This window comes from Ovis canadensis, chromosome 3, assembly GCF_042477335.2.
Source record: "Ovis canadensis isolate MfBH-ARS-UI-01 breed Bighorn chromosome 3, ARS-UI_OviCan_v2, whole genome shotgun sequence".
Classification (NCBI taxonomy): domain Eukaryota; kingdom Metazoa; phylum Chordata; class Mammalia; order Artiodactyla; family Bovidae; genus Ovis; species Ovis canadensis.
The window spans coordinates 124,944,236-125,016,324 of NC_091247.1; the positions used below are offsets into that span (position 1 = coordinate 124,944,236).

General features: G+C 38.2%; 1 non-coding gene and 1 pseudogene across 1 annotated transcript; both read right to left on the minus strand.

The window, feature by feature from the left end:
* Window positions 1-17,103: 17,103 nt before the first annotated feature.
* On the minus strand, window positions 17,104-17,231 carry LOC138438486 (small nucleolar RNA SNORA18). Its single transcript, XR_011256411.1, has one exon. It is a non-coding gene; the product is annotated as a small nucleolar RNA SNORA18 (small nucleolar RNA).
* A 736-nt stretch (window positions 17,232-17,967) lies between these two features.
* On the minus strand, window positions 17,968-20,058 carry LOC138435698 (actin-related protein 3 pseudogene; annotated as a pseudogene).
* Window positions 20,059-72,089: the final 52,031 nt, after the last annotated feature.

Here is a 72,089-nt window from a genome sequence, read left to right on the forward strand (position 1 = left end):
AAAAAAATTCACCTGCCAATGCAGGGACTTTGCAGGAGCCTCAAGTTCCATCCCTGAGTTGAAAAGATCCTCCAGAAAAGGAAATGGCAACCCCCTCCAGTAGTCTTGCGTGGAAAATCCCATGGACAGAGGAACCTGGCAGGCTATAGTCTCTCGGGTCACAAAGAGTTGGACATGGTTTAGGACTAAATAACAACAGCAATGCTTTATTCCACCCCTAGTAACTATTCCTTAGACCCTCCTCTGTTGTCCCTAAAATACCATACAAAGTTAATGCCCCGACAGGAGAGGATTCACGTTTTGTTCTGCTTTGGTTTTGTGTGTGTGTGTGTGTGTGTGTGTGTGTGTGCATTTATCCTTAAAATTTTCCTAGTAGATCATCTATACCTGAGTTTTTTTTTTTAAACTTAATGGCCATTAAAATAGAAATATAACACCTTTTTTTCAATTGATCCATCAATATATTTATCTATATAATTTTTCCATATGCAGACCCTCTTTTTAGAGAAACAGCAGGGCAAATACATAGTAGATAGCATGGTTTACATTATGATTTGCTTGATAACCAATGTCAGACAGTGGGAAATTGGGTGATAAACATTCCATGATCTCACTGAAGTTTTGATAATGTAGAGCCTACCTTACTCAGATAAAATTGAGCCTCTGCCATTTCGCAGTATCTGACAATTTCGTTCACAACGATAATAGGTGGAAATTCAGCTTATTTTTGTTAGAAAAAGTCACATCTCTCAGTAACATCCTTTGTGGCAAATTGTGGTAGAGCAATAAAAATAACAGAGAAGCAATAAATTGTTGCTTGTGTTTATCACAAACAATAAAATCCCATGAAACTAATGTTTCCTTTATTTCTTATCATATCTAGGGAGATTCCCTTTTGGCATTTATGTCTTATGTTTTAAGATTTTTTTTTTAATGAAAAGTTTGTTTTTTAGAAAAAAATCTGTGTAACATAGTACTTGCCATCCAAATGTTCTTGGCTTCCATTTACTCATCTGTAAAATTAATGGGTTGATTTTTAGACATTTTTTAGGTCACTTCCAGTACTGAACGTCAGATTCTATTATTTAGTTATACCACATGAAACAGTTCCTCTCTGTTGAAATAAGATGCATTTGTGTGTAAGTGATCAAAAATCCCATCTACACTGTTCCTATTCATTCATTTTAGCCAGTGTGTACAATTTGCTGGCGATTTGTACTCACTGACATAAATCAAGCATTGGCAGACCATGGTCCCCAGTCTAATTGTGACCTGCCACGTAGTTTGTGAATAAATCTTTTTAGAACAAAGCCACACCATGTTGATTGCCTCTGTCTATGGCTGTTTTTGTTTTCTAGGGCAGAGTTGATGGGTTGTGACAGAGCATATTGCTCTCAAAACCCCTAATATTTACCATTTGGCCTTTAACAGAAGAAAGTCTGCAAAACAAAAATATTTTTATGTATATGTTCATTTTATTGACTCTGTTACAGATTTTTATTTCTCTATTGTAAGAGTTTTTGTTGTTAGCGTCGTCCTTGCGTTTGTGTACGTGTGTGTATTTGATCATGACAGTAAATCCCACCTTTTTTTTGTTTATTTTTCAACCTAATATTCTGTTCCATGCTAATATTTCAATTGATTTTACCTCAAGTGAACAACTGGTGACTTGTCATTTCACTTAAAGGACAGTGAAGGATAACAGTCCTGATGATATTTAAAGGTGACAGAAATAGCTTGAAAAGAACCTGTATTTTCATGAAAATGCTGTCAATGAATTGAGCCATTTCCAGGTTCTCTGTCACTGTAGTAGGTTGCCTTAGAATATTGTCTTTTTATGATGATCAGAAGAGAATGTCCAAGTTATAATTTGTCAGATTATTTTGTTTCATATTTATAGAACTTTGAGTTGATTGGAAAGTAAATCCCATTTGACAAAACAGGATTTTTCAGACTGCTGTTTTTCTTTCTAAAATAACCTTTTCATTTACGGGTCATTTTCAGTTTTTCCTTGATTTTGTTTTTCCATATAGCATGGTGGGGAGAGTGGAAGATGAAGAAAACGGGGAAAACTGAAGAAGCAGTCAGAGGCACGTGAGGAAAGGGTCTTGTTTTAGTTAACATTTAGGCCTGATAGTTGCTTAAGCTTCATGGTTCCCCATCATCTCCTCAGGAAATTAGACTTAATGCTTAATGCTATTTCACAGTTGACTCTATGTTATGAGAGGATGATTAATGAAGATGACATTTACCCTGATTGTCGTGCTCTTCGGAAAGATATTCTCCATGAAGAGCTCATGTTTCTAGGCTGCAGATGGGGGTGACGTTCTTGGGGAGAGAAATACAGTTGACCGGTTTCACTAATCACACTTTCAAGTACAGATTCTTATCATAGTGCTTCTTGTCGGACTCATCAGAGGAGAGATATTTTCTTTGAAGTACAGTACTCATCAGTTTCTGAGCACTGCATTACATAACCTCCTTCTCTTTTGTCTACAGTTCATTGAAGATGCTAACATTCTGCCTTAAATTAAACTGAATTGTTTGAAAAATTCCAGGAATCTTTTGTTGGAAAAGCTTCAAAGTTTCCAATTGTGGCTTAAATTGGTGATCCAGAACATGAATATCTCAAAGCAGACAGCGTTTGCATCCCATCAATTTACCTTTTGGTTCTCACAAGTAGGAAGATGACACAACTGTTCCAGTCTTTCAGGGATTCCGATATCCTTGTCCTTTGTGACATTCAGCCATTTTGCTCATCAGCATCAAACATCAAAAAGTTTACATCTGTTCTGGAGTTATTGGAAGATAAATGGGCTGGAAATAGTGCTAATCGAATTGCTATATAATTCTGTAGATATGGAAGCCAACATTGATTTTGTACCAGGGGACAAAGTAGTCTAGAAAAGGGGAACTTGTCTGAATTTCTTCCCTGCAGAAGCAGATACTGTGGTTGCTGTGTCTGGACTAGATTTATTTGTTAATTATTAACTGAGTTTCTCATACACATTAGCCACTGTGTTTGCTTTCATGGAGGTCAGAGTCTAACAAGACCCAGAGGCATTGTCTGAGCCCCATTGTAGGCAGGACACATACGCAAGACTGAACTGAAGCCCCTAGATCATGATAGCCAGTGGGATCTAAAAGATAGCTTTGAGGGAACAAATCTGAAAATGAGATTTAAGACAGATGGTCTAACGAGAAAAGTATTGAAAGTGTTAGTCACTCAGTCATGTCTGACTCTTTGTGACCCCACAGGCTGTAGCCATCCAGGCTTCTCTGTCTGTGGGATTCTCCAGGCAAGAATACTGGAGGCGGTTGCCATGCCCCCCTCCAGGGAATCTTCCATACACAGGGTTGAACCTGAGTCTCCTGCGTTGCAGGCATATGCTTTACCATCTGGGCATTATTTCAAAGGACCAGGTGGAATCTAGGTCTGTGCTCACAAGTCTATATCAGGCAGACATGACAGGCTGGATCAGATGATTTGATGAAGAGCTGGGACAGGGGTTTATTCAGAACACCGAGCTGTTTCAGCAGAACTCACCTTCTAACTCATGCAGAATAATCCTGGTGAAGAGCCTCTGAAATATTAAGAGCAGACTCAGTCACAGAAATCTTGAAGGAAATTATTTTTTTACTTTTAAATGCTCCTTTGTTACTAGCATCTAGAACATCAAAGTTATTGTCCCACAGCAACACCTCAGGAATGGTCTTAAGAAATGACGACCCTGTATGCAAGACAGGAAAAAAGACACAGATGTGTATAACGGACTTTTGGACTCAGAGGGAGAGGGAGAGGGTGGGATGATTTGGGAGAATGGCATTCTAACATGTATACTATCATGTAAGAATTGAATCGCCAATCTATGTCTGACACAGGATACAGCATGCTTGGGGCTGGTGCATGGGGATGACCCACAGAGATGTTATGGGGAGGGAGGTGGGAGGGGGGTTCATGTTTGGGAACGCATGTAAGAATTAAAGATTTTAAAATTTAAAAAATAAAAAACTAAAAAAAAAAATACCATGGGTTTGTAATTAGAGCATAATGTTTTCATAGTCTTTATTGCCTCTAACATACTTTAAAATAGCTTTTGCCTACTCAGGTAAAGTGTTTTCCTTGCCATTATATTTAGGCTCTTGCTTAGTTAAGTCTTTCTCTATGTGTTGTGAAAAATCAACTTTCTTTCTTTTAATGCTGTAATTACTTGGTCACAAATCTCAAGCTGGTAGAGTCCAAATGAACCTTTTATAGAAACATTCATTTGTCACACCACCTTAGGAGAAGTGGCAACTTTTTATTTTTCATTCTACTCATTGATAGTTACATTCAGGACTTTATCTCATTAGAATGAAAAATTATAAATCAGGAATAACATATATTATTATAAATTTACTCTGAGTGTTGTGGATCTGCTGAGAATATAAGCAGATTCAAAGAAAAGACCTGTCTCCTTAAGGAGATGAATACGCTTCCTCAAGTATACTTTAATACTTAAATACTTCCAGAATCTAGATGAGTCTTTGATTACAAAAGAATGTTGCCAGTCACAATTCAATATTTTTAAATCCCATAATACTGTCAGTTAATTGATGAAGTGCCTTGCATTCAAAGGTGTTTAGGAATAAGAATATGTTGCTTTTAAACATTTTTTTGACATTATCATATTTTAGAGGTGTCTGCTTTTTTGTAGCTAATTTCAGCTGTAAATCTGATAAGCTTTCCCTGCTAACCCTACTAAAATAATATGCTTCTATTCACTTCTTCTTTTGCCCTTTAAAAAATACTTTTGCTTGGCAACTTTACCCTTTTATAGTTCCTTTTCCTGTTTCTGACATAAACCATTACCATTTTCCTTAAGCTCTTCAATCCATCCTCGAGTCTTCGCTGTCAAAAGATGACCTTTCAGTCTTGATCAAATAAAAGAGACTTGCTCAACTTTTCTCCAAACTATACCTTTCCAGTTTTTACTTCATTAGTCCTGTCTAAGAAAATGATCTTTTCATCCGCTCTCATCTCTTTTGTGGCTTTGCCCCGTTATTGACTTCCTCTTTCTATATCATCTTCCATTTTCTTTGTATTGATTCCTTCTCCTCAGATTCTGACCATGACTGACTTTCTCATATAACACAAAATTACACAAAATAGATTTTTTAAAAAGAAAAAAATCACCCTTCACTTACATTGGTTCACAAGTTTACTTTCCTTCTTACCCTTTCAAAAAAAGATCAAATCTGTTGCCCAGTTCAGCCCCTTAGTCATTCCTCAACATACAGTATTCTGAATATACCTGCCTTTTGAAATTGCCCTCAGTGGTCAACAACTCTGCCCTGGTTACAGCATCTAATGACCTTTTCTTAAAATTCTGCCTTTTAACATGCATAGAGTTTATACTGATGACTTCCCTCAGGCAACTACTACTTCTGTGTCTCATATAGGTTTGCTTTCAGTATCCTCAACATAGCGATCTTGAATTTGTTCTTAACTGTTGCTATTTCCCAGGTTTCCACATCATTATTTCTCTCATTTTGCTTTCTATTTTCCCTCCCACCCATTACTAATTCAACATATCAAATCAACAGCAAGCCCTCCTAATTCTACCTTAGAATGTCTTTTCCTGAGCAATCGTTTTCTTCTATTTTTATTACTAAATCTTTAGTTCAGTTTCTCATTGCCATAAAAAACATATTTGAGCTCCTTAATGTGTCCTATTTCTAACCTGTCCTGTTTCAAATCCTATTTTGAACTGACCTTTTCAGTGTATTCTGATGCTTTCCCCCAGGTCTTGCCACTGGGGGTCATATATCATCTCTTAAATAATAATTTTAGGAATAAAATGTTGAAAAGCTTACTGCTTTTAGCTTTTGATCATTTTATTTCTTCTGCTTATAGTTCCTAACTTTCCTTTTGGAAAATTCTGGCCACTTATAAATAAAGTAAAATTTATTTTTAACTTTATTTGGTAAATAAAGTAAATTGCTTTATTTGGTAAAATTCTAGCTACTTATAAATCTCTGTACACGTGCTCTCTTCTTAGTTCCCTACTTTTGCACTCAGGCAGAAATAATCCCTCTTGTCTCCATATCTCAGTTGTGGCTATTTTGCTTTTGTGTACAAAAATGTAGTCAGATTAGATTAAATGGGAAGAGATTCAAGGGGGAAAAAAGATAAAATATCCTTCACTTCCATAACCATTTGTATTAGTAATCTGTCACTGTGTAACGGATTAGTCCCAAATCTAGAGGCTTACATACTAAAAGTCGCTTCAGTCATGTCCAACTCTTTGTGACCCTAGAGACTGTAGCCCACCAGGCTCCTCTGTCCATGGGATTCTCCAGGCAAGAATACTGGAATGGGTTGCCATGTCCTCCTCCAAGGGGTCTTCCTGACCCAGGGATCAAGCCTGTATCTCTTATGTCTCCTGCTAGAGGCTTAAAACAATACATAATTTCTAATCACAATTTCTGTGAGAACAGAAACCTGGGTGTAGCTTGCCTGGGTCTTCTACTTCATGGCTTTTCAAAAGACTGTAATTAAGATATCAGCTCAGGATTGGCACTGTTACCTTTATGCTTGAATGGGGGAGGATTCACTTCTAAGTTCAGTTCCAACTTTCAGTTCCTTGAGGACTGTTGGACTGAGGCCCTCAGCATCTTGCTGTTCAGTCTTCTCCAGCATGGCAGTTGCTTCATCAATGCCAACCAAGCGAGAGTCCAGTAGCAAGACAGAAATCACAATTATTTGTAACTTACTCATGGAAGTGCCATCTTCATGGAAGTGCCATCCTGATACCCTTGTGATATTCTGTTAGTTAAAAGCAAGGTTATCTTACATACAAGAGAAGGGAATGACACATGGTTGTGAATACAGGAGGTGATGATCATTTGGTACCGTTTTAGAAGTCTGCCTATTACAGACTGTCTGCCACCCAGCACTCAGCAATCCTATAAGGTCCATTGCAAGAGTATCATCTTATTTGCCACAGAAAAAATTAGCGCTGAGGGGCAAAGTAACTTGCTGATGGTCATACAGTGAATAAGTGAAAGAACTCAGATCCAAAACCAGACTGTCTGCCTCCAGAGTCCTGATATTTAAACACCGTGGAATCCCAGGAAAGGAAGAAACCAGCATAACTCTGGGACTAGTGGCAGCAACTCTGGGGAAGCAGCACTAATGAAAGTATTTATTTATTTATTATTTATTCTAGTATTTTACTGACAGCACTCAGCTCCCAGATTTTTATATTTATTCCACTCAATCCGAGTTTCATTTATTCTTATGAAAAAGTCTCTCTCTGCTTGGTATCTAATGGGTAGCCTCCTCTGGGTCTGATCTCCACCTTTGATTGAAACAATTATAGCCAAGAAGGTGAGTTTACCCTAGTACAACAAAGCTTCAGGATTTCTGGAAGAATGGTATTTCACAGGCAAGTGGGATGTGGAGTGAAAAGATAGGTCTGTTGGATCATGCCCTTTGACAGTTCACCAAGTCACACTGTATCACAGTGAGTTCTTTTAATATGCATGCCTTCCAATGCATTTTTCAAACAGAGTTGATCATATCCCAATATCTGTTGAATGCCAATGAAACTGAGCCTTATTGAGATTTTTCTGGGTGGTTTAATTTCCTTTACATATGCTTTGATCCTTGTGGGACTGACGATGTTAAGAATGAGACAATCTGAGAAACAATGCTATTATTGTCTTTGACAAGAACTATAAAAAAGCAAAAGGCATGGTCTTCTAGAACCTTTAATTATATAAAGTTTGGTGCTGTTGTCTTCAATATATACTTGTGTTACTGAGACTTAACATGAAGGTTTGGTTTCATTCTGTGATACTGACAAGTGCTCAAAATGAGAGGTAATAAAACCAGAGTAGTAATGGCATCTTGCACTCTTTCCCAGTTAAAAATATTATCTCTTAGGCTCCTTTATATGGGGAATGTTTACATAGACTACAAACCTTCCCTTTCCTTGTAGCCTGAAGTAGTCATTCAACATATATTTATAAAATAGGTCTTATATATGAGCCAAAGGGATGGATATTGATGGCACTATGAATATGGCAGTTTCTGCTCTCCACAAATTCTGTCTATTGGGAAAAATAATTTAATAAACATAGAACCATTGGTAAGTGTATGGAATGTTTACAGGAGAGAGAATCTGAAATCTTTCCATGAAGGTTTACAGTTATTGTATTAGTTATAGAAATATCTGCCTTAAATCACTTCTTTCAGCTGTTTCTGTGTTTGCCTCATTTCTTTTTTTAAATATAAATTTATTTATTTTAATTGGAGGCTAATTACTTTACAATGTTGTATTGGTTTTGCCACACATCAACATGAATTCACCACGGGTATACACGTGTTCCCCATCCTGAACCCCCCCCCCCCCACCCCGCCACCTCCCTCCCCATACCATCCCTCTGGGTCCTCCCAGTGCACCAGCCCCAAGCATCCTGTATCATGCATCGAACCTGGACTGGCGATTCATTTCATACATGATATTATACATGTTCCAATGTCATTCTCCCAATTCATCCCACCCTCGCCCTCTCCCACAGAGTCCAAAAGACTGTTCTATACATCTGTGTCTCTTTTGCTGTCTCACAAACAGGGTTATCATTACCATCTTTCTAAATTCCATATATATGCATTAGTATACTGTATTGGTGTTTTTCTTTCTGGCTTACTTCACTCTGTATGATAGGGTCCAGTTTCATCCACCTCATTAGAACTGATTCAAATGTATTCTTTTTAATGGCTGAGTAATACTCCATTGTGTATATGTTCCACTGCTTTCTTATCCATTCATCTACTGATGGACATCTAGACTGCTTCCGTGTCCTGGCTATTATAAACAGTGCTGCGATGAACATTGGGGTACACGTGTCTCTTTCACTTCTGGTTTCCTCGGTGTGTATGCCCAGCGGTGGGATTGCTGGGTCATAAGGTAGTTCTATTTCCAGTTTTTTAAGGAATCTCCACCCTGTTCTCCATAATGGCTGTACTAGTTTGCATTCCCACCATCAGTGTAAGAGGGTTCCCTTTTCTCCACACCCTCTCCAGTATTTATTGCTTGTAGACTTTTGGACCGCAGCCATTCTGACTAGTGTGAAATGGTACCTCATTGTGGTCTTGATTTGCCTTTCTCTGATAATGAGTGATGTTGAGCATCTTTTCTTGTGTTTGTTAGCCATTTCTATGTCTTCTTTGGTGAAATGTCTGTTTAGTTCTTTGGCCCATTTTTTGATTGGGTTGTTTATTTTTCTGGAATTGAGCTGCAGGAGTTGCTTGTATATTTTTGAGATTAGTTGTTTCTCAGTTGCTTCATTTGCTATTATTTTCTCCCATTCTGAAGGCTGTCTTTGCACCTTACTTAGAGTTTCCTTTGTTACACAGAAGTTTTTAATTTGAATTAGGTCCCATTTGTTTATTTTTGCTTTTATTTCCAATATTCTAGGAGGTGGGTCATAGAGGATCCTGCTGTGATTTATGTCAGAGAGTGTTTTACCTATGTTCTCCTCTAGGAATTTTATAGTTTCTGGTCTTATGTTTTGATCTTTAATCCATTTTGAGTTTATTTTTGTATATGGTGTTAGAAAGCGTTCTAGTTTCATTCTTTTACAACTGGTTGATCAGTTTTCCAAGCACCACTTGTTAAAGAGATTGTCTTTTCTCTATTGTATATTCTTGCTTCCTTTGTCAAAGATAAAGTGTCCATAGGTGCGTGGGTTTATCTCTGGGCTTTCTATTTTGTTCCATTGATCTATATTTCTGTCTTTGTGCCAGTACCATACTGTCTTGATGACTGTGGCTTTGTAGTAGAGCCTGAAGTCAGGCAGGTTGATTCCTCCAGTTCCATTCTTCTTTCTCAAGACTGCTTTGGCTATTCAAGGTTTTTTGTATCTCCATACCAATTGTGAAATTATTTGTTCTAGCTCTGTGAAAAATACTGTTGGTAGCTTGATAGGGATTGCATTGAATCTATAGATTGCTTTGGGTAGTATACTCACTTTCACTATATTGATTCTTTCGATCCATGAACACAGTATATCTTTCCATCTATTGGTATCCTCTTTGATTTCTTTCACCAGTGTTTTATAGTTTTCTATATATGTCTTTAGTTTCTTTAGGTAGATGTATTCCCAAGTATTTTTTTCATTTTCTTGCAATGGTGAATGGAATTGTTTCCTTAATTTTTCTTTATATTTTCTCATTATTAGTATATAGGAATGCAAGGGATTTCTGTATGTTGATTTTATATCCTGAAACTTTACTATATTCATTGATTAGCTCTAGTAATTTTCTGGTGGAGTGTTTAGGGTTTTCTATGTAGAGGATCATGTCATCTACAAACAGTGAGAGTTTTATTTCTTCTTTTCCAATTTGGATTCCTTTTATTTCTTTTCTGCTCTGATTGCTGTGGCCAAAACTTCCAAAACTATGTGGAATAGTAGCAGTGAAAGTGGGCACCCTTGACTTGTTCCTGACTTTAGGGGAAATGCTTTCAATTTTTCACCATTGAGGATAATGTTTGCTGTGGGTTTGTCATATATAGCTTTTATTATGTTGAGGGGTTCCTTCTATTCCTGCTTTCTGGAGAGTTTTTTTTTTTAATCATAAATGGATGTTGAATTTTGTCAAAGGCTTTCTCTGCATCTATTGAGATAATCATATGCTTTTATTTTTCAGTTTGTTAATGTGATGTATTATGTTGATTGATTTGTGGATATTGAAGAATCCTTGCATCCCTGGGATAAAGCCCACTTGGTCATGGTGTATGATCTTTTTAATGTGTTGCTGGATTCTGATTGCTAGAATTTTGTGAAAGATTTTTGCATCTATGTTCATCAGTGATATTGGCCTGTAGTTTTCTTTATTTGCGGCATCTTTGTCAGGTTTGGTATTAGGGTGATGGTGGCCTCATAGAGTGAGTTTGGAAATTTACCTTCCTCTGCAATTTTCTGGAAGATTTTGAGTAGGATAGGTGTTAGCTCTTCTCCAAATTTTTGGTCAAATTCGGCTATGAAGCCATCTGGACCTGGGCTTTTGTTTGCTGGAAGATTTCTGATTACAGTTTCAATTTCCGTGCTTGTGATGTGTCTGTTAGGATTTTCTATTTCTTCCTGGTTCAGTTTTGGAAAGTTGTACTTTTCTAAGAATTTGTCCATGTCTTCCACGTTGTCCATTTTATTGGCATATAGTTGCTGATAGTAGTCTCTTATGATCCTTTGTATTTCTGTATTGTCTGTTGTGATCTCTCCATTTTCATTTCTAATTTTATTGATTTGATTTTTCTCCCTTTGTTTCTTGATAAGTCTGACTAATGGTTTGTCAATTTAATTTATCCTTTCAAAGAACCAGCTTTTGGCTTTGTTGATTTTTGCTATGGTCTCTTTTGTTTCTTTTGCATTTATTTCTGCCATAATTTTCAAGATTTCTTTCCTTCTGCTAACCCTGGGGTTCATCATTTCTTCCTTTTCTAGTTGCTTTAGATGTAGAGTAAGATTATTTATTTGACTTTTTTCTTGTTTCTTGAGGTATGCCTGTATTGCTATGAACCTTCCCCTTAGCACTGCTTTTACAGTGTACCACAGGTTTTGCAGAGAAGGCAATGGCACCCCACTCCAGTACTCTTGCCTGGAAAACCCCTGGACAGAGGAGCCTAGAAGGCTGCAGTCCATGGGGTCGCTGAGGGTCAGACACGACTGAGTGACTTCACTTTCACTTTTCACTTTCATGCATTGGAGAAGGAAATGGCAACCTACTCCAGTATTCTCGCCAGGAGAATCCCAGGGATGGGTGAGCCTGGTGGGCTGCCGTCTTTGGGGTTGCACAGAGTCGGACACGACTGAAGTGACTTAGCAGCAGCAGCAGCACAGGTTTTGGGTTGTTGTGTTTTCATTTTCATTTGTTTCTATGCATATTTTGATTTCTTTTTTGATTTCTTCTGTGATTTGTTGGTTATTCAGCAGCGTGTTGTTCAGCCTCCATATGTTGGAATTTTAAATAGTTTTTCTCCTGTAATTGAGATCTAATCTTATTGCATTGTGGTCAGAAAAGATGCTGGGAATGATTTCAATTTTTTTTTTTTTTAATTTACCAAGGCTAGATTTATGGCCCAGGATGTGATCTATCCTGAAGAAGGTTCTGTGTGCACTTGAGAAAAAGGTGAAATTCATTGTTTTGGGGTGAAAAGTCCTATAGATATCAATTAGGTCTAACTGGTCTATTGTATCATTTAAAGTTTGTGTTTCCTTGCTAATTTTCTGTTTAGTTGATGTATCCATAGGTGTGAGTGGTGTATTAAAGTCTCCCACTATTATTGTGTTATTGTTAATTTCCCCTTTCATACTTGTTAGCATTTGTTTTACATATTGCGGTGCTTCTATGTTGGTTGCATATCCTTTGATCATTATGTAGTGTCCTTCTTTGTCTCTTTTCACAGCCTTTGTTTTAAAGTCTATTTTTTCTGATATGAATATTGCTACTCCTGCTTTCTTTTAGACTCTGTTTGCCTGCAATATCTTTTTCCAGCCCTTCACTTTCAGTCTGTATGTGTCCCTTGTTTTGAGGTGGGTCTCTTGTAGACAACATATATAGGGATCTTGTTTTTGTATCCATTCAGCCAGTCTTTGTCTTTTGGTTGGGGCATTCAACCCATTTATGTTTAACATAATTATTGATAAGTATGGTCTCATTGCCATTTATTTTATTGTTTTGGGTTGAGTTAATACACCCTTTTTGTGTTTCCTGTCTAGAGAAGATCCTTTAGCATTTGTTGGAGAGCTGGTTTGGTGGTGCTGAATTCTCTCAGCTTTTGCTTGTCTGTAAAGCTTTTGATTTCTCCTTCGTATTTGAATGAGATCCTTGCTGGTTATAGTAATCTGGGCTATAGGTTACTTTCTTTCATCACTTTAAGTATGTCCTGCCATTCTCTCCTGGCTTGAAGAGTTTCTATTGAAAGATCAGCTGTTATCTTTATGGGAATCCCCTTGTGTGTTATTTGTTCTTTTTTCCTTGCTGCTTTTCAAATTTGTTCTTTGTGTTTGATGTTTGTTAATTTGATTACTATGTGTCTTGGTGTGTTTCACCTTGTTTCACAGGGTTTATCGTGTTTGGGACTCTCTGGATTTCTTTGGCTTGAGTGATTATTTCCTTTCTGTTTTAGGGAAGTTTTCAACTATTATCTCCTCAAATATTTTCTCATGGTCTTTCTTATTGTCTTCTTCTTCTGGGACTCCTATGATTTGAATGTTGGGGAGTTTAACATTGTCCTGGAGATCTCTGAGATTGTCCTTACTTCTTTTAATTCATTTTTCTTTTTTCCTCTCTGATTCATTAATTTCTACCATTCTATCTTCTACTTCACTAATCCTATCTTTTGCCTCCTATGTTTTTCTACTATTTGTTCCTTCCAGAGTGGATGTGATCTCATTTATTACATTATTCATTATATACTGACTCTTTTTTTAATTTCTTCTAGGCCCTTGTTAAACCTTTCTTGCGTCTTCTCAGTCCTTGTCTCCAGGCTATTTATCTGTGATTCCATTTTGATTTCAAGATTTTGGATCATTTCATTATCATTATTTGGAATTCTTTATCAGGTAGATTTCCTATCTTCCTCTGTTGTTTGGTTTGGTGGGCATTTATCCTGTTCCTTTACCTGCAGGGTATTCCTCTGTCTCTTCATCCTGTTTATATTACTGTTTTTGGGGTGGCCTTTCTGTATTCTGGAAGTTTGTGGAGTTCTCTTTATTGTGGAGTTTTGTCCACAATAAAGGCGGCGGTGAGGGGTGTTGTATGGGTGGCTTGTCAAGTTTTCCTGGTTAGGAAAGTTTGTGTCAGTGTTCTGAAGGGTGGAGCTGGAGTGCAATGAGGTGTCCAGTAATGAGTTATGAGATGACAGTGGGTTTGAACTGACTTTGGGCAGCCTGTATATTGAAGCTCAGGGCTGTGTTCCTGTGTGGCTGGAGAATTTGCTTGGTATGTCTTGCTCTGCAACTTGTTGGCCCTTGGGTATTGTTTGGTTTCAGTGTAGGTATGGAGGCGTTTGATAAGCTCCTGTCGATTAATGTTCCTTGGAGTCAGAAGTGCTCTGGTGTTCTCAGGATTTGGACTTAAGCCTCCTGCTTCTGGTTTTCAGTCTTATTTTTACAGTAGCCTCAAGACTTCTCCAACTATACAGCACTATTGATAAAACATCTCCTTTTGAAGGCAATGGCTGCTTTTCTGGGTGCCTGATGTCTTCTCCCAGCATTCAGAAGTTGTTTTTTGGAATTTACTCAGCATTTAAATGTTCTTTTGATGAATTTCTGGGAGAGAAAGTGGTCTCCCCATCCTATTCCTCCGCCATCTTAGGACCGCCTCCTTGCCTCATTTCTTGTATTAAATAAATTTCTAAAGAGCACGTAACTGAATGAGATTGTTTCCTTTAAACCTCAACTCACATATCTTTTTCTAGTAAGCTTTCTGTCACTTCCCCCTCCACATGCTTCATGTTCCCAGAGCATCTGGCTTTATCTCCATTTGCTTCTCTAGACTATAAATCTTTATTTTATTGAGCTAAAATTGACATATAACATTATATTAGTTTCAGGTGTACAACATAAGGATTCGATATTTGTATATATCTCAAAATGATCACCACAGTAAGTTTAGTGAACATCTGTCATCATCCACTTATAATTTTTTCTTGTGTTGAAAACATTTAAGATTTTTCTCTTAGCAATTTCAAATATGCAATATAGCATAACTAACTACGATTGTGATACTGCATATCACATCCCTAAGACTTATTTATCTTATAAGTAGAGGTTTGTACCCTCTTTCATCAATTTTGTCTGTCCTCTAGTCCCTGCTCTTGGACCACCAATCTATTCTCTGTATCAATGAGTTCAGTGTTTTTGTTTTTTCCTTCCACATGTAAATAAGATCATGTATTGTCTCTGTTTGTCTGACTTAATTTCACTTAGCATAATACCCTCTAGATCCATCCATGTTGTGGCAAATTACAAGATTTGTTTATTTTTTTTGTTGTCACTGAATAATATATGCAGATCTGGAAGCAACAGTTAGAACTGGACATGGAACCACAGACTGGTTCCAAATAGGAAAAGGAGTATGTCAAAGCTGTATATTGTCACCCTGCTTATTTAACTTATATGCAGAGTACATCATGAGAAACGTTAGGCTGGTTGAAGCACAAGCTGGAATCAAGATTGCCGGGAGAAATATCAAGAACCTCAGATATGCAGATGACACCACCCTTATGGCAGAAAGTGAAGAGGAACTAAAAAGTCTCTTGATGAAAATGAAGGAATAAATAAAAAACCTGTATGCATGAAAAAAAAAAAAAAAGAAAATGAAAGAAGAGAGGGAAAAGTTGGCTTAAAGCTCAACATTCAGAAAACTAACATCATGGCATCTGGTCCCATCACTTCATGGCAAATAGACGGGGAAAGAGTGGAAACAGTGTCAGATTTTACTTTTAGAGCTCCAAAATCACTGCAGATGGTGATTGCAGCCATGAAATTAAAAGACACTTACTCCTTGGAAGGAAAGTTATGACCAACCTAGATAGCAAGTTGAAAAGCAGAGACATTACTTTGCCAGCAAAGATCTGTCTAGTCAAGGCTGTGGTTTTTCCTGTGGTCATGTATGGATGCAAGCGTTGGACTGTGAAGAAAGCTGAGTGCCAAAAAATTGATGCGTCTGAACTGTGGTGTTGGAGAAGACTCCTGCCAGTCCCTTGAACTGCCAGGAGATCCAACCAGTCTGTTCTAAAAGAGATTAGCCCTGGGTGTTCTTTGGAAGGAATGATGCTAAAGCTGAAACTGCAGTACTTTGGCCACCTATTGTGAAGAGTTGACTCACTGGAAAGGACTCTGATGCTGGGAGGGTTTGGGGGCAGGAAGAAAAGGGGACGACAGAGGAGAGATGGCTGGATGGCATCACTGATTCGATGGATGTGAGTTTGAGTGAACTCTGCGAGTTTGTGATGGACAGGGAGCCCTGGCGTGCTGCGATTCATGGGGTCGCAAAGAATTGGACACGACTGAGCAACTGAACTGAACTGAATGTTCCTCTGTGTGTGTGTATGCATGAAAAATTGTGTGTATTTTCTTTATCCATTCACCTATTGGTAGACACACTTAGGTTGCTTCAATATCTTGGCTATCAAAAATAATTGTGAATTGAACATTAGTGTGCATATATCTTATCTAATTAGTGTTTTGGTTTTCTTTGAATGAATTCCCAACAGTGGAATTGTTTGATCATACAATAGTTCTATTTTTTAATTTTTTGAGAAACCTCTACATAGTTTTTGATAGTGGCTGCACCAATTTATATTTCCACCACCAGTGCACAAGTGTTCCCTTTTCTATACATCCTCACCAACTCTTGTTATTTCTTGACTATTTTATAGTAGCTTTCCTAATAGGGGTGAGGTGAGGTGACATATCATTATGGTTTTGATTTGCATTTCCCTGGTAATTAATGATGCTGAACATCTTTTTATGTACCTATTGACCTATTGTATGTCTTCTTCGGAGAAAAGTCTATTCAGGTTCTCTGCCGCTTCCCCCTCCCCCCCCAACTCCCCACACACAGTGTAAAGGGTTTCTTTTTATTATGTGTAAAATAGGCAGAGTGATTTAAGTCAATAAATTTTTAAGGAATTTCCACACAACCTGATTCTTTCCACTGCCAATCACCTTCGTTCCTCCAAAGTCATAATCTTCAAGATAGCCCTTTCAAAAAGAAACTCTGCTCAACCCACAGCTGTCATGTGTATCTGCCCACAATTGTTTTAGTTGGGCCTCTTTGCTCTTCAATGGAATGCACTTCAAAATATTCCACCTGTAAATTTGGAGATCCAATTTCCTCAAGCAGTTTACTATAAGATCATCTTTAAGGCCAGAAAATGGATCTGCCTAATTCATAATGGCATCCTCTAAACATGTATTAAGTTCAAATCGTATTCATTCTTAAGTTATCACACCCTGGAACTTAACAGATATCATTGTGTATGCCAGTACCAAAGATGAAAAAGAAAAAAAAAAGTTTGTTAGGTTTTCTTGATTAATTGGCAGCTTTTTCTTATAGTTCATCCCCACAGATCTAACAGGTAGTTCTATGAGTAAAGGAAACTACATAATTACTGAGGCATTTCCAACAATGTAGGTTTTATAGAAAAAGCCCCGTCGGGGTAGACCTCAACCTTCTTACCCTTTTTTAATCAGATGGTTTTTCACTGTCTGTAGTTATATGAGTTCTTTATGTATTTGGGGTATTCAGTTCAGTGCAGTCGCTCAGTCGTGTCCAACTCTTTGCGACCCCATGAATCGCAGCATGCCAGGCCTCCTTGTCCATCACCATCTCCTGGATCACTCAAACTCACATCCATTGATTCGGTGATGCCATCCAGCCATCTCGTCCTCTGTCATCTCCTTTTCCTCCTGCCCCCAATCCCTCTCAGCATCAGAGACTGTTCCAATGAGTCAACTCTTCACATGAGGTGGCCAAAGTGCTGGAGTTTCGGCTTTAGCATCATTCCTTCCAAAGAACACCCAGGGCTGATCTCCTATAGAATGGACTGGTTGGATCTCCTTGCAGTCCAAGGGACCCTCAAGAGTCTTCAACAACACCACAGTTCAAAAGTATCAACTATTCAGCACTCAGCTTTCTTCACAGTCCAACTTTCGCATCCATATGACCACCAGAAAAACCATAGCTTTGACTAGATGAACATTTTTTGGCAAAGTAATGTCTTTGATTTTCAATTTGCTATCTAGGTTGGTCATAACTTTTCTTCCAAGGAGTAAGCGTCTTTTATTTTTTATTATTTTTTTTTTAAAAAGAAATTTGTGCCTTTATTAGAATGGTGTTAGGCTTTAAATATACCAATTTGGGTAATCAAATTATTCATTTTTTAATAAGAAATGACACTACAGAACTGCAATACTGGTCCAACAGTCTTGTCTTTACTTTTCCTTTAAAGCGAGAAAACAGAATGCGAGTAATCAGAAAGCACTAGCAGGCATCAGTTAATCCAAGACACTAGCTTCTTAGTTCCAAAAGCACTTGCAAAGAAAACCATTGGGGGGCACAGGAGGGTGGAAGCACTTCATAATAACTGGAATCCCATGAGTGTGTGTGTACGCCAAGTCTCACAGGCTATTTTTTGTATTTATCCTTTACTTGGTCACTTTTTTTTTTACCCTCAAATACTAGTTTTTCTTTGACTTTTTTTCCTCAAAGTATAAAAAGTATGAAATATAAACAAGCTCTTGCATTGCACACTTCAAAGTGTACAATTCAAGCATTATAGAGCTATCTACATACTGATAAATCCCATCAAATCTCGGATAATTCAATAATATACAAAATACCAGGGCACAGAAAGAACTAAAACCCACTTCCTTTTGATACACGTAAGATTCAAATATTCAATCTAAAGAAAAACACTTAATCATTTTGGCTCTCCTCTACATTCGCATGTTGATATACTTATTAAAATATTCCTGTATAATTAATGTTTGGTCTTATTATTTCAAGTCAGGTTTAAAACCAGCCATCCAGACAAAACAGGTAATCAGAAAGACTATTTCTTCCCCACCTCCCTAACCCCAATAACTATGAAGCCAATTTTACGACATGACTCCAAACACTGGACTGTGACGACAAATGCTAGGTCCAATTTCTTCATAATCCTTTTTGGTGTGGCATACTTGGTAGAACTCAGGTGTGGAAGCCAGCATAGATCCTCCAAACCAAACTGCGTATCGTTGCATGTGATGTGTAATGACTTGTACATCAATAGGTTTCGGCTTCAATCTACCACCACTCAACTCCTCACTTAATTTCAGCCTGGCATCTACAGTTCTTTTCAAATCTCTTTGCAAACGACGTCCAAAGTCCCTGAACATGGTTGAACCTCCAGAGAGGACAATATTCTTGTAGAGAGGACGTCTGACATCAATAGGACAATTCTGAATTACTTCATCTACAACTTCTGAGATAGGCTGGGTAAAGTCTGGGTTAGCAAACTCTGGATGAAAAAAGATTTCAGGTCCCAAGAATCTCTCATATCCAACATCAATGGAAAACTCTTTCTTTGAAATAGCATTGATTCCAGTATACTGTTTAATCCACTTTGATCCATCTGTATCATACTTGTTAAATTCTTTTACTAAGTCTGGGCAGACATAACTATAGCGCTCCTTCACTGCCTTAGCAGTTTCCAAGGATTGCTCTGGAGGAATTCCTACTTCTCGGTCTCTCAACAATTGCTGAATAAAATATGTTATATCTCGTCCTGCGATTGGAATGTGCTTAATGCAGCTGCCAATCACATACCCTTCAGCCACAGGGATGACATGAGTGACACCGTCTCCACTGTCTATTACCGTACCAGTCAACGTCCGTTCTCCTACTTGTCTGGAGGTCCAAGATGCAGCTAAGGCAAGAACGGCCTGTACAGCAATGTACAAGCCAGGAACATTGAAGGACTCAAACATTATTTCAGCAGTATATTCCCTGTTTTCTGGAGTATTCAGTGGAGGTTCAGTCAAAAGAAAATAATGATCTTCAGGTTCTGCCCTTAAATATTTAAAGATCACTTGCTCCATAAACCTTTCCATCAAGTCCCAATCTTCAACTATACCATGGCGGATTGGCCACTTTGTTGCATATGTAGGTTTTTCTATTGCTTCATCACCAATGAAGAAGTCTAGGTCATCAACACCTTTCATCACCCTCCTTTGAGCTTGATCTCCCACTTTTGCTGACTCCTTAATAGCAATACAGGAAGGGATGATAAACTGTGGTTCTGTATTTCCAGCATATCCTAATTTTGTATACCCCGTGCCACAGTCCACCACACAGGCCGGCAGCCGTCCCGCCATCTTCCTCCTCGCCTGCTGCTGCTGCTGCCGCCGTCTGCTCCGTGCCGTTTGGGGCCAGGGATGGGCGGCGGGAGGTAGAAGCTATCTGACCATCCACGGCCGGGCCACCCTCTCCGTCTGGGGGGGAGCCGGGAAGCCGAAGCAGTCAGTAAGCGTCTTTTAATTTCACGGCTGCAATCACCATCTGAAGTGATTTTGAAGCCCCCAAAAGTAAAGTTTGATACTGTTTTTACTGTTTCCCATCTATTTGCCATGAAGTGATGGGACCAGATGTCATGATCTTTGTTTCTGAATGTTGAGCTTTAAGCCAACTTTTTCACTCTCCTCTTTCACTTTCATCAAGAGGCTTTTATTTCCTCTTCACTTTCTGCCATAAGAGTGGTGTCATCTGCATATCTGAGGTTATTGATATTTCTCCCAGCAATCTAGATTCCAGCTTGTGCTTCTTCCAGCCCAGCATTTCTCATGATGTACTCTGCATATAAGTTAAATAAGCAGGGTGACACTATACAGCCTTGACGTACTCCTTTTCCTGTTTGGAACCAGTCTGTTGTTCCATGTCCAGTTCTAACTGTTGCTACCTGACCTGCATATAGGTTTCTCAAGAGGCAGATCAGGTGATCTGGTATTCCCATCTCTTTCTGATTTTTCCACAGTTTATTGTGATCCACACAGTCAAAGGCTTTGGCATAGTCAATAAAGCAGAAATAGATGTTTTTCTGGAACTCTCTTGCATCTTCCATGATCCAGCAGATGTTGGCAATTTGACCTCTGGTTCCTCTGCCTTTTCTAAAACCAGCTTAAACATCAGGAAGTTCACAGTTCACGTATTGCTGAAGCCTGGCTTGGAGAATTTTGAGCATTACTTTCCTAGCGTGTGAGATGAGTGCAATTGTGCAATAGTTTGAGCATTCCTTGGCATTGCCTTTCTTTGGGATTCAAATGAAAACTGAACTTTTCCAGTCCTGTGGCCACTACTGAGTTTTCCATATTTGCTGGCATATTGAGTTCAGCACTGTCACAGCATCATCTTTCAGGATTTGAAATAGCTCAACTGGAATGCCATTACCTCCACTAGCTTTGTTCATAGTGATGCTCTCTAAGGCCCACTTGACTTCACATTCCAGGATGTCTGGCTCTAGATGAGTGATCATACCATCGTGATTATCTTGGTCGTGAAGATCTTTTTTTTTTTTTTTTTTTACAGTTCTTCTGTGTATTCTTGGTACCTATTCTTAATATATTCTGCTTCCGTTAGGTCCATCCCATTTCTGTCATTTATGGAGCCCATCTTTGCATGAAATGTTCCCTTGGTATCTCTAATTTTCTTGAAGAGATCTCTAGTCTTTCCCATTCTGTTGTTTTCCTCTATTTCTTTGCGTTGATCACTGAGGAAGGCTTTCTCATCTCTTCTTGCTATTCTTTGGAACTCTGCATTCAGATGCTTATATCTTTCCTTTTCTCCTTTGCTTTTCACTTCTCTTCTTTCAGAGCTATTTATAAGGCCTCCCCAGACAGCCATTTTGCTTTTTTGCATTTCTTTTCCTTGGGGATGATCTTGATTTCTGCTTCCTGTACAATGTCACGAACCTCCGTCATCAAGCACTCTATCTATCATATCTAGTCCCTTAAATCTATGTCTCATTTCCACTGTATAATCATAAGGGACTTGATTTAGATCATACCTGAATGGTCTAGTGGTTTTCCCTATTTTCTTCAATTGAAGTCTGAATTTGGCAATAAGAAGCTCATGATCTGAGCCACAGTCAGCTCCTGGTCTTGTTTTTGCTGACTGTATAGAGCTTCTCCATCTTTGGCTGCAAATGATATAATCAACCTGACTTCGGTGTTGACCATCTGGTGATGTCCATGTGTAGAGTCTTCTCCTGTGTTGTTAGAAGAGGGTGTTTGCTATGACCAGTGCATTCTCTTGCCAAAATTCTATTAGCCTTTGCCCTGCACATTCTGTATTCCAAGTCCAAATTTGCCTGTTACTCCAGGTGTTTCTTGACTTCCTACTTTTGCATTCCAGTCCCCTATAATGAAAAGGACATCTTTTTAGGGGTTAGTTCTAAAAGGTCTTGTAGGTCTTCATAGAAATGTTCAACTTCAGCTTCTTCAGTGTTAGTGGTTGGGGCATATATTTGGATTACTGTAATATTGAATGGTTTGCCTTGGGAATGAACAGAGATCATTCTGTCATTTTTGAGATTGCATCCAAGTGCTGAGAAGACTCTACACATGGACATCACCAGATGGTCAACACCGAAATCAGACTGATTATGTTCTTTGCAGCCAAACATGGAGAATCTCTATACAGTCAACAAAAACAAGACCAGGAGCTGACTGTGGCTCAGATCATGAGCCCCTTATTGCCAAATTCAGACTTAAATTGAAGAAAATAGGGAAAACCGCTAGACCATTTAGTTATGACCTAAATCAAGTCCCTTATGATTATACAATTGAAGTGAGAAATAGATGTAAGGGCCTAGATCTGATAGATAGAGTGCCTGATGAACTATGGAATGAGGTTCATGACAATGTGCAGGAGACAGGGATCAAGACCATCCCCATGGAAAAGAAATGAAAAAAGCAAAATGGCTGTCTGAGGAGCCCTTACAAATAGCTCTGAAAAGAAGAGAAGTGAAAAGCAAAGGAGAAAAGGAAAGATATAAGCATCTGAATGCAGAGTTCCAAAGAATAGCAAGAAGACATAAGAAAGCCTTCTTCAGCAATCAATGCAAAGAAATAAAGGAAAACAACACAATGGGAAAGACTAGAGATCTCTTCAAGAAAATTAGAGATACCAAGGGAACATTTCATGCAAAGATGGGCTCAATAAATGACAGAAATGGGATGGACCTAACAGAAGCAGAATATATTAAGAATAGGTACCAAGAATACGCAGAAGAACTGTAAAAAAAAGATCTTCACGACCAAGATAATCACGATGGTATGATCACTCACCTAGAGCCAGACATCCTGGAATGTGAAGTCAAGTGCGCCTTAGAAAGCATCACTATGAACAAAGCTAGTGGAGGTGATGGAATTCCAGTTGAGCTATTTCAAATCCTGAAAGATGATGCTGTGACAGTGCTGAACTCAATATGCCAGCAAATATGGAAAACTCAGTAGTGGCCACAGGACTGGAAAAGTTCAGTTTTCATTTGAATCCCAAAGAAAGGCAATGCCAAAGAATGCTCAAACTACCACACAATTGCACTCATTTCACATGCTAGTAAAGTAATGCTCAAAATTCTCCAAGCCAGGCTTCAGTAATACGTGAACCGTGAACTTCCTGATGTTCAAGCTGGTTTTAGAAAAGGCAGAGGAACCAGAGATCAAATTGCCAACATCTGCTGGATCATGGAAGATGCAAGAGAGTTCCAGAAAAACATCTATTTGTGCTTTATTAACTATGCCAAAGCCTTTGACTGTGTGGATTACAATAAACTGTGGAAAATTCTGAAAGAGATAGGAATACGAGACTACCTGACCTGCCTCTTGAGAAATCCGTATGCAGGTCAGGAAGTAACAGTTAGAACTGGACATGGAACAACAGACTGGTTCCACATAGGAAATGGAGGATGTCAAGGCTGTATATTGTTACCCTTCTCATTTAACTTATATGTAGAGTACATCATGAGAAACGCTGGGTTGGAAGAATCACAACCTGGAATCAAGATTGCCAGGAGAAATATCAATAATCTCAGATATGCAGATGACACCACCCTTATGGCAGAAAGTGAAGAAGAACTAAAAAGCCTCTGGATGAAAATGAAAGAAGAGAGTGAAAAAGTTGGCTTAAAGCTCAACATTCAGAAAATGAAGATCATGACATCTGGTCCCATCACTTCATGGGAAATAGATGGGGTAACAGTGGAAACAGTGTTAGACTTTATTTTTCTGGGCTCCAAAATCACTGCAGATGGTGACTGCAGCCATGACATTAAAAGACGCTTACTCCTTGGAAGAAAAGTTATGACCAACCTAGATAGCATATTCAAAGGCAGAGACATTACTTTGCCGACTAATATCCATCTAGTCAAGGCTATGGTTTTTCCAGTGGTCATGTATGGGTGTGAGAGTTGGACTGTGAAGAAGGCTGAGCCCCAAAGAATTGATTCTTCTGAACTGTGGTTTTGGAGAAGGCTCTTGAGAGTCCCATGGACTGCAAGGAGATCCAACCAATCCATTCTGAAGGAAATCAGCCCTGGGATTTCTTTGGAAGGAATGGTACTAAAGCTGAAACTCCAGTACTTTGGTCACCTCATGCGAAGAGTTGACTCATTGGAAAAGACTTTGATGCTGGGAGGGATTGGGCGCAGGACGAGAAGGGGACGACAGAGATTGATATGGCTGGATGGCATCACGGACTCGATGGACGTGAGTCTGAGTGAACTCCGGGAGTTGATAATGGACAGGGATACCTGGCGTGCTGCAATTCATGGGGTCGCAAAGAGTCAGACACGACTGAGCGACTGAACTAAACTGAACTGCATTTCGGACTCTTTTGTTGACCATGATGGCTACTCCATTTCTTCTAAGTGATTTCTGCTTACAGAAGTAGATATAATGGTCATCTGAGTTAAATTCACCCATTCCAGTCCATTTTATTTCGCTGATTCCTATAATATTGTCATTCGCTCTTGCCATCTCCTGTTTGACCACTTCCAATTTGCCTTGATTCATGGACCTAACCTTCCAGGTTCCTATTCAGTATTGCTCTTTACAGCATCGGACCTTGCTTCTATCACCAGTCACATCCACAGCTGGGTATTGTTTTTGCTTTGGCTCCATCCCTTCATTGTTTCTGGAGTTATTTCTCCACTGATCTCCAGTAGCACGTTGGGCACCTACTGACCCGGGGAGTTCCTCTTTCAGTATCCTATCGTTTTGCCTTTTCATACTGTTCATGGGGTTCTCAAGGCAAGAATACTGAAGTGGTTTGCCATTCCCTTCTCCAGTGGACCACATTCTGTCAGATCTCTATAGCATGACATGCCTGTCTTGGGTGGCCACCCAGGGCATGGCTTAGTTTCATTGAGTTAGACCAGTCTGTGGTCCTAGTGTGATTAGATTGACTAGTTTTGTGTGAGTATGGTTTCAGTATGTCTGCCCTCTGATGCCCTCTTGCAACACCTATCGTCTTACTTGGGTTTTTCTTACCTTGGATGTAGGGTATCTCTTCGCAGCTGCTTCAGCAAAGCACAGCGACTGCTCCTTACCTTGGACAAGGGATATCTCTTCACTGCTGCTCCTCCTAACCTTGGAGGTGGAGTAGCTCCTCCAGGCCCTCCTGCACCCGTGCAACCACTGCTCCTTGGATATGGGGTTGCTCTTCTGGGCCGTAGCCCCTGGCTTTGGGCATGGGATAGCTCCTTCCAGCTGCTGCCTCTGGCCTCGGGCATGGGGCAGCTTCTTCTGGCTGCTGCCCCTGACCTCGGACATGGGGTAGTTCCTTGCAGCCGCGCTATGTGCGCCGTTGTAGCCACCTGCGCTTTTACCCATATGCAACCCTTACCAAATATATTATTTGCAGATATTTTCTCCCATTCCATAGGTTATCTGTACATTTTGTTGATGGAGAGTATAAATTCTTTATGAAAGAGAATTAACATCTCTTATATCTTTAATCTTAAACTTTCTGGCTCTGTAGTTGGTCTTGCCTACTGAAAATGTATGTCTTGACTAACCACATTGGCATCACCTCTAAGTTTTTCAGGAATACAGGATCTCAGGGCTCACCCTAGATCTACTGAATCAAAATATTTTAACATTATTTCCCACTGAGTGTGTGCATATAAACTTTAATACAGTCCTAGGGGGTTTAGTGTATCACAGCACAAAATTTTTCAAATGTAGCTGATGGGTCATCAATATCAGAATCATTGCATTTGGGTTAGGGTGATGGTTTGGTGGTGGTAGTAGTGATTAATGATAGTTTATGAGTTTATAAAAATTTGCATTCTTTGGCCTCATCTCAGAATCTGCTAAAAATAATAGTAGTCATGTCTCCGTATTTTTGACAAGTTCTTCAAGTAATTTTCATCCTTATAGGAGTTTGAAAAGAGTCTGGATAAAGTGTCCAAGCTCTGGAGCCAAATTCTGTGCTTCCTCCTTTATAATATGGAATAATGATAGTGCTCATCTATTTTACTATATAGCTGCTAGAAAGATTGCATGAGATCATATATACACAGTATTTAGCATGTTCTTCTGGGAAATAGCTGGGGAAAGAGTGGAAACAGTGGCAGACTTTATTTTGGGGGGCTCTAGAATCACTGCAGATGATGACTGCAGCCATGAAATTAAAAGACACTTACTCCTTGGAAGAAAAGTTATGACCACCAACCTAGATAGTATATTCAAAAGCAGAGACATTACTTTGCTGACTAAGGTCCATCTAGTCAAGGCTATGGTTTTTCCTGTGGTCATGTATGGATGTGAGCATTGGACTGTGAAGAAGGCTGAGCACCAAAGAATGATGCTTTCAAACTGTGGAGTTGGAGAAGACTCTTGAGAGTCCCATGGACTGCAAGGAGATCCAACCAGTCCATTCTGAAGGAGATCAGCCCTGGGATTTCTTTGGAAGGAATGATGCTAAAGCTGAAACTCCACTACTTTGGCCACCTCATGAGAAGAGTTGACTCATTGGAAAAGACTTTGATGCTAGGAGGGATTGAGGGCAGGAGGAGAAGGGGACGACCGAGGATGAGATGGCTGGATGGCATCACTGACTCGATGGACGTGAGTCTGAGTGAACTCCGGGAGTTGGTGATGGACAGGGAGGCCTGGTGTGCTGCGATTTATGGGTTCACAAAAAGTTGAAGACAACTGAGTGACTGAACTGAACTGAACTAGCATGTTCTTCAGTGCTAGTAATCATATGATGATATTAGCTGCTAATAGCTGGAACAATGTATTTGGTATTCAATAAATGCATATCTGCCTATAAAGTTGCTGGCAGTACAAATATTATTTTCACTTTTTATAATAATCTTATTTACACCTTTGCCTAAAATATATTGTGATATCTTTTTCTTCTTCTTCTTTTTCTTCCCTAAGAGTTTCCTTTTGTGTGTGTTTTGTAATATCCTTCATGGTGTTTACTATGAAGAAGTTTCTTGATAACTGGGTTACAGCTGAAGCTCCAGCACTTTGGACACCTCATGAGAAGAGTTGACTCATTGGAAAAGATTCTGATGCTGGGAGAGATTGGGGGCAGGAGGAGAAGGGGACGACCCGAGATGAGATGGCTGGATGGCATCTTGGACTCGATGGATGTGAGTCTGAGTGAACTCTGGGAGATGGACAGGGAGGCCTGGCATGCTGCAATTCATGGGGTCGCAAAGAGTCAGACACGACTGAGCGACTGTACTGAACTGAACTGAACTGAACTGCTACATTTTCTGACTTTACTAATAAGAGATATGAAGGAGTGGCAGGGCAAAGATAGACAATATTGTGACCCTGAGAGGAGTGTGAGGAAGACAATACATAGATAAAAAAGAAGCATGGTTTTGTAGCCAGTTTGAAGCAGTAGCCACAAATGAATAGACTCTTAGAGTCAAAGTAAAGTGGACACAGCATTGTCACAGTGACCTAGTCATGGAAACTAACATTCTGGACTGAACTTAAAATCTTCTGAACTTGAGTGTGCCTCCAAATATATTTTTCCTAAATCATTTTTAAAGGTCATGTATTTTAGATCCTCAAAGTTTCATATCATTAAATAGTTAAGTGGTATAAAAGTTTCCACATGGAAAGAAGTTGTGCATCACAGAGAAAGAAAAATGCAAGGTGTGTTTTGATAGAAACTGTAATTTTATTAGAGCAGAAGGTTAAAAGTGAAGAGTAGATTGATTTAAAATATGTTGGTTTGCATTACACCCTTCTCTAAAACCTTTGAATGGGTTGTTTTGCATTTTTAAGAAAATCTGAGCTCTCTTCTGTCCCAGCAAGGCCTTCTGGATGGGCTCCTGCTTATATTTCCGATTCCCTGTCTTCGCACCAGTTCCCTAGTTGACTGCTCTAGCCAGCTCTTCTTTCCAAGCCTTGGGCAGAACATGTGGAAGTTACTCATTAGATATTTAGTATATTAACTGATGGAATGGATTAAAAAAAATGCATGATAAATGGATGAATTTTATTTTCAATGAATGAGTGTTTTGCTTTATTTTTCCTTTAACTGAATCTAGCCTATAGAAGTGAATTTGAATAAAATTGAAAACAAAAGCATTTGCTAGTATAAAGAGTGGTGTTGATAGAGATGGAAAGCTTTGTCTGTAGGACTATATCATTTTCCCTGTAACCAAATGTCCCTTTTATGAATCTGAGCTTCAGTTTCTCATTCTATAAAAATAAATCTACTTTATTTAGTTAATCACTTTCCTTCCAAAAGAAACATTTGCTTGTTTCAGTTATTCCTTTTTATTTTTGATTGAAACTAAGCTAATTTTCAAGAGCATATAAATCTATACCTAAGTGAATTCAATTGGATATTTTTTAAATTGATTTGTGTAAAAAGAGGAAAAAAACACAAAATCTCTTTTTTCATGGAAGGTTTGAATTGACAATTGAAAAGGTATTTTAGTGTTATTCAGTTATACTTTAGTTAGCAGCCTATGTGTTGGCAATCTCAAAATGTTTAAACATGGAAATTAAAGCTGTAAAAAAAAAAAAAAAAAAAAAAAAAAGGTCTTTGGATGAATCCGGAAATATCAGTGAAGTATTTCTTTTTACCACAAGCAGATACTTAATCTGAGCTAATTCTTTTGGACTATCTGTACTTTTTACCTTATAAATTAATTCTTCTGGTAGATGACCTGGTTTGGAAACATGGTAAATAAAAATAACCTTGTTAATAATCTTATGCTTGTTGGAACAGCACTTTATAAACAAATGATTATGTCAGTACAACAGGGCATGCATTACTGAAGTTTAAGTCAACTGTGGTAAGTCTCTAGAAATTACTTTGTACCAAGGGCATCTGGCCCATAGCAAGGATATTTTTATCCACAGAAATCTATATCTACTGAAAATGTTCACATGATCACAGAACTTCTTATGTGCTGCTATTCTACATTTGGGCACCACAGATACAAATTAGTGAGACTTCATAAACCAGATGTTCTGACTCTTTGGTAGTATTTAGTGGTCTGTGGATGAATATTTGAGGGTTCTGGAAATGTCTGCAATTGAACACTAAACTTTTATATATTTAGAATATGCATTTTCTTGGAAGGGAGTCTGTAATTATTATCAGACTCTCCAGTATCTTCAGTATCTCTGTAATAGCTTATGCGTCGTGTGGTTTACTTGACTATATTCCTCCATAGACTCTAATTATCATGAAACACAAGGTTATTTCATTATTAAAACTCTGGTGCCAAGCTTAGTACTCACTACTGAAAAAGGCATTCAGTGTTGACAAACAAGTGAGTAAATGAACAAATGAATGGTGTCATCCGTTACTAGTGTCTGGTGTTTTCTCTTGTTATGACGTGGCCCTTTCATTCCATTTTCCCCTTGACTTGGGGAGTGATGATCTTCCGATAGGGTTTGCTATAAGTGTTCCATGCTGGAGTCCATTTAATCGGGTGTTTATGCTCCTAGGTTTCTGTAACAGAGCTAAGAATAACTTTTAGCATATTGTATAATAAAATCATTTAAATTCTCATTCTCATAAGAAGAAATAAAGCTGATAAAGTTTTCCAAAGATCTCTTCCCTCGAAAATTGCCATTATATTTTCTACCATTTGACCCATTATTAAATTGATACCTGATTTGTTGCTTATTATACAAATTAAGGTAGTTTACATGTGGACTATCTTTCAGACTTCTGGAATCTGATCCTCTCTTCCTCTATGACACATTTGTGAAACTCATGATGAAAAAGGTGTAATGGAATCATGACAAAATATTCTAAATATTTATTATTTGACTAATATCCCGTAAATTTAATGAGGATTTGATAGGGGGGCTAACTGGGAACTAAAGTGCATTCTGGTGTTTATCTCTCTATTCAACTCAATAAACATTGTAAAACAATGTTTGATACCAAACTATTTTGCCAATTCAACAAAAACTTTGAGAATCTGATACGAGAAAGTGGTGTGTGTGTAGGAGGAAGGAAGGTGGTTCAGAATGAACATTTCTGACTAGAACGAAGATCATATCCAGTTTTGGAGGCATTTCAGTACATCAATTTCCTTATGGTGAAGCTGGTAACACCGATTTTTTTGTGTTTTTTGGTTGTGCCAGGCTCCTGTAAGGTATTAGTTCCTGGATTAGGGATCGACACTGTTCCTCCTATAGTGGAAGTGTGGGTCTTAACCACTGAACTGCCAGAGAAGTCCCAGTAACACCTGTTTTTGTTTTATCCCATTGCACTCAGCTAAAAAGATGAACAAATTCCAAAAGAGTTCCCTGGTAGTGTAGAGACACCAGGGCTACAGAGCTACACCATTTGTCGTGTAAATATATTACAATTGAGGTAACTTAGGAAGAAACCCAGAAATGCAATTATGAGCCATTCACATAGAAAGGAAGGAACCATGTTCTGAAGGATTCTCTCAAGCCAGTTTTGGATCAGACTAAATTATTGCTTTTAGCCACAGAAGGTAACATTTTCCTTTTAAAATCATTGGTATAAGGTATTTCACTGTAGTAATTGAACTGTGTTTTTATTTAAAAGAACACAAAAAGAAATACCAACCAAGGTTGTTAAAATGTGTTGAAACATCTGTCATGAATATATAATGCCATTTCCCCCACTTTGTTTCTATTATCTGTTCTATTAAGAGGCAATAGAACTGGAGAGCTGAATCTGTTTTTTTAGACAAAATGAATGCTTTGAATATAGAAACTACCTTCCTAAAATTTAGCATACTTTAGTGGATTTTTTCTTTTTTTGACTATTTTTGAAAGGTATTGTGGTGAATCATGCTGATTCTTTGTCACAATTTGTTGGTTTAAAATCTCATGTGAATATAAAAACTAAGCAAAAGGGATGAGAAGACAAGGAGACACACAAAAGCAGTTCTGCTGGAGTATACAGACAGAAAGTTGGCTCAGGACCTGTGACAAAGGACCATTTCAAAGAATAATTACACTGAAATAATTTCAAAGTTTTCATATAGGAAGGGATTTTTAGCTCAGGAAGAAATTTAGCTCTAAACTAATTCTTCTCTTAAATTTACAAAAGAGCAAATTTAGGTTAGGAAATGTTATGGACATTAGTATTTCTGCAGTTAGGGTCATGTACCTATTCAGGGTATAAGTATGAGCTAGAATCCTGAATTCATTTTTTAAAATTAATTTTTATTGAAATATAGTTGATTTACACTGTTGTGTTAGTTTCTGGTGCACAGCAAAGTGAATCAGTTACATATACACATACATCCATTCTTTTTTAGATTCTTTTCCCATATAGGCCATTGAATAGAGTTCCTGTGTTATATAGTAGGTCCTTATTAGTTACCTATTTTATATACAATAGTGTGTATATATTAATCCCAATATCCCAATTTAATCTTCCCTGCTGACTTTCCCCCTTGGTTACTATAAATTTGTTTTATTTACAAAGCAAACATAGAATCCTAAATTCTTAACTCCACATATTTAGCACAGCACAGTATGTTTTGTGAATATTCTCTTCTGCCTAAGTTCTCTCCTCCATCTTTATGCCTGTTATAAAGTACATGAAGGGAATCCCCAGAAATATATTCCCCAATATGGTTGACTTAATTAGTTACCTATTATGCGTTACATGGTATCCAAAAACTTAGCTAAAGCAACAAATATATATTATTTCAAAGTTCTGGGGGTTGAGTCTGGTGCAACGTAGCTGAGCCTTCCAGGGCAGAGGACAACCCAGGCTGTAATGTAGGTGTCAGCCAGGGGTATAGACATCTCAAGGGTAGGGGGAGGTTCTACTTCTAAGCTCACTCATGTAGTTTCTAGCAGGACTGAGTTCCTCAGAGGCTGTTGCTTAGAGGCTACCTCCATTCCTTATGATATTTCAGTTCCTCACCTTGCCACTGGCTACTCACAGCATAGTAGCTTGCATCATCAAATTGAGGAGGCTAAAAAAGCCATTGAAAGAGTGCAAGCAAGGGACAAATCATCATCTTTAAAACCCAGTTTTGCTGTGTTCTTTATTAAAGGCAAGTCGCTAGATTCAGCTCACACAGCAGAGTGGGAATACCAGAAGTTAGGGTCACTGTGGCCCATTTTGGATGCTGCCTGCCACATCCACCAAATTCCACTGCTCTCTGCTCTTACAGATCGGTATAACTCCCTTTGGAGAACTTCAATTACAGCAATATTACATGAATGGAAAGGTGGATTGAGTGAGAGGCACTAGTTGATGGGTCATGCTCATTGTCTTCATTTGTATAGTTTTTCATACTGACTGTCTCCTCCCTGGACTAGGAGTTTCATGAAGACAAATGCTTTCTCCTGCTTCCTTCTTCTTCCCCAGCATATGAACTGTTATATCTCCAGAACTTCTCAGAGTTAATGGTACACATTGGAATATAATATTTTATGAATAAATGATTGGATTGTCCCAGAAAACACTAGTCTTGAATACAGATCTCTGTTGGAGGCAGAAATCTTTGTTAAGTCAAATACCAAGTAAAAGGAAGTTGTATAACATGTTAGAATTCTTTGGTGGCTTACTTCCTTACATATCAGACATTCCATGTAGACATGTAGACATACCAAATATCATTATAAGCATGAAATTTAGGCTTAAAGAGCAAGCAGACCGTTAGGAGCAAGGATACAACTGCTATTTCATCACTTACCTACTTACAAGTCAGTGCAGAGATTTTGAAGACATTATGTGTTTGAGCCTTAGTGTTTCATGTGGCCTGCAGTTAAATGTACAAAATGTTTCCTGATGTGAAAAACTTATTATCTAATTGGTGGATTAAAATGAATGTCTGAGAAGGCAATTGATGTTCTGTATATATTTCAAGTGTCAAAAGACTAAAAAGAGCAAAAAGAGGTGAAAGATGCAAGGGAATTTTCTGTTGAACTGGCCAACGAAGGCTTTACAGTGGTTCTGGTGGTTCATTCGTATCTTCAAGGATAATGAGGATTTAGATGGCTAATGTAGGCAGGGGAGCCAAGCCCTTTTTGAAGAAAATACTGTGGACAGCAAAGGAACTAACATAGATGGAAAGCTTGATAAATTTTAGAGGAATAATGAGAAAAAACAATTCTTAAAGGAGATTCAGTGGCATTAAAGTTCTTGATTTTATTTTGAAAGGCAGAAACTTAATGGTGATGAATTTTTGTGTTTTCTTTTTTGAAATTCTTTGACTGTGGCCTGTCACTGAGATGCAGGGGATAGTAAGGCCAACCCTAGATAAATTTTGTAAGCAGTCCCTAGTTTCTGACTTTAGTGAAGGTATTAGTAGTTCAGTTGTTCAGACTCTTTGCGACCCCATGGACTATAGCCCACCAGTCTCCCCTTTCCATGGAATTCTCCAGGCAAGAATATTGAAGTGGTTTGCCATTCCCTTCTCCAGGGGATCTTCTTGGCCTAGGGATTGAATCTGGGTCTCCTGTATTGTGGGCAGGTTCCTTACTATCTGAGCCACTAGGGAAGCCCTGTTTCTGACTTACGGCCACATTAAATAATTCTCTGTGTCACACTACTAAAGATCTTTGAATTCAGAATTATGTTTTGCTCCCTCTTTTCTTCAGATTTCAGTGATTTAAGAATGCAGATTACTACAAATTCAGACTGAGGAATGAATGACGAATACTCCTAAAACTCTTCTCAGTTATTAAAAAAAATTCCAGGAAGGAGACTATGTCATTTATTATTCTGGGAAAATGAAAATGTACCTCGTATTCTGCAGGTTTGGAGAGGAAGCCAATGTGTATAAATCCACCTCTTTTAGATTTTTTTTTCGTTTCCTTAAAGGAAGTTTATTACAATTTCTGTCCTGTTCATATATCATACTGGCTCCAATCAGTTCAAACCAACTGTTTTTCCTTCATTGTGACTTTCGTAGGCCCCTATTCTGATCCAGAGCCAGGACTGGACAGGTTTGTTTGTTAATGAATTGGGGAACAGTGTGTTGAAGGGTATATTAGTCTGCCAGGACTGCTACAAAAAAAAAAAACAAAAAAAAAACCAACAAAAAACCACAGGCTGGGTGACTTAAACAACAGAGATTTTTCTCTTACAGTTCTGGAGACTGAAAGTCCAAGATCATGTTACTCGCAGGACTGGTTTCTCCTGAGGCCTTTCTCCTTGGCTTGCACACAGGACCCTTCTCACTCTGTCCTCAAGTGGCCTTTTTCCTGTGCATTTGTGTTCTCAGTGTCTCTTCATCGTCTTGTGAGGACAGCGTCATATCATATCAGGGTCCTACCCTCATGGCCTCATTTAACTATTATGACCTCTTTAAAGGCCCCATATTGAACTATCATCACATTGGGGGTTAGAGTTTCAACATATGAATTTGGGAGAGACAGAATGTGGTCCAGAAGAGATAAACTTTCACTAAGTAACTTCACAAGGAAGAATCTAAAGGTCATACTGAGTAGGAGTCAAAAGAGTAGAGGGCAGCAGAGGATGAGCTGGTTGGATAGTATTACAACTCACTGGATATGAATTTGAGCGAACTGTGGGAGATAGTGGAGGACAGAGGAGCCTGGTGTGCTGCAGTCTGGGTTGCAAACAGCTGGACATGACTCAATGACTGAACAAGAGCAGGAAAGCCTAAAGAGTACTGACTCAAGACCCAACATTTTTCAGTTTAATGAACATTTATTGCACACCAAGTACTAGGCTAGGCTTTAAATAAAGACAGTAAAGACACTCTCGTACCCTTTGCTTCCTCAGTCTAATAGATGAAATGGAGGTGTAAATATCTAATTACAAGGTGTTATAGTTAATTTTATGTGTTGATTTGGCTAGGTCACAGTGCCTAGATAGTTGGTCAAACATGACTCTGGATGTTTTTGGAAAGTTGTGTTTTTGTGGGCGAGATTAACATTTAAATTTATGGACTTTGAATAGCACAGATTACCGTCCATGATGTGGGTTGTTGTTTAGTCACTTAATCCTATCTGACTCTTTTGCAACTCCAACTCCATGGACTGTAGCCCGCCAGGCAAGAATACTGGAAAGGGTCACCATTTCCTTCTCTAGGGCATCTTCCCACCCCAGGGATCAAGCCCACATCTCCTATATCAGCAGGCGCATTCTTTACCACTGAGCCCCAGGAAAGGCCCCCAAAATGTAGGTGGGTCTCATCTGTTTAGTGCACGGTCAACAGAAGAATGAGCTCCTGAGCAAGAAGGAATTCAGCCAGTGGACAGTCTTCAGACCCAGACTACAGCACCGGCTTCTCTCCCAGTCTCCTGCCTTCTGGCTCACCTTGTCGATTGTAGACTTGCAGCCTTCATGAGTTGTGTAAACCAGTTCTTCAAAGTGAATCTCTCCACATACAGATACACATACTTTCTATTGGTTCTCTTTATCTGAAAGTCCCTAACTGATACACCAGATAATCTTTGTAAGCAGAGTGTTCTTTATTCCTTCAGTCACCTGCCTTCCCCTCTATCAGTTCAGTTCCATTGCTCAGTCATGTCCAACTCTTTGTGACCCCGTGAATCGCAGCACACCAGGCCTCCCTGTCCATCACCAACTCCTGGAGTTCACTCAGACTTATGTCCATCAAGTCAGTGATGCCATCCCTCTATGGACTTCACCTACTCAGAGTGTGTCTACTGTGGGGTGCTGGCACACAGGCAAAGAGCTAGAAATGTCTGTTTAATTATACTGTTTTCAAGCCACTAGCCAGAAGGAGCCCATGTGGCCTGGTTTTCATACTATGTGGTCTGATTTTATGGTCAGGAATTTACAACTTTACAAAAAGTAGAGTACAGAGATGATCTAGCTATTTCTCTTTCTGCTCCAATTGTTCTTGATGGAGGGCAGAGGATTCTCTGTGTGAAGGGATGAAGAGAATTGTGCATGTGGACACAGTCAGCGCCACTGGGAGGGGGCATGAATGTCATACAGGGCAGGGCTGGGCCAGGGGTGCACATTAGACTCTGTGTAATATTATTTCTGAAAGTATTAGGAGACTGTGTATCTCCAGAGCACTTTATTTTATAGCTCACTGATTTATAGTCTTTTCTCATTAGCCTCCTAACCTTGCCTGAGGGGATCAATGATAAGCATTATTAATACCTTAGTGGCATCTGGGAACACTAAAATGCAAGGAAGAGGGTGACCTGCTATATATCATACTGCAGACCTGGGAAGGGACGCTGCTGCAGAGAACTGTCTTCTCCTGTGTTTATTCTTTGAAGACACTGCTGGGGTCTGAAAGGTTTTTCTTTTGTTCTGTGGGAAATCTCATTGTTGTCATTTGTGGTATGTAAGTGGAGGGCAGAAAAGCTTCTTAATGAGTGTATAAATGGATGTTCTATTTTTCATTCCTGTAATGGCAAGTCAACCAGTGGAGAACTCTTGACTTGAAATAAAATTAAAAAGGGAGTTTGACAGCTCCTATTATTGTCTTATTTATTGTTCCACTTGGGTCATCACATGCAGTACCACAGGTTCCAGGGAAGCTGAAGAAATTTTAAGCCTCAGCTACAGGTGTTTATTGGAGACAAGATGCAAAAACAAAAATAAAAACACACATTTGATTCCTTTAAATGAAGTGTATCATGAAGCATATAATTGCTCTTCAAAATGTTCTCTTTTGCCTCACCAAAAGCAGGAGAAACATACTCCCTTTTAGTATTTTAGCTTTTTATCACGTAATCAGGAGGGTTACCTTCAAAAAAACTTGAAAATGTTCTTTTCCTTTTTCTCTTTTATCCCTGAACTCCAGCTCTTGAGACCATCCTACCAAACCATCATTGAGCTTATGAGGAAACTGATTCAGGGAGATGGAGTGACTTGTTATTTATCATTTTTTATTTTATTTTTTGTACATGTGTATTTATGACTAAGATAAGGCTGTTCCCAGCACAATGAAAAGATTCCAAATGCAAAAGCATAATCGTGTTCGCCATGCTTTCTACAACTTTCACTCAAACTTTGCCTGCTACAAATCTGCTAAAGTAAATAAAAAGTAAATTGGTAGAGACTAGTTTTGGACTTGACTACTGTTGTGACTGAACTGATGGTGCAGTTGAATCAAAGCCAATGGTCGGAATGGGCATTAGGGAATACAAAGGCTGGAGTGTGTTTTTCCTTTAGTAGTGTTCTTTCATTATTGAGGGAGTAAAAATGGCTCCATAGCTTCCATCTGTCTTTTCAAACTATTGTCTATGGAGTAAGAACAAGGATTTTGGGGTCAAATAAACCTAAGTTTTCGTTTTCTCTCTTCTATTTCATTTCTGTGTAACTTTGAGCAGGTGGAATAGCTTTTGGTAGAGTGGTAACTGCCTTACGGAGTATTGCAGAGATTAAGTTATGCAATAGCTATGAAGTTCTTCTGAGGATAGCTTCTATTATCTTGTGATTATTATTGTTAATGGTTGTTATTGATATTATGAGTTTTCTCCTTTGATCTCTTTTCATATAACTTTTCATCCTATCTTTTTTTGGCAAAACCTGAAATGCAGCCTAGAAAAGGGAAATGTTATAGTCAATGAAAAAGCCAGGGGTTAGGGTGTATCCCACTGGTCATAGTTGGGGTACACAAAATAAAATGATTGCTTCTTACTTTCCTTCAGATAAATGAAAACAATCGTACCAAAAATAATGGAAGCTACCAAGTATTAAGTGCTTATTCTGTGCAATATTCACTATTAAGTGTTTTGTACAGATTAGCTCTCTTAGGTCTCATTTTAAACACTGTAAGTTGTTTTTATTCATCTGGATTTTTTGGACAAGGGCATTGAAGCTCAGAGAACTAGGTAATTTTATTTCTTTTTTAAATTTATTTTTAAATTGAAGGATAATTGCTTTACAGAATATTGTAGTTTTCTGTCAAACCTCAACATGAATCACCCACAGGTATACATATTACATTCACTCCCTCTTGAACCTCCCTCCCATGTCCCTCCCCATCCCACCCCTCTAGGTTAGTACAGAACCCTGTTTGAGTTCCCTGAGACCTACAGCAAATTCCAACTGGCTATCTATTTTACATATAGTAATATAAGTTTCTGTGTTACCCTCTCTATACATCTCATCCTCTCATCCCCTTTCAAGTCCATAAGTCTGTTCTCTATGTCTGTTTCTCCATTCAGTTCAGTTCAGTCACTCAGTTGTGTCCAACTCTTTGTGACCCCATGAACCACAGCATGCCAGGCCTCCCTGTCCATCAACTCCCAGAATCCACCCAAACCCATGTCCACCGAGTCAGTGATGCAATCCAGCCATCTCATCCTCTCTTGTCCCCTTCTCCTCCCGCCCTCAATCTTTCCCAACATCAGAGTCTTTTCAGATGAGTCACCTCTTTGCATCAGGTGGCCAAATTAGTGGCGTTTCAGCTTCAACATCAGTCCCTCCAATAAACACCCAGGACTGATCTACTTTAGGATGGACCGGTTGAATCTCCTTGCAGTCCAAGGGACTCTCAAGAGTCTTCTCCAACACCACAGTTCAAAACATCAATTCTTTGGCCCTCAGCTTTCTTTATAGTCCAGCTCCCACATCCATACATGACCACTGGAAAAACCATAGCCTTGACTAGACAGATCTTTGTTGGCAAAGTAATGTCTCTGCTTTTGAATATGCTATCTAGGTTGGTCATAACTTTCCTTCCAAGGAGTAAGCGTCTTTTAATTTCATGGCTGTAATCACCATCTGTAGTGATTTTGGAGCCCAGAAAAATAAAGTCAGCCACTGTGTCCACTGTTTCCCCATCTATTTCCCATGAACTGATGGGACCAGATGCCATGATCTTTGTTTTCTGAATGTTGAGCTTTAAGCCAACTTTTTCATTATCCTCTTTCACATTCATCAAGAGGCTCTTTAGTTCTTCTTCACTTTCTGCCATAAGGGTGGTGTCATCTGCATATCTGAGGTGATTGAGATTTCTCCCAGCAATCTTGATTCCAGCTTGTGCTTCTTCCAGCCCAGCATTTCTCATGATGTACTCTGCATAGAAGTTAAATAAGCAGGGTGACAATATACAGCCTTGACGTACTTCTTTTCCTATTTGGAACCAGTCTGTGGTTCCATGTCCAGTTCTAACTGTTGCTTCCTGACCTGCATAAAGGTTTCTCAAGAGGCAGGTCAGGTGGTCTGGTATTCCCATCTCTCTCAGAATTTTCCACAGTTTCTTGTGATCCACACAGTCAAAGGCTTTGGCATAGTCAATAAAGCAGAAATAGATGTTTTTCTGGAACTCTCTTGCTTTTTCGATGATCCAGCAGATGTTGGCAATTTGATGTCTGGTTCCCCTGCCTTTTTAAAACCAGCTTGAACATCTGGAAGTTCACACTTCATGTATTACTGAAGCCTGGCTTGGAGAAATTTAAGCATTACTTTACTAGCATGTGAGATGAGTGTATTTGTGCAGTAGCTTGAGCATTCTTTGGCATTGCCTTTCTTTGGGATTGGAATGAAAACTGACCTTTTTTAGTCCTGTGGCCACTGCTGAGTTTTCCAAATTTGCTGGCATATTGAGTGCAGCACTCTCACAGTATTATCTTTCAGGATTTGAAATAGCTCCAATGGAATTCCAGCACCTCCACTACTTTTTTTTGTAGTGATGTTTCCTAAGGCCCACTTGACTTCACATTCCAGGAAGTCTAATTCTGGGTGATTGATCACACCATCATGATTATTTCATTCGTGAAGAACTTTTCTGTACAGTGCTTCTGTGTATTCTTGCCACCTCTGCTTAATAGCCTCTGCTTCTGGTAGGTCCCTACCATTTCTATGCTATATTGAGCCCATCTTTGCATGAAATGTTCCCTTGGTATCTCTAATTTTCTTGAGGAGATCTCTAGTCTTTCCCATTCTATTGTTTTCCTTTATTTCTTTGCATTGATTGCTGAGGAAGGCTTTCTTATCTCTCCTTGCTATTCTTTGGAACTCTGCATTCAAATGGGTATATCTTTCCTTTTCTCCATTGCTTTTCACTTCCCTTCTTTTCACAGCTATTTGTAAGGCCTCCTCAGACAGTAATTTTGCTTTTTTGCATTTCTTTTTCTTGGGGATGGTCTTGATTCCTGTCTCCTATACAATGTCATGAACCTCCATCCATAGTTCATCAGGCACTCTGTCTATCAGATCTGGTCCCTTAAATTTATTTCTCCCTTAAACTGTATAGTCATAAGGAATTTGATTTAGGTCATACCTAATGGTCTAGTGATTTTCTCCACTTTCTTCAATTTCAGTCTGAATTTGGCAATGAGTTCATGATCAAGTCACAGTCTGCTCCCAGTCTTGCTTTTGCTGATCGTGTACAGCTTCTCCATGTTTGGCTGCAAAGAATATAATCAATCTGATTTCAGTGTTGACCATCTGGTGATGTCCATGTGTAGAGTCTTCTCTTGTGTTGTTGGAAGAGGGTGTTTGCTATGACCACTGTGTTCTCTTGGCAGAAATCTATTAGCCTTTGCCCTGCTTCATTCTGTACACCAAGGCCAAATTTGCCTGTTATTATAGGTGTTTCTTGACTTCCTACTTTTGCATTCCAGTCTCCTAGAATGAAAAGGACATCTTTTTGGGGTGTTAGTTCTAGAAGGTCTTGTAGGTCTTCATAGAACTATTCAACTTCAGCTTCTTCAGCATTACTGGTTGGGGCATAGACTTGGATTACTGTAATATTGAATGGTTTGCCTTGGAAACGAACAGAGATCATTCTATTGTTTTTGAGATTACATCCAAGTACTGCATTCTGGACTCTTTTGTTGACTATGATGGCTACTCCATTTCTTTTCAGGGATTCCTGCCCACAGTAGTAGATATAATGGTCATCTGAGTTAAATTCACCATTCCAGTCCATCTTACTTTGCTGATTCCTAGAATGTCAGTGTTCACTCTTGTCATCTCTTGTTTGACCACTTCCAATTTGCCTTGATTCATGGACCTAACATTCCAGGTTCCTATGCAGTATTGCTCTTTACAGCACTGAACCTTGCTTCCATCACCAATCCCATTCACAACTGGGTGTTGTTTTTGCTTTAGCTCCATCCCTTCATTCTTTCTGGAACGAAGAAAGAAATTTCTCCAGTGATCTCCAGTAGGATATTGGGTACCTACTGACCTGGGGAGTTCATCTTTCAGTGTCCTATCTTTTTGCCTTTTCATACTGTCCATGGCGGCTCTGACAGCACATGAACATGGTGGCTGCCCAGCGCACAAGTGCGGCTGAGAGGAGCTACCCCTTGTCCAAGGTAAGAAGCAGCGACTGCACTTTGCTGGAGCAGCTGTGAAGAGAGACCCCACGTCCAAGGTAAGAGAAACCCAAGTAATATGGTAGGCACTGAGAGAGGGCATCAGAGGGCAGACAGAGACTACAATCACAAGTAACTAGCCAGTCTGATCACACGGACCACAGCCTTGTCTAACTCAGTGAAACTGGGCCATGCCATGTGAGGCCACCCAAGATGGATGGGTCATGGTGGAGAGGTCTGACAGAATGTGGTCCACTGGAGAAGGGAATGGCAAACCATTTTAGTATTCTCTCCTTGAGAACCCCATGAACAGTATGAACAGTTTCTCCATTGCTTCTCTGTAAATAAATTCTTCAGTACCATCTTTCTAGATTCCGTATATATGTGTTAATATATGATATTTATCTTTCTTTCTGAAAGAGAGAAAGGTGAGAAAAGTGATAGTAAAATGAGAAAGACTCACTTTACTCTGTATAATAGACTCTAGGTTCATCCACCTCACTAGAACTGACTCAAATGTGTTCCTTCTTATGGCTGAGTAATATTCAATTGTTTATATGTACCACAATTTCTTTATCCATTCATCTGTTGATGGACATCTAGGTTGCCTCCATGTTACAGCTATTGTAAATAGTGCTGCAATGAACACTGGGATACATGTGTCTTTTTCAATTTTTATTTCCTCAGGGTATATGCCTAGGAGTGGGATTGCTTGGTCAGATGGTGTTTTATTCCTAATTTTATAAGGAATTTCCGTACCATCTTTCATAGTGACTGTATCAATTTACATTCCCACCAACAGTGCAAGAGGGTTCCCCTTTCTCCACACTCTCTCCAGCATTTATTGTTTCTAGACTTTTTGATGATGGCCATTCTGACCAGTGTGAGGTGATATCTCATTGTAGATTTGATTTGCATTTCTCTAATAATGAGTGATATTGATCATCTTTTCATGTGTCTGTTAGCCATCTGTATGTCTTCTTTGGAGAGATGTGGATGTTTTTCCCACTCTTTGATTGAGTTGCTTGTTTTTTCTGGTATTGAGTTGTATGAGCTGTTTATATGTTTTAGAAAATAATCCTATGTCAGTTGTTTCATTTGCTATAATTTCCTCCCATTCTGAGGGTTGTCTTTTCACCTTGCTTGTAGTTTCCTTTTTGTGCAAAAGCTGTTAAATTTAATTAGGTCCCACTTGTTTACTTTTGTTTTTATTTCCATTACTCTTGGAGGTGGGTCATAGAGGGTCATGATTTGATTATGTCATTGAGTGTTCTGCCTATGTTTTCTTCTAAGAGTTTTGTAGTTTCTGGTCTTACATTTAGGTCTTTAATCCATTCTGAGTTTATGTTTGTGTATGGTGGTAGAAAGTGTCCAAATTTCATTCTTTTACATGTAACTATCCAGTTTTCCCAGCACCATTTATTGAAGAGGCTGTCCTTGCCCCATTGTATATTCTTGCTTCCTTTGTCAAAAATAAGGTACCCATAGGTGCATGGGTTTATTTCTGGTAATTTCCTTAATGTGAATTAACTAGCTAATTTCAGAGTTTGTATTCAAACACAGACATAACTGATCATTCTTCAACTATCCTTAATCATCATCATGTAGAAAATAGGAAAGAAAGATGAGATTGAAAATTTATAAAGCTTAAATCATGATACGCTCAACTGCAATGAAAATCACAACTTTTTGTGAGTCTTAGACATGCAGCCTCCTTTACTGATATGTATTAAATGTAACATACATATAGCCAATGAGATTTTGTGTGCAGAACCTATAAAACACTATTATAAACAAAAAAGAAAATTGCACAACCTGAAAAATAGGTGAAAGATATTATTAGTTGCCGGGGTCCTGCCCCAGTGGATCCAGGGTGATTCGAAGGTGGGGGGACGGAGTCGGCGTCTTTGGAAAAATACATATTAATTACAGATACAGAGAGAGATTAGAAACAGATAGTGTAATAGGAGATAGTGTAGTGGAGAAAAGAAGGCTGAATCCAGATGGGAATTCAGCCAAAGAAATGGGAGCAAGAAGGAAGCGACATGGGGGAGTCAGTCTTTCTGGAAACTGATCCGATTTCTTTATTTTGGGGTTTGCTTATATACCTTTTGTTACATATGGGGATGAATACAGACAGTCACGCGGGGGTCAGCAGTCTTGACCTTTATCAAAATCAGGTGCTTCACATAAAAAGGTCTTAGGGATTTTATGATCCTTTCTTTTTGATAACCAAAAACTTATTTTTTCCAAGGGTGTTTTTTCTTAAACCAGGCACCACCCTCCAAATAAAGTTACATTCCTATAGGGTGAGGGTGTAGTGAGTTACAATCAAGAAAGGAATTTATTTAACCCAAGGTTAATGTGATTAATCTTAAAGGTTAATGCTTATTTCTCCTATATGCTTAAAGGTTAATACTTATTTCTCCTATATGCTAGTTATATTCATTATAAGGGCAGGGAATATGGAGATTAAGCAGCAAACATCAGCCCAACAAATGAAAATCCTTTCACCAATGCTCCCCTTAAGATCTATTTAGTCTTAAGATAGTGATAAAGTTACATTTTTACATAGCAAGGACACAGTGATTTATAACAAAGTACAGTGATCTATTACAAAAGAGAAAATTCATTAACTCAAAAAGTCTAGTATTGCTAACCTTAAAACTACTATATTTCCTTTTCTATATTCCAAATACATTGATTAATATATTCACAGGTGCCTAAGGATATGGAGGCCTGGTGGAAATCATTGACTCAACAAGAAGAAAAAGCCCTATGCTAATTAAGACTCTCAAAATACTCCAAAACTCTCTGTGCTGTTTATGGTTAAGAGGTAGTAAACAATCATGTGGCAGGAGTATGGATAATCCTGTCACACAAGCTAGTCTGTCAGCAGAGAGGTTTGACCTGAGACATCCTTGTCCCACCCAGGGGAGGGAATTAGCAGCAATTATTGACAACAAATGGAAAAACCCTTCACCAATATAATTCCTAACCAACCCACTATACTAATAATTTCCAACTCCCCAAAAGAATTTGCCTTTAGTAAGCCTAAAACATCTCATGCCTCTCAGGTTGGGAGGCTGTAAACAATCACATGTGGCTGGATGAACCTATACAGGTGGGCTAGATAACCTTCAGAGGAGTCCGTAAGCTGAAACATTCTTGTCACGCCCAAGAATATTTATTGACTTGGAGCTGCAAGTTAACTCCTTCTCTGAGAGAAATGGTTATGGGGGAGAGCATAAAACAGACTTTGGTTTTGGGGTAGATGCTCGTGAACAGGGGGTTTCCTGAGGCTTGATCACGCCTTTGCGTATGCCAAGCCTCCTTCCTCATGACCTTTGCCATGGGCGGAGTTCCTCACGCTGGCCCCCGGCAATTAGTTAGAATTACATTTGGCTTTAAGTGACACAAAGTCTTAAAATATTAGAAATTTATTTTTTCCCACATAAATAGTGACAAAGTAATTAGTCAAGTTTATTAGTAATTCAAAAGCTGATTGGTATTTAATTCATATAATAACAATAAAACTGTTTTAAAATACATGAGAATGACAAATAACAAAAGTAAGCTAGTGGGTCTCACCACACAGAGAAGCCCAGGAATGTGTGGAGGCAGATGACGCAGTGACCTCAGTTTTACATATTGTATTTTCTTTCCTTAGCTAGTCAGTAGGTGAGACTCCATTTTATTTTCCTTATACTTATATGCGACAGAACTGTTTCATAATACTAAAAAGGATTGGGGGTAACTTCGGGAAAATCATTAGGAGGATAAGAAAAATAGGAAAAGGAGGAAAAGAATGACCCAACTGTCTAACTACCAGCATATCTACTCAGAAGAAACCCCACAGTTATTGAAAAGGTGGGCTCGGGGAGAGGATAAATCTTTGTTTCTCTTTTCCTGTTTGAGAATGATAGGCTCTTGCTTCTGCCATATTGGAGATTTTTAACGTGCTGTGTTCCACAAGGCAACATCCAATAGTTGACAATTTGGTTACTGTATGTGATAGTTGCTCTCCCTTCTTGGGGAGGGGTTGGTTTTAAATGGGTAGGGTGGTTCGGTCGTTATATTGAGAGGAGAGTGATACTGTCATTTAGTAAGTAATGACCAGGGAAACTGTGTACTACAATTCAGCATTGCAAAAAATGCCAGCCAGCTCCTTGGGTTGGGGAGAGGGAGGTGGGGATCGGGGTAGAGATTCTGGTGAACTACCCTTCATCTGATGTAAGAGGGGCATGTATGTAGGCATCCTTGCGTATGAACCAGAAGGTTTTTATCACCTTGGAACTTTATTTTCTACCAGAATAACAGGAATATAAAGGAATAAAGGAAAAACTCCATAAACTCAAGGGAATTATTACACTCCCTTCTATGCTAAAGATGTGCAACACTAAATTTGTACACAGAGTCTATGAGTTTACTTTGACTTTGTTTACTCTGACTTCTTGGTCTAGCCCATAAGTTTGTATTTTCTAGACAGCTAGTTTTCACTCTTCCTTATTCAAAAGAAAAGTTAAAAGCAGGAAAAAAAAAATCCCTCAAGACTATCCACATAAATAATAAATTTATTGAAACCATGTAGATTTGACTTTATTAACCCCTCCATGAGTGCTTTAATTTTTCTACCATTTCTTTTTATGTAACAAATGATCTTGTAATACTAACATTTAGAACAAGTGTTTAAAAAACACTCTGAAATAAACAAGAGATATTTGAATTGGAATCTTTATCTCCTAAGTGTTGCCTGCAACTGAGATCTCTATGGTCAAAGTGTCTATTATTGATGCCGGAGAACTTAAATCTGCAGAAAGAGCAATTTACATTCACTGTGGCTGCTACCAGAGTGGCTGATTCTTAAATTATTTATGCAAAGAAGCAAATTGTTCTTTTCTCTTTTTGAAATTATGCCAATTGCATGCTTAACAAGGCTAAACTTCTCACTGAAAATTCAACTTCTTTTTCAAGCTCATATTTTTTAATCTTGTCACTAACTGTTCACACTGAGGAAGATGAATCATGAGCACAGAGCACAAAGCTTTACCCAGACTCTTGAGAGAGTAATAACTAGAAGCTGTGATAGCAGATTTCATAAGCAAAAATCTAACAGGTTTATGCTTGGCTGGTAGGCCTATTAACGTTTCTTGAAGTTATACTGCTGAATAAACAAGTTTGGGGCATTATTATTTTTTTTTTTCTCAGCAGAATACATTCAGTCAAAAAAACTGGAGGTTAAATGACTATGGTCCAAAATCTGTTTGCTATAAAGCTAATGAACTTTATGTGCCAAAGAAAACTCAGACATATCAGAGTTGGGATTTGGTTTACTAAAGAAATAGGAAGGAACTTAGCCCAAGTGGTTTATAAGAGATGTAAAACTTTAGAAAATTGGAATTATTTTGGACATTTATCACCAAGTCCAAAGCAAACCAATACACCAAAAATTTTCTATATACTAAGTATTATGCCCAGGGCTTTTTACAAAAATAGTCTCATTTATTATTAGCAATCCTCTTTGTGGTAGGTATAATTGTCCAGACTCAGGAGAGCTCTGGACTCAGTCATAGCTAACAATTAATTGATCATGGAGCCGTAAATGGATCTCTGAAGTTTTATTTTGGTACAGTGGACCTCTGATACATAGGTTGAGAAATGCTCATTTCCATGGGTTTCTGCAGTATAAGAAAGAAGTATAATATCTTTAGAAATTTTTCTTAGTATCATTAACAGGATATCAATTGGTCCCAACGGGTACTTTATTTGGTGACTCAAGCTGGAAGTGTGGTTAGTGCTTTACCATAAATTGCATGATCTCTCAGCAACATAATTTTGTCTAAGTTCACATCAGGAAACAATTCTCTCAAGAGAAAATAACCAGAGTTAGTTTCCCTGGATGTGACTGAGCAGGCCTTTCCTCGTTTTTTCTTCTTATTCTCTTCCTCTGTCAGCACCAAGCTGTTTTTATTTTAGTGGTTTTCAAGTCCATTTAAAGAAAGTGAAGTTGCTCAGTTGTGTCTGACTCCTTGCAACCCCACGGACGGTAGCCTTTTCCATCCATGGGATATTCCAGGCAAGAATACTGGAGTGGGGTGCCATTTCTTTCTGCAGGAGATCTTCCTGATCCAGGGATTGAACCCAGGGCTCTTGCACCGCAGGCAGATTCTTTACCATCTAAGCCACTTGGGAAGCCCAAGCTATACCTAAAGTAAACTACCTACTTCTCTCCTTCTGTTTTCTTTGTTCCCTCTGAATATTCTAGGCCACATTTGCTAAATTTATTCTATATTTAAATTGAATTTTTCTTGTTTTAAAAACATGTAAAAAATATACCTTAGGTTTATGATCGATATTATATTAAATTAATATAAAATTTGGGGGAGAATTGGCTTTTGTTTTTACTGTAGACCTTCTCATCTAAGAACATATTTCCATTTGTTCAATGCTGTATCTCATTCTTCAGTAAGATTTTCTAGTTTTTTTCACTCTTGCAAATTGAACATTTAATACTATTTTCATTTTTTTCACCAGCTATTGCATTAGGAATATATTTTATTAATGTATATATCATCATCTTTATTATCTTAATATTGTAGTTTTGCTGGAGACTCAGGGATATAGGATAAGGAAAGATTTACTGAGGGGACTAATCTCAGCTTTGAGATATCATATATGGAAGAGGAAGGATCTCCTTTCAATAAGGAGAGTTTGGTCAAGAGTGTTACATATTTTCAAAAAGTGAAGGAAATTGAGGATTTAGAATATAGGAAGAGACTTGGACAACCAAAGCAAAGTTTCCATAATGTATCAAATTGCATGTGTTAAACAGTTGATTGTTTTAAACAGTTTCTGCAGGAATTCTTAAAGTGAAATGTGAAGATACAGAATGGCAGCTGGAGAGTGAGCAGTATCAAATACAGGGTTCTCTTTTGGGGACATGTTCTTAGGCAGAAGGGAATAAACCTATGGAGAGATCAGCCTGAAGATCAAGATGAGAGGGATTAATTGGGAAAGCAAATGCTTGAAGGGCAAATTATTGGCAAAATTTCTGTCATTTTTCTTCTTGTGTATAAAATAATTGATGTTAGGTGTAGCATGTGATACCACCATCTTACTTAGTCTAACCTGTATATGATCTGACCTCAATATTAAATTTGATTCTTCCAGGTGGAGAATGCACCAGTTATATGTATATTAGAGTCTTATATTAGTTCATTGATTATCTCTCAACTTATTCAAATTGATTTAATAGTGTTTTTCGAGGAAAAAAATAATGCAGGTAATTATTTCTCAGATTTAGAATGCCAAATTATACATTGATCATATTTGCATTTTCTAATAAGTTATTTTTAGTCACATGGGAGATTTCACTTCAACCTCAGACCATTATCTTCACTTAAATGAGGTTTCTTGGTTGCCAGGAAGTGCTCTAGTGCATTTTCATGTATTATCTTTTTGAAGTTTCAAAGCAATACCATGATAAAGATAATATGACTCCTTGTCTGAAAGGAAAACTGAAATACAGAAAGCTAAGTCAGGAGGCCAAATTTTCATAACTAGTAAGTAGCAGAGCAGGCCTCTGGACTGCTGAAGTTTCAGTTCCAGTTTCAGCCAATCTGTGTTTAACCAATATAATTATTGCCTCATTTCAACTTCTAAAATGTAATAAAATGTAAAATGTAAACCTAAAGCATAAAGATAGCAAAAGAAAGAATTTGCATGGTAAAATGGGGCAAACATATTTAGAATTCCAGAGAAGGATGGAATATTGTTCACTAAATACAAGCATAGTGCATGAATAGCTCCCCAGTTCATGTTTTTCTTGTGGGAGGTCTTTTAATTTGGAATGATCACTTCATAGAGTGTATAATGTATTTTGGCCAATGGAAAACTGAGGTTTACATATCTAAAACTCTACACAAGATTGTAGCACAACAATGTGTGGGCATCAAATAGAATGGTCTTGTATTCCAAATTTTCTTCCCATGGAGTACTGGTTCCATGATGCCCCATCCTGTGAGGGAATTGTTGGTCTCAGCCCTTCTGAATGCAGGAGTGGTCTTGCAACTTTCTCCAGCCAATGAAATATGGGTGTAAATGACCTGTGTAAATTTCAGGCAGAAGCTTTAAGGGCCTGTGGTAGTTTTCCATGTTTTGGTTTTCTCTGTCAAAAATCATCAATATTCCAGATAGAGTCTTGAGTTCTGGAAAGAGGCAACAAGCAGCTGAACCTTAAAATTCCTGATAGGTACATAGGTTCAATAAAAACTGACCATTGCTATCATAATTCACTGAGATTTTAGACCCCACGTTTTCTGAATTATTCTAGCTTATTCTGATAAAAGAGTTATAATTGATTGATGTAATTGTTTAAAGTTAAAATTACTTTTTATGTCATTACTGAGAGTATTTCGGAGATGAGTGTAAATTAACTGACCCAGTTTCTGGGTGTACTTAAGTTTCTCTTCAGACTACTAAACAGGCTTTAAACCCACAACCAATATTGTCAAGATGATGAAATGTCCCGAAGGGGCATGTTTGTATTGTTTTTCATTTCTAGTGTCATACAGTCTTAGTTTACTAAAGAGACTTTAGATTGATCTGCTTCATTTCTACGTTTGTTTCTGGTATGAGATAAAAATTCATAGTTGATAAAGTGTCATATAAGAGTATAAGTACATTCGCACATCTTGTTTTCCTCTCTAACCTAAGTTGTCTCACTTTATTTCTCTAAGCAAAATTTTTCAGTGAATAAATAAACTAGAACCAGTGTGCTTAGGCATGAACTTTCTATCATCTCTGGGCAATTAATAATACTTTGATCACTAACTCTCTCCACATTGTTAAGCGGAATCATCATATCTCCATTATAGTAAAGTCTGTTGCTATTAACTTTTGAACAAGTACCAAGAATTCCGCATTTGAAAAAGACTTGATAGCAAGTTATTGCCAATTCCAAATGCCTTCCCCTTATTTATACTTCTGATTTAATGTTCAAATTTTAAACTCTCTTTATTTTCTCTGACTTAAAATGTGTGGATGAATACATATTGACTAACAGTTCACATACCCCACCCTGACACCCTGAAGAATTGCCTACCTCTGTGTTGCCTAATATGGACTCCCAAGAGATTTTTGCATAGGCTGAAGAGATGAAATTTCCTACTTCAAAAACCACCAACTTGGGTGAAAATCTACCTGAATATTTTAGGACCATCAGTTTATTTGTTCTTTTTTTTTCTCTGGCGAGGCTTCACTGGGGCCTTCAGCAGGGGCCCCTGCTGCAACAGTAGACAGTGAGAACAACCAACAAAATCCCTTGTTTTGCTTACTCCCTGAGTAGGCAATGAGCATGTACCTTAGATGGGGTTGGGGGAGGGGTGTGTCCAAGGGTCAGTCAGAAAGGATGGCTTAGTATGGTTTGTCCACCCCTCTGGTGGTGTTGAGTGCAGGGAACATGCTCAGTACCCTGCTTTTCTCCTGGTTGTTTAGAAGTGGCAGTAGGCATGTTTTGAGGGTTTTTTTGGTATCTTTTTAGGACCATCAGTTTAAGGCTGTTTAGGATGTGTTTTGATTTATACTTTAGGTCTGGTAAGATGGTGATGGAAACTTCTGATTGATAAACGGAGTGGCAGAAACAGACTTTCAATCTGAGTATCTTATTTTTACTAACACCCCACATTCTATGCTATTTCTTATCCTTATTTTTACACATTGTAAGTAAATAACATATATTCTATAAGCAATTTCTTTTCATTTTGAACAATCATAAAATATTAGAGCTAGAAGCGTTAGTGCTTATCTGGTTGAATCCCCTCTAAAATGAGACACTGAAGGACTTGTCAAGTATCTCATAGCTAATTAAGGGCCTGATTCTTACCAGTGCTCTTTCTCCTCTACGATGAATCCATGTTCCTGTGTCCGCTAAAATAATTAGGGATAATGAATTATTGTTTGCATCTGGATAGGTACTAGAAAGCATTTTGAAGTGAAATATACAGGGAAATAGGAAATTTGTTATTACTTTTGATTTTCAGTGAGAAAAGCAAAGGTCTATATGACAGCATCTCATGTGTATGCAAATACAGCGTGAGAGGGACAGAGGGACAGGTCCAGAGGCACAGAACTTGTCTCTTGGTTACAAAACCACATGACTTTTTGAGAGAAAACATAAACTGACCTGAAAATATCTATACTTAAACCTGCCTTTCCAAAAATGTTAGGATATAACAAATTATAAAGAAGCAACTTGATTTAGATATGTCTTATATAACCAGAAAGAGTAAATGACTAGGAACCTTAAATCTAACTCCAGATCCTTAGCATATATATTTTTAAGACCAGCATACAAAACAATAGCAATTATTGAATTGGGGATGGGTCTAGACTTATTGTACAGTGCTATTTTCTTCATGTGAACACATGACTAAATGGCCCCTCCTAGACAGTTCTTATAAATTGATGTATTTCCTAATTTCTAACACTGGAGTAAAAAATATACACTTGATGTACTTTCCAGGGCCCTTGGGAGGTCAGGATGAGCTAATGTCCAAGGTGGTTATGAAAAAGGTAAAAATACATGTAAACTTTAAATTGATGTATTGTAAATATGAAGGAGTTTGTTGCTTCCATAAGAACCCACAGTGGCTCTACCAGGAGTAGAAAGTGAAATTGGCAGGTTGTTTGTAGATTATCTCAGTAAAGACAATTTTTATATACTGCATAGCCCTTGACAAGAAAGCTCAGAACTATCTCTGACAAATGCTATGAGTTTTTCATTATGTATTTTACATATATTTCTTATAAAAGATTTCAATGTGGCAAGACAAAAACCTAAAGCCTCACTAAATTTAATAAAGAAACACTTCTTATTTATGTGAAGCCTCATTATTATCTACTGCAAACTGAAGAGATTTAAAATAAAAATTGGTGCCCTTTCCAGGTAGAAGTTGGGGATAACATTTGTGGCCATTTTTTATAAGATTATGCTGATGAATATTGCAGTTGGATGTGAACCTGTTTGCAGGTTCAAATGCTGCTTTAATAATTTATTTTTGATTGTTTTTGCTTTGATTATTAATAACCTCACTCATTTGTGAATGTTTGTATTTTATAACCCAGTGTATAGTGAAGTACAGGGAAGCCTGGTGTGCTTCAGTTCAGGGGTGCAAACAGTCGGACACAACTTAGTGACTGAACAACAAGCATCAATACCATCTACTATATTAAATTAGGAAAATGTTTGGATAAGATCTTATAAACTTTTATGATGCTTTTTTGAAATATGTTAATGAGACCAAAGCAATTTGATAGCAAGCCTTATGATATGAAAAACATGAATTCTTCCAGTTGCTGCTGCTTCTAAGCCACATAAGTTGTGTCCGACTCTGTGTGACCCCATAGACAGCAGCCCACCAGGCTTCTCCCTCCCTGGGATTCTCCAGGCAAGAACACTGGAGTGGGTTGCCGTTTCCTTCTCCAGTGCATGAAAGTGAAAAGTGAAAGTGAAGTCGCTCAGTCGTGTCCGACTCTTAGCGACCCCACGGACTGTAGCCTACTAGGCTCCTCCATCCGTGGGATTTCCCAGGCAAGAGTACTGGAGTGGGTTCTTCCAGTTGCTATGTTGGTATAAAAACGTATTATTTTTTCTGTTTCTACAACTACAAATCTGGTTGATTTGTATGGGTAGAAACTTCTATATATCTTGGTTATAGAATTTAAAACAGGCATTTAAAAATTGAAATTGGTATTTTCTGCATAGAACATCACACATATTAAAGTTTTCAACTATGCAATATGTGACTTATTAAACCATGTTAGTTTTCATAAAGTAGATGAAATATAATGTATATAATAGGCATATGTAAATTGTGGGTACTATTTTTATTAGGACATTCCAAGTTATTTTTTTATAATTAAAGCTAATAATTGAATATGCATTATATGTATTTCATTCTCGCTACACCCATATACACAGAGTATTATAATAAAAAATTCTTCAGCTTTTAGCAATTTGTTATTAACTGCTGTTTATTTTCTTTATTCCTCAATCCATATATCTACTTGTTCAAACAGTAATCCATTTATTCATTCAATATGTACTTATTAAACATGGATATTTGCTCTAAAATTTCTGTTTTTCTTATTTTTATTTTACTGAATTTTTTAGTTAAAAATTATTGCTCTCATGTCTGTATTATGTCTGTTCGTGTCTGTATCATTTTCCAAATTGTGCGTATGAGTTGTCATTTAGATGACACTGAATCTTCATATTTTCATTTTCTGCTGGATTCTGGCAAGAAAAGTTTTTTTTACTAGTGGTGGGTTGAAAGAATCACACTCAATTAAAAATTTAGTTGTTAGTCCGAAGAGAAAAATGAAAACTCAAGATACATAGCATGCCTCCACTGTGTTCTAGGGCAACTTCCTATTGGATCTTACTACCAAACTCATTTCACAGTTTAATCTAGTATTTTTTGCTGGTAGTCGCTCAGTTGTGTCCAACTCTGCAACACCATGGACTGTAGCCCTCGAGGCTCCTCTGTCCGTGGGATTTTCCAGGCAAGAATACTGGAGTGGGTTGCCATTTCCTGCTCCAGGGGATCTTCCTGACCTAGGGCTCAAACATTTGTCTCCTGCATTAGAGGCAGATTCTTTACCACTGTACCACCAGGAAGCCCCTAATCTAGTATGAAAGTCTGTCATAAAAAATATAAAATTTAAAATCACATTCATATATGCACTAGTCCACAAAAGACATTATATGTCTATTTAATTTTCTGTTCCAATTATTCTTACAGCTTTCCATTTGAATGAAAGTGAAAGTCACTCAGTTGTGTGCGACTCGACCCCATGAACTGTACAGTCCATGGAATTCTCTAGTCATGTTTTATCATGCCCTGAAAGCTTTTTAATGACAATTTCTTTGTTATCAAGATTATTCACCACAGGCCACTCCCACTGCCCCTCCCATTTGCAGGTTTGTTATATATCACTTATTTTGTAATTAATGCTTGTAGAGTGGATTCTTCTTTCAATAGACAGTGAATTCCAGACACATTTCTATTTTGAAAACAGTAGACAGGCTTATTGAGATGACTGTAAAAATATCCATGAAAAATTCAGCTTTTAAACATTACCAAGATGTATGAAATTTTCTAGGAGACAAGGTGAGAACGGACTGAGAGAATCATAGAATTTAAAAGTTATGATTAATTGAAATTCTAGTAAGAGCCACAAGGGCTGGGTGTCATTTATCACACTGATTTGAAATGAGGGATGTGAGACTTCAAGGTTAGGCAAGGTGAGGTGGGAATTTCAAGGGAGCAATGCCTTTCTTTATTATCTTCTGAATGGAGGTTGACAACCCATAATAGTCAAAAGAAAAGAAAGCCCATCTTTAAAGAGGCTCTACTCTATGATACCGAAGCCTGTCTTTGGTTTATCTTCTAAATTCATTGTTACTCTTTTTATTTCATTAAAATGCCCTTGGACCTTTATAGAAAGAAAACAACAAGGCATTAGAAAAAGCATTACTTAAGCATTACTTAAAGCATTACTTAAAGTCATAGTGTTTGGATAAAAGGACATGTGCAAATATTTTAAATTTAATTGCCATATTATTTATCAAATTGAAAAGAAGATTGATGTAGTTGTTGGTTTCTTGGTGCCTCAAAGCATGATGCCTCTCTCAGCTTTTATTTGGGAGCACCTGAGAAACAGGTAAAAGAATTGTGACTGGAAATCATATTTGGAAAAATGTGGCTTGGCCTGTACCAGGAAGTCCTGCTATTACTTCATGTGCAAATTTATCCTATCTACAAAGTCATGGGCACTGATAAAAAGCAACTGCCATCCCATCTGGGCACCTGACTGTGTAAAATGTAGGGCAGGGGAAAGTAGTGCTTCCTGCAGACAGCTGCCTCTCAGGACGAGAAGGGAAAGATGGGGAGCCCACTGGGCTCCCCCTTCCAAACCTGCCAAGCAGATGAGCTTTCCTCTTCCCTGCAGAAAAGTGAGTAAAGTATAAGGCTGCAGGCCAGGAATTTTTTCCAGCAAAGCCCCTCCACACGGAAGCCTCAGGGTGAAGAATGTATGTATGCCTTTAATATTTTACAATCTTGGAGGTCTGAAATGCATTCAGATCCATAAGCCATTAAATCATGTGTTGTATTCTGTTAGGTAAAAGTCACAAGGAAGATTAATTTCCATCACAATAGATCTAGAGTTAACATCTTTCAGTTAATATAAAAGGTATATCAACATTTCAAAAAAATGGGATTTTTGAGCTGATTTCTCTTTGTGTTAATTTTTGGAGAGAGAATAAAATATTTGCTTTAATAATTCTTAACATGGAGGGAAAATCCAAATATTTCAGGTACTATAATTCTACCCAAGTCTCTCTCTAAGTCTTACTATTAGACTTTATTTCCAAACAATTGGATTGATCTTTCAAGTGTGTGTTTGTTGTGAGGATATCTATACAAATGAATGTGGTCGTTGCTTTGTTTATCATTAATACCAGAAAAAGTCTCTGCCTTGAAGGAAGTTATATTTTGGTAGGAAGAGCACATAATAAACATAAATATATCAAGTAGTGATAAATGCTGTGAGTAAAATCAAGTAGTGATAAGTGCTGTAAGAACCAGAAGAGAGAAGGAGGTGGTGCTTTTGAAGGTAATCAGATTGACGTCTTCTTCAAGATGGAGACTGAGGGCAAAGTCTAAGGAAAACCATGTGCATATCTTTGTTAGGGGAAGCACCCTGACTGAAACCATGCACCTTGGCCAGGAATCATAGTAACCATTTGCATGAGTTGTTTTATGACAAGAGGTCTTGGTAAGGAACACAGAACTAATAAGCCACCACAAACCAGAAGAGTTCAGGAAAGGTCAAAAGCAGACACCTCATGTCCGACACCTCCCAGAATCCTTCTCTCTGGCATCCATCTTGTTTGAACAAGGTGTGCACCACCAGGAAGGACTCTGAGGCAGATGATTGACTAAAGACAACCTGGAAACTAACCCCATCACCATAAAATCCAAGACTGCAAGCCGTGTGGCAGAGCTGTTCTCCTGGGTTCCCTTACACTACTGCTCTCCATCCGGGTGCCCTTTCCCAATAAAATCTCTTGCTTTGTCAGCAGATGTATCACGTCGGACAATTCATTTCTGAGTGTTAGACAAGAGCCCAGTTTCAGGCCCTGGAAGGGGTCCCCCTTCCTGAAACATCTTTGTGGAAGAGTGTCCTAGGTTAAGAGAAAGTGTGAAGACACTTAATGGCTGTCAGACATGCTGGGTATGTTCAAAAAGCAGTGAAAAGCCCCTGTGGCTGGTATGGAATAAGAAAGAGAAAAGCAGAAGGTTGTTATATTAGTGGTGTCCAAGAGCCAGGTCACTTAGAGCCCTTATGGACTTTATTCCAACTCCAAGAAGTTATTGGAAGGCTGTGAACTCTAATGGACTGATTTAAATTTAGAAGTGTCACCTAGCTGCTATATTGGGATGAGGTTTTTTGGAAGATGCAGGAGGAAGCAGGGAGAAAATGATTTCATTAAAGATTTTAAAATTTAAAAATAAATATATATAAAAAAAAATAGAGTCCGTTACAGGCCTGCTCTAGGAACTGAAGATGTGTTAGTGAATAAAAACAAAAAAAGTCACTGCACTGATGAAGCTTAAGTAAAATAAATATGTGATCTACGTCATGTCAGTGTATAGAAAACTCATATAAGATGTAGGTATGGAGAGTGGTGGGGGACGTGTATGGGCTATTTTACATAAAAGGTCAGGGAGAACGGTCCAAATAAAGTAACATTTAAGCAAGGATCAGAAGGAAATAAAGATATTTCAGAAAGAAAGCTTGAGATTAAGACAGGGGAAACACCAAAGGCCAGGATCCCAGTGGAAGTGCCCCTGAGTTGGGGCTGGACTGAGGGGAATAAAAAGAAAGTGGGTTGGATGAGGTCAAGGGCAGAGTGAAGGGAGAGGTGGTGTAAGGGCTTCTAGGCCAAGGTGTTTATGTTGAGTGTCGTGAGAAACATGCCGGAAGAATGACATGGTCTCCCTCATATTTTAGAACCAACACTGGCTTCTGTGTGTAGAATTAGGGGCAGAGGAATCAGACTAGGATGGAGAGGAGCAAGGCTGCTCTGGAAGCTGGATGAAGACTTATGCCTTTCTCATTCCCTTTTAGAAGGGATGCACTGCCCAGCTGTGAAGTGCGTGATTGGCTGAGAGCTTCTAGTGGTGAGCTCCCCCCAGGTTCTGCCTCAGTTTTAAGTGAGATCACCCTCTTCTTGGAGCGGCCCATCAGTTACTGAGCAAGGTGGTGGGACAAGGGCCTTGCCATTTCCGCTCTGTGTGGGACTTTGCTTCAGAGAGCTCTATTGGGCTGGCAGAAACTTTATCCGGTGATTAGGTGGGCATCACTACCCAACAGCAACCACTGCCCAAGGCACTGTTGGCACCCCACATTCCATCTCAGGGTCTGCATGCTGGAGAACCGAACCTGTGGCAGATGGAAAAAGGGAGATGAATTTACAGACTGTTGTGGTAACTTAGGTAGGAAATCATGGTAATTCACATTAGGTTAGCAAGAGAAGAGATTTTGAGAGAAAGACTGCAGATGTATTTTGGAGGTGAAATGAATAGTAATTACTAATGTGTTATATGTAAGATGTGATAGAAAGAATGGAGTCAGGTTTGACTTCAAGTTTTTGCCTTGAAAAATTGGAATATGGAGTTGCTGCTCCACCAAATTGGAGAATTTTTAAAAAGAGCAGGCTTAGGGAAGCTTAGAAAAAAAGAAATCAAAAGTTCAGTTTAGCATATCACCTTGCTTACGCTTAGTTGGATTTACAAGTCTGGATTTTGGTGAATGGTCAGTAGGGAGGTAGGCTTTTGGATGTTATTAGCCTTTGCAGTATTTAAGCCATAGGAAAGGATAAACTCACTTAGAAAATGAGAGTAGATAGAGAAGTACCATACTTTTAGGGCATTACTAGTGTAGAGGTCAGAAAAACTAGAAAAAGCCTCTTACAGAGTCCAAAAATACATAATGACTGAGGCAAATAAAGGAGTCAAGAGAGCGTGTACCAGGGAGCCACTGAAGAAAGTATTTAAAAAAAAAAAAAAAAGGAAAGGAAACATCATCTGATTTGAATGCTGCCGAAAGTTACAACATAATAAGGTAGGTATCACTGCTGAGTTTGGAAACATACAGAAGCTGATGACCTCGGTAAGGATGGTTTTAGTGACGACAGAAGCCTGAGAGATGGGAGTTCAGGAATTGCTGGGCATGAGAGTAAGGACAGTGCAAACAAAGCACAGTTCTTTAGATAAACTGATCAATACCAAGAGGCAGATGTACTGTTAAAGGGATTTATTTACAAGATTGCTATTATCTTAATAAAGCCATATATCAATGTGCCAGACATTTTTCTATGTGCTCTATAGATGTCTAATTTAATATTTGTAACAACTGTAGGATGGAGACACTATGGTTATTTTTTAGTGGAAATTTGAGGACAGAGACATTAAATCTATTGCTTAAGGTCACACTGATAGTCAGGTGTGCAGGTGGTAATTCAACCTAGGAAAGCAGAATCAATAGTATTTTCCAGAATCAGTCCTCCCATCCCTGTTGCTATGGTGCAGGATATTTGTGTGTTGGAGTTCATATACTGATGGGAATGTTACTATGAAGAGCTTTGAAGATTTAAGAGAGAAAGGAAGGAAAACTGTAGGAGCAAATGCCATGAGTATGCAACAAGGGATCAATGCAGTTCCTAAAGAGTTTGGTCTTAGACATAAGCCAGGATAGTTCATCCATTGTGATAGGACAAAGGGCTAATTATTTCTGTGCAAAGGCAGGTAAGTTTTATCTTTGATGCTAGGAGAATGAGGAAGTTCTCGTCTAATTATTTCTATTTTGTGGTGAAAAATGATGCCAGGCCTTAAGTTGAGAGTGAGAAAAGAGGGTAAAGGTAATGGAATATTGAAGAAAAAAATAGATGGTATAAAATTGTGTGTGTGTGGATGGGGTAATTAAGTAACTAAGAAAGTATGTAAGGATACTTTGTACTGGTGAGCGTCTACTGGATATTTCATGTCATAGAAATAAAGTGAATCCAATCAGCACAGAGGTATTTTTCTATAGCCAGTTCAGCTGCTTATCTCTACACGTAACAGATAAAACAGGTGAAGAAGTATATTTAACCAGGTTTGAACTTTCATCAGGTGAGTGTTATAGCAGGAGATAAGGATGAGGGACTTGAGGTTATATGAAAGGGACCTTGGGAAGTTCACTGGTTAAATGAGGAAGTGAAGGAGCTGGTAGACCGTGACAAGTGTGTAGAGTCCTAAATGGGAGTATTAGAACAGTTATCGCACTTGAAGGCAATAGCAGTAAATCTGGCAAAGAGCAAACAAGCTCCACTCATAAAATTAACTTCCAGGGTCATTAGAAACCGTTTCATTAGTTTCAGCGAAACGCAGTTATTTAATCTCAACAAATAGCAATTCTACTGGAGTCAGTTACTCTGTTTTACATTTGGCAAAGTTGTGGGAATGCTTTTCTGTGTGTTCAAAACAGGGAGTGAATCTTTAACATTCACTAGTGCTGATGGTGTCACAGGCAAAGCCACCACTTGTCTATTTTGGTATATAAAATTTAAATATTTTAAAATAACTATTGTAATTACATGTACTACTAATCAGCACTTCCTATATGCAACCCTTGGACTAACACCTTAAATGTGTTCATTCATTTACTTCGCTCAACAGAATTATTATACCCGTTTTTTAGATAAGAAAACAAAGACATAGTAAACCATAGAGCAATTTACTGATTAAGAATCTGTCAACAAGGGACAGAAACCAAACTCACTCACAAGCTTATTGGCTCATGTAGTAGGAGTGTCCAGGGGAGTGTTGTCTAGCACAGCTGAGTTTAGGCTCTTCAGAGAGGTTTTATAACACTTACTTTTTTCTCTTTGCTTCCCTCTGAGTTGGATTCATCCTCAATGTGGCTCTTCCCCAATTCTGTCCCCTCCCAAGCCTTTCCTGTACTGGCTTTTAGTCGCTTCAGACTCACATCCTAAAGAAACATTCTCTTTCCCAAAAGATGCTACCCAAGTCTTAGGATAACCTGGGAAAAATGTTGTCCCTGAACTGATTGCTAGAACCAGTGGAATGTGATTCACCGACTGGTTAAACTTACATCAAGAAGGTGTTGTATTGATCCAATCTGAATTTCATGAACCAAAATTTGGGGTGGGATTGCTTTGTGAAGGAAATTTGAGATGCTTTTATTAGTTGAAGGGGGATTAGAAGCAAGGCAGGACTAAAATGAAAGTTCATTGATATTAGTGACTGTCTTCAGTGATCTCACAGGGTCATTTACTGGTTCTAAGGTCATGAAAACCAGCCAAATGAAGGATCATGGAAGGTTTATCAAGACTAGGAGCAACATTTATGTTCTTGTAGGTAGATGACTTGTGCTATTTGAGTAAATTACCTGTTTTGTGTTATTCTTCCTAATACTTTTCAGTCATCTTCTGAACACTTGCCAATTTGCAAGGTTTTGCTTAGTTTGTTTTACCAAATTGTGTTCCACTTTCTCTTAACGGCAGTTGGCACTTACATAATGACACTACTGTAGGAAGACTTTTCAGTGGTATTTAGACTAAATAATAACTGTAATTTGATGCGTAGGGAGATTGTTCTCAAAGGTTAAATAATTCATTTTATGATTTACATGGGCTGCAGTAGAAATAGAAACTCCATCTTGGTTTCTTATTTTGCTTATTCTTTCTTATTCCTATTTTCCCTTCATGATTAGTTTTTTCTCCAGGAAGAGGTTGAAATTTATTAATGTGAATGATTAGGGTGATGTTAGAAATCTAAACTAGGATATAAAATACATGATTCTGTTTGACTTTAGGCAAAACTTTTAACATATATCTGAAAAAAAGCTGTAATATGAAATTGTTGCATACCATAGTTATCATGTAAGGTTATTTTGCAGTTATTTTCATGAAAAGTTTCATATATACAAATCCTGATTATATCATATTGAGCATTCATTTCCATGTTACTCAGCTTCAAAAATTGTCAGTTCATAGCCATTTATTTCTTCTGTGTAATGGCAAATTTGTACTTTTTAAAGTAGCACTTTTAATGATAGTAACTCTGGTAGAAATTAATTGAAATATATTCAGAAACCATTTAGGTTAGTTATTGTGTTGATCTTGTAAGAACCTGAATTTAAGTAAATAAGAGATTGAAATTAAAAAGTACATATGGAAAATATACAGAATCGACCTAATTTGGCAATTGGTTGAATGAACAGTGCTCTAAAATATTCTAATAGGGGAAATGTTGGTGTTATTTGATTCTCTTCTGTCCTGTTTAAACGTTTAAACATTTCCAAGGTGCTACTAAATGATCTTGTTGTACCGTATAATTCCCTTTTGTGGTAGTGAAAATGATTATATATCTATATAATTTTATGATTTAAATTAATATTCAGATTAAAATTGTTATAAAGTTTCCAGAGGAAGCAGAAATGTAAGAGTATGCTTGACATACAACAGAAGCGTAATAAATGTGCTTTTGTAAACACGTAAATGCATTGTTCAAAAAATAGTTTAAATGTGATTTTTAAATAATATTTATTTATCTTTGGCTGTGCTGGGTCTTTGTTGTTTCATTTTCTCCAGTTGCAGCGAGCATGGGCTACTCTACGGTTGTGGTGTGCAGTCTCTGCGGTGACTTCTCTTGGGGAGCATGGGGTTTAGGGGTATGGGCTTCAGTAGTTGTAGCTCCCGGGCTCTAGAGCAGAGTCTCAGTAGCTGTGGCACATAGGTCTCGTTACTCTGCGGCATGTGAGATACTCCTGGATTGGGGATCGACCTCGTGTCTCTTGCATTAGCGGAGATTCTTTACCACTGAGCCACCAGGGAGGCCCTAGAAGTGATTTTTTATTTTTTACATCTCACTACTCCTAGAAATCGCTTGGGTATGTTTGTAGTTAGAATACAACAGTAATATTTTATTTGTCAATTATACCTCAATAAAGGGCTTCCCTGGTGGCTTAGACAGTAAGAGTCTGCCTGCAATGTGGGAGACCTGGGTTCGATCCCTGCAGTAGGAAGATCCCCTGGAGGAGGGCATGGCAACCCACTCCAATGTTCTTGCCTGGAGAATCCCATGGACAGAGGAATCTAGCAGGCTACATACAGTCCATGGGGCGGCAAAGAGTTGGACATGACTGAATAACTAAGCACAGCACATACCTCAGTAAAGCTTAAAACACACACACACACACACACGCACACACACAGAGCTTAAGAGAATACAGTAGAATTAGGCTATAAAAGTACAAATGAAAGAGAGAGAAGCCGAACAGAGAGAAGGAAGCAAATGGATAAGCAAATTGTTGGTTTAGTTAAATTCCTGTGACAAGTCAGAGGGCTGGGATAATTCTATTATTCTATCATCCTATGAGTTAAAAAAAGAAACTGTTTTAATTACATATGGCACCCCACTCCAGTGCTCTTGCCTGGAATATCCCATGGACGGAGGAGCCTGGTAGGCTGCAGTCCATGGGGTTGCTAAGAGTCGGACTCGACTGAGTGACGTCACTTTCACTTTTCACTTTCATGCACTGGAGAAGGAAATGGCAACCCACTCCAGTGTTCTTGCCTGGAGAATCCCAGGGACGGGGGAGCCTGGTGGGCTGCCGTCTATGGGGTCGCACAGAGTCAGACACGACTGAAGCGATGCAGCAGCAGCAGCAGCAGCAGCAGCAGCAGCAGCAGCAGCAGGGTATATATAATCATATTCAGTGACTCTCAGGAGGTGTTGCAGCAATACTTGGTTTAACACTTAGATATCATAAAGAGAAAAGGGAAACATGCCTTTGACTTCTAAAATTTTTATTAAAGTCCGTATTGGTGTTTCAAATACAACAAACCTTGAAAAATGATTCCTCTCCTACTCTAACTTCACTACTTGTAAGTAACAGCATCAGGGAGGAAAAGAGAAATCCTATGCTTTGATCATCAAAATACAGTGTCCACATAAAGTGAACTCTTAGAGGTTGGCATCATGGGAGTTGATACTTGTAAAAACACATGGGGATAGATAAAGTGCAAACTTATCTTTTCATCTTGGAAGTTTCTTAATTCCTACTGTAAGCAAAACTCTCCCTACCACCCCCTACTCCCACCCCATCCCTACCCCAATACTCTGAAGAAATGTAGAAACCTCAGGTAACGTGTTTGGTCACCAAACTGGAGAAATTGGAGTACAACCCTTTTCATATACAAACTTGATGATTAGTATTCTTTGAAGACTTGTCTACTTCATTGGTTCTGAGAACAGACAGAATCCTAAAGTGAGACTTTTCTTTTTTTTTTGCTTGAAGTATAGTTAATTTACATTGTTTAATTTCTGCTATACAGCAAAGTGATTGTTATACATACATATACATTCTTTTTAAATATTCTTTCATTATGGTTCATCATAGAATATTGAATATAGTTCTCTGTGGTATACAGTAGGACTTTGTTGTTCAGAGACTATTCTTTTTAAAAGCATAAGCTCTTCTGGAAGCTGTTTTAATGAAGTGAGTTGTCAGTATACAATAGAATCCCTTACTTGTCTTATGATGCATAGACATGGATAATTGATTTCTTCATGAGAAATACATAATATATTTTTTAAATCGCATTTTTCTCCAAACTGTGGGCAACTGTTTATTTTAGACTTTAAAATGTCATCTGTTATTGTTTTCCTTATAATTTAAATTGTGTTAAGGTTTTACGAGTCCCTTTACTCTGAACATGCTGCTCTCTCTAAAATGATTGTTTTGTGTACTTTTTGGCATCCAGGGAAAAGGCAAGTTGGATAAATCATAGAAAGGGTCATTTTAAATTAGCAATTCCATCCAATGCAAAATCCCCCTCCAATTCCAATAAATTTGCAAGACTTTACAATTTCCTGTATCCTCAAACACTTTTTAAAAGTCATGAGTAGTGGTCACATAGCCATGTGGTTTTTCACTTATATTTACAAACATTGACAGAAAGAGCCATATGATAATATTCTTTCAGTTTGGTTAATATACTACTTCAGTTAAGAAATTAGCTCTAGGAGAGAGACAGGCATTTCTTTATTTACTTCATTATTTAACTCAATAAGTGTTTATTATCAATAATATATTATGCCCTGTGTTAAAATACTAAAACTTAAAGTATGGATAAGATATATTCATACTTTATACCATACATATACCATAATTAAGTCCGAGATATAACTGAGTGTCATGGCAACTAAGGACTTGATTTATTTGAGGAGCTTAAAATAGAATTCCCCCAAAATGAAATGAATTGACTTTAGGAAGCACTGTGTCAATAAAGTTTCTATAATAATTTGATGAGAGTAGTGAGTGCTATAGGCACACTACTCAAAAAGAGCCTGTGATAGTAGCCCACTCAGCCTTTCAGCAGCTGTCTTATCAAATTCCATTTCTGTATGTACTTTTTTGGCAATAGTTTCATTAACTAAAAGAGTGACTGACATGCAATAAATATTTGTTGAATGAGTGAATGAAGCAGTAAATTACCATTGTTAGCCATAAATATTCAACTGAAAATTTTTCATTAGGCAGTATTTGTATTTTGGATAGATGGGCTCTCTTGCCCAAAATTAACGAATCAAGTTGATGGGTAACAAATTAAACTTATAAATACACCTTTCTACTTGAAAACTCAAAATTGATGATGTAGTATCAGAAATACTACATGATCCATGACATTGAATGATATCATCACCTGCATTTTAAAGGTTATGTTGCCTTTTCCATGCTTGATTTACGCATTTGTTTTGGTTTTATAGTTATGTAAGAGTTAACATAAAGCATTTGTAAGTATCTGTGAATGTTCAATATTATTCTCCTAGAAGGAATGAGAAAACTAAACCTGTCTAGACTCACTCTTGGAGGCCACAGCAGATTATAAAGGGCAAAGAGTGACATTTATCGTGAGTGCATGAATGGACTGGCACAACCTTTAGGGGTGTGAGTGAGAATAGAGAAAACTCAGTAGGTTATTTTACTGTTTACATGATCCACTTATGCTTCCTGAAAAACACTGGACAATTCTTTTTTTTTTGTTTTTAGTTTTCAGAGGTTGCATAGACGGCAAGCACCACTGAACATTTTCCTTATCGCTTGAATATGATCAGAAATAACAGTTTGGAAATGGAGATTAAAAGCATTGCTTATAGTCAAAAGTACTCCAGACTAAAGTACAGTAATGCAAAGAGCAATTGTGATCACTGAATGGGAGTCTACTGCAGTTATAGGCACGTGGATTCAGCGGTGTACACACAAAAAAATCCCTGACTTTATGGGATGATATTCCTTGTACTTGAGGACAGAGAGTCAAGTGGAAAGAAGACTGCAATGGTGATTTGGAATTGGAGTGCCGGCTCAGATGCTCATTAGCTTTTTGACACTGGCAGACATTTTGCCTTTGCTTCCTTGTCATAAACATGATGAAGTTGGACTTTGTATTTTTTTTTTTTACTTTGTGTTTTGAAATAATTTCAAACTTACAGAAAAGTTCTAAGGACACTACAGAAAAGCCCATAAAAAGGTTTTTTTATATAAAACAAATCCACCCACTGTTACAAGGTCTTTTACAGGAAAAGGATCTAATTCAGGATCCTCTGTTGGATGTAGTTGTCTTATCTGGAACTGTTCCTCATTCATTCCTTGTCCTTCGTGACCTTAAGATACTTGAAAGTTACAAGCTGGTTATTTTGTAGAATTTGGCATGGTCTGGTGTTTCCTCCTCTTAGAGTCAGGCTGTGAATGTCATAGTAGTGATTCTGTGCCCTTTCCCCTGTAAAACATTGTCTTTGGGTTGCCTTGTCCCATCATTGGAAAGCTTCACCTTGATCACTTGAGTAAGATGATGTCTTCTAGATTTTTCCACTATAAAGCTAGTTTTATCTTTTATAATTAGTATGTATTTTGTGGGGAGATACTTTATGCTACATAAATATCCCACTCTTCATTTAACTTTCACCCACTAGTTTTGTGGATGTTTTTTGCCTGAATTAATTATTACAATTATGGTTGACAAGGGGTAATTTTCAAATTTCATTTCTTCTGCATTTATTTGTTGTCATTTACTGTATGGAAATCTTTGTCATTATTTATTTATTCCAATGTGGGATTATGGATTCTTATTTCCTTCTTATTCTTATATGTTTTGTTACTAAATCTTTTGATACAAAATGTCCCAGATTATGCCAGTGGGGCCAAGTTCGCTTTTGTGTCTTTCTTGAATGATTCCATCACCCTTTGTGCAGTTCCATAATTTGCTGGAATAACATTTTCTAGGCTTATTCTGTGATTTTCTTGCTCTACCTCTAGAATTGGTTCTTTAATCAAAGGAGGAGCCACGGTAGGTCTTAGTGAGTGTGTGCTGATCGCTGTTGGAGTATCACTGTTCCCAGACTCTCTGACTCTTCAGAGCAAAAGCATAGATATTTATCATCTAGATTTCCTTTTTTTTAATGTTTACAATTTCTTCCTCTTTTAGTGAGAAAGCTCAGTTTAAATTTGTTAAATTTTCCAATCCCAGTGAGCTGCTGCCCCTCACGGAAGTTTCCAAGAGGATATCAACCCCTGCCAAGCTCTCCTTTCTTGATTGGGACTGTTTGGTGTGATCACTCATCTAGAGCCTGACATCATGGAATGTGAAGTCAAGTGGGCTTCAGAAAGCATTACTACGAACAAAGCTAGTGGAGGTGATGGAATTCCAGTTGAGCTATTTCAAATCCTGAAAGATGATGCTGTGAAAATGCTGCACTCAATATGCCAGCAAATTTGGAAAACGCAGCAGTGGCCACAGGACTAGAAAAGGTCAGTTTTCATTCCAATCCCAAAGAAAGGCAATGCCAAAGAATGCTCAAACTACCACACAATTGCTCTCATCTCACATGCTAGTAAAGTAATGCTCAAAATTCTCCAAGCCAGGCTTCAGCAATATGTGAACTGTGAAATTCCCGATGTTCAAGCTGGTTTTAGAAAAGGCAGAGGAACCAGAGATCAAATTGCCAACATCCGCTGGATCATGGAAAAAGCAAGAGAGTTCCAGAAAAACATCTATTTCTGCTTTATTGACTATGCCAAAGCCTTTGACTGTGTGGATCACAATAAACTGTGGAAAATTCTGAAAGAGATGGGAATACCAGACCACCTGACCTGCCTCTTGAGAAATCTGTATGCAGGTCAGGAAGCAACAGTTAGAACTGGACATGGCACAACAGACTGGTTCCAAGTAGGAAAAGGAGTACGTCAAGGCTGTATATTGTCACCCTGCTTATTTAACTTATATGCAGAGTACATAATGAGAAACTCTGGACTGGAAGAAACACAAGCTGGAATCAAGATTGCCAGGAGAAATATCAATAAGCTCAGATATGCAGATGACACCACCCTTATGGCAGAAAGTGAAGAGGAACTAAAAAGCCTCTTGATGAAGGTGAATGTGGAGAGTGAAAAAGTTGGCTTAACGCTCAACATTCAGAAAACGAAGATCATGGCATCCGGTCCTATCACTTCATGGGAAATAGATGGGGAAACAGTGGAAACAGTGTCAGACTTTACTTTTGGGGGGCTCCAAAATCACTGCAGATGGTGACTGCAGCCATGAAATTAAAAGACGCTTACTCCTTGGAAGGAAAGTTATGAGCAACCTAGATAGCATATTCAAAAGCAGAGACATTACTTTGCTGACTAAGGTCCGTCTAGTCAAGGCTATGGTTTTTCCTGTGGTCATGTATGGATGTGAGAGTTGGACTGTGAAGAAGGCTGAGCGCCGAAGAATTGATTCTTTTGGTGTTGGAGAAGACTGTTGAGAGTCACTTGGACTGCAAGGAGATCCAACCAGTCCATTCTGAAGGAGATCACCGCTGGGATTTCCTTGGAAGGAATGATGCTGAAGCTGAAACTCCAGTACTTTGGCCACCTCATGCAAAGAGTTGACTCATTGGAAAAGACTCTGATGCTGGGAGGGATTGGGGGCAGGAGGAGAAGGGGACAACAGAGGATGAGATGGCTGGATGGCATCACGGACTTGATGGACGTGAGTCTGAGTGAACTCCAGGAGTTGGTGATGGACAGGGAGGCCTGGTGTGCTGCAATTCATGGGGTTGCAAAGAGTCGGACATGACTTAGCGACTGAACTGAATGGCTCTTTATCTGAATTACTAAGAAAGAAAAGAATTCAGAGGGAGAGAAGAAAGTGAACTATTAATTTTGAACAAGGAAAATAGTGGCAATATAGATTATTTAAGACAAGCAAGTATATGATTCTCTATCAAGGTAATATAGTGTTTGGATTGGGTTCATAATGTGATATTAACAAAGTAAAACACAGAATATATTTTTAATTTCTATATTTATACCTTCAATTGGCTTGTGCCTTAAAATCTAGTTTTCTTCTCTAATGGCAATAGTAGTGTCTTTGGACTCCACGTTAGCTATTTACACCATTTTCAGTGTAGGCTCTGAGGGAGAAATCTCTGAAGGGGAAAAGAATGAATACATGAATTTCTTGATTTCATTTGGCTAACTACTGAGAGATATGCTGTCCAATTTTTTTGGAAAAAAACAAACTTTTAAAATTAAAGCTATATGAGTAAATTAAAAATAAACTCTCTAAGGACAAAAAAAATTCCAGAAACTCCCAATAGTTTGTGAACCTTAAAAGAAGTTAAAAATGGAAATGCCCTGACATTCTTACTTTGAAAGGTTGAGCTTAAAAATAAAAATGACCTGACAAACACAAACTTTGATTAGACATTCAACCATAACATTTCAAAAACAGACTGAGAACAGATACGTCTGAAAAAGAGCAGTGCTGAGAGCCAGGCAAGGTTCTCCCAAGGGGGGAAAAAAATATATATCCCCTACATATATATATATATATGTAGGGGATAACTATATTTCAGTGGGCATTTACAAAGAGATAATACTCTGGCAAGGTGGAAAGGTGTATTTAATGAACATTCTAACTAATAGAACCATAACTTGAAAAATTGCTGTTTTGATTTTCTTGGCTATTATTCATTCCCACAATCTTTCTAACACATAACATTTTACTTACGGGGCATTTTGTTTTCGTGGTTTTTCCATGGACATTCCTAAATCTTCAAATTCTGGTTCTTTTTTTAAAACCTCGTGTTTAAATACACAGTGAGTTTTTCTAGCTGTTTACAGGTTCTCTGTTCCTGATCTTCCCCTCTGTCACGATACACATGTATCACAGACTTGGTCATGCACTAGCTAGTGGGTATCAAGCTTCTCTAATGAGAAAATATATTATTCATCGAATGGCTGCTTTGTTTTAGCACCTACTATGTATAATCATTCCGTTTTACATCACTGCCTCATAAAACATATTTGCAGTCATGGAAAAGATTTGAAAATGCATAGTAACTATAATAGCTCAGAATTCTGGTTGATTTGGCTGTTTCAATCATATTCTTAGTAACAGAAATGAATTCAAGTTAATTTAGAAAAGGAAGAATCATGGGAAGAATCAGTGGGAAGTCTAGACAACCCACTTAAGGAAATCAGCAGGGAATAAATGTGGCTATCTGTAGGATATATGCCAGGATCTGGATAATGGGTACCTTACACAGAGAACTGGATGAGGTAGAGAGACAATAGTGTGATTTTAAGCATCTAGAATACCAGTCCCAGTGGAATACCAATACCAGTGATCTGTGGATAATTGAACTTTTAGTAGTTAAAGTCCCACGTCCAAAGTAACTCCTTAAACTTAGGGCAGTTGGTCACCCTTTCAGTAGCATTTGGCTAAAATTATATCCTTGTACTAGAATGAGATTTAAATATCTCAATTAAAATCATAGAAAAGAGTGCTTCATAGTCAGTATATAAAACCCTGAAACAGGGGTGAAAATTCTGTTAAAAGAACAATTTAGCAGGTGCTTTGAGTTAATTGGCCGCTATAGCTATCCTTATTCATTCATAATTCTATATAGGCACAGCCGCAGCTAAATTCATATAGAAATTTCTCCACTTACTTCTTGATCCTTATTAAGCTCTTCATTCACTTAACAGTCTTCACTAGAATCTTTTACTACAACTATTTTTTAACTCATAATACAGACATTACACTCTTTAATTTGCTCACTAATACCTTTTGACATTTCTCACAACAAGTTCTTGAGGTACTGTGGTGTCAACATTTTGCAAATGAAACAATTGACTCTCAGATGTTTAGCTGTTTGCTCTTAGTCACATATCTAGTGATCAGCAGAGCCCAGAATTAAGTGCATATTTACTTGACTCCAGAGTGCATGCTATATCAAAATTATCTCCCAGTAGTCACTGACATTTTTTTCAACTGTATTATCTCTTCAGGGAGATAATAACACCCTGGAGGGCAGATCATGCTTGCTGCAAGAGCTGTATATTGAATAGAACAGCACTTCTCAAACCTAAGGAGCCTTTCAAAGTATTGGTAGCTAGATTTTTCCCACAGAAATTCTGCTCATTTGGTGTGGATACTAATATCTTTCTAACCATGAGACTGAACCATTGAGGTCAAGGAGCTGATCCTAGGGAAGTTTAAGCTGGCTTGAAAGATCAGGTAGGTATCTGAATAAGCTTGTGAGATTTAGTTTTGATATTTAACCTAAACCGGGATATATAGGATATTCCCCAATGGCTCAATGGGTAAAAAATCATCCTGCATTGCAGGAGACACAGAAGATGTGAGTTTGGACCCTGAGTCAGGAAGATCCCCTGGAGGAGGAAATGGCAACCCACTTCAGTATTCTTGCCTGGAGAATCCCATGGACAGAGGAGCCTGGCAGGCTATAGTCCAAAAGGTCACAAAGGGTCAAACACGATGGAGATACTAAGCACCAAGATATACATAGACATGTGTACACATAGTCTAAGACTTCCTCGCTCAAGGCCATGTAGGCAGGCAAAAACCAAGCTTATCAAACTCCTCATCTCAATAGATAGACTTTTAATGGTTCAGAAAAAAGTATTCACTTGAATACTTTAGGCTTAAAGTATAAACATATGTATTGTGAAGATTTAAGTGTCATTGAACAAGTAGCATTGGGTTACATCAAGGTTTTCTGAAAAATAATTATCTTTATATGTAAACACCAGACAATTTACTTCAACTGTTTTCATATTTTTTTCATGTCCATTCCCTTTGTCATCCACTGTTTAAATAAAAATGCATAGAACCATTGAAGCAAAGCAACTTATTAACAAACTACCATTTGCTCCTTTAAATTAAATCTCTTCACTAAGTGGAAGTGCATTGTATCTGATAATGATTGAGCATGGTGAAAACTATATCCCTAAATTTGATCTCCAAAAATCCGATTTCAGTTTTGAACTTTTCCCAGGTAAGAGAAATGTAATTACGAAGAAATAGTAAAAGGAGAGGATCCCAAGTCTAGAGAACTGGCACCTGAAGGAGAAATCAAAATTCCAAGCAGATAAGCAGGTGATATACAGTCACTGAAATATAAAGCATGATATGTAGATAGAAAGGCAGCAACAATCACTTGAAGATTTTTCATAACTGGTTCTCTCTGTCCTAGGACAGTAGCATTTCTAGAATCTTCTTAAGGTAGGAACTGATTCTTAATTTAGCTAGTTTGATTATTTGGTTAAGTACTTGAGTGTTGTTGTCTGAGAGGCAGTAGGAAGGAGGTGATTTTTGACAGCACAATGGATGA